Here is a 71,567-nt window from a genome sequence, read left to right on the forward strand (position 1 = left end):
ACTGCAGCTTGTAAGAGCCCTGAATATGTAATAATCGGCTCTCATCAGTCGGTTCCAGCCCAGCACTGGGGCCCAGAGGATTGCATTAGAGCTAAAAGGGTCCTCCTGCTAGCTGGGCATTTGAGGAACACACGTGGCATCAAGGGCAGGCCCTGGAAACTTCTGGTGCTCTTCCAGGTGGGCCTTTGAGGGGGTCCCCACCTGCTCCCCACTAGAGGTCTGGCCCAGGGGGCTCTGGGGGCCTGTGCTGGGGCGGTCCGGGGGGGGCTCACCCGTCACTATGGGTCCCGAGGCCCCGCCCACCCCTCACCACCTGAAAACAGCTCCTGCGGCCAGCAGGTGGCAGCACGCTCGCGTTCAACACCCGCGGCTGAGCAAAGTGAGGGGCCTTTGTTCTGGGCCAGAGGCGGTGTCACGAAGAGAAAGGCCCAGAGGGGCAAGCTAATCGGCCTGTCCTTAGCTGACCCGCGCCTACAGAGCCAGTGGACGAGCTCCCGCAGCTTGATCTAATGAAAGCAACCTTAGCAAACAAGAGACAGCCGTCCCAGCTCCTGCCCGCCTGCCCATCCTCAGGGCTTAGGCCCGGCCTGGGGGCGGCACCGCGCAAACAGGCACCCGGGCCTTTCAAGAACTGAGCCAAGTGCCAAGGATGTGTTTCCAGTTCGGAGGAGGGAATCTCTTTACTCCTCCCTGCTACCCCTACCCACAAGCCTGCGCTGCTCCTTATTTTGTTGACTGGATTCTACTGGAGGGTCAGCCCCTCCTGGGATAGTGGGAGTTCTAAGTGGCTTACCTGGGATCATCCTGGCTATAGCAATGAGAGACCCAGGTCCTGGGAACCCCCAGTCCTGGAAGCCATCTACTATCCTCGTAGTCGGAGTGGCCTCCTGGCACACAGTCGGCGCTTTCTGCCTGGATGCTGCTGATGGTGGTGCTGAAGGAGGGGGTTGGGGGGGGGGGGCAAGCACAAGTCACGTGGGATCACGGGCCTGACCAAATCCAACAGGCAGGATTGGATTTCATTCATTTGCCAAACTTGCTCCTTTTGCTTTTTGTCGCAGGTAAGGGCCAGAATATGTAAGGGGGAAACTCTGGAGCAGTCCGCCTTCTCCCCCTCACTTTCCATCTTCGACCTCCCTCCCGCTCTCCTGCCGTCACACCTGCCACCTGTCTGCACAACCTTGCAGTCTGGGGCCTTCCCGGAGTCCCACAGCAGAGAACTCCACGTTCTCGGGCAGGGTGGGGCTGCTTAAGGGGAAAGGTGGCAGGGGTGGTGAAGAGGCAGGCCAGAGGAGGGGTGAGGCGGATGGGAGCCTCTTCAGAGCCACCAGCAGGGCGGAAGCTGTCCAGAGGACCCCTCAGCCTGTGTTCCCTTCTCCTCCTGTAGCACAAGCCCTATTGCGACGTGGCTTGCCTGCTTATGTCACTGTCCCATCCTTGGAAGTTTCCCTTCTTGGCCAAGGGCTTAGCTCAGAAGAGTCAGGCTCAGCAAACACTCACCTGCAATGTGGCTTGAATCAGGGAGAGATCTTTGCTTAAACCAATATAAGCAATTTGCAAACTCTCTTCCCTGCTCTGGACTTTGGGAAAAAGAGCAGACCTCTCCCTGTGGCTCCTAAGTTCTGCACAGGTGGGTTGTCACTGACTCTACAACCTTATCCTGTGCTGTCGTGCCCAGCACTTACTGCGGTGCTCACCCTGGCCTTCCTCCAGCCTGTAGAGACGCCATGCTCTTTCTTGCCTCCGAGTCTCCACTCGGCCCTCCCCTCTATGTGGGTGAGAATAGTAGTGGGATCTGGCTCAGGGGGGGCTGGCCCCAGAAGCCATGTGCAAGGGTCAGGTTGAATCTTTGCCTCTCTGAAGGATGAGAAGGAATCGTATCATCCACTGGGGAGCAGGTGTGGACCTAAGAACACTTTCAATGTGGCAGGAATCAACTCTTCTCTGGTCATCCTGTTAGGAAGGAGTTGTCGGTGCTTAGAAATATAGACCTCTTGGGGTGCCTGGGTGGCTCAGTCGGTTGAGCCTCAGCTCAACCGCTTGTGCGTTCGAGCCCCGCGTCGGGCTCTGTGCTGACAGCTCGGAGCCTGGAGCCTGCTTCGGATTCTGTGTCTCCCTCTCTCTCTGCCCCTCCCCCGCTCACACTCTGTCTCTCAAACATAAATAAATGTTAAACAAATTTTTTAAAAATTAAAAAAAAAGAAATATAGACCTCTCATGAGCTTTGTGTCTCAGATTCTTGAATAACTCACCACTCCTCATGTTACAATCCATCACTTAGTGAGTTCGTATTTACATTCCATTAGTCACAAATTAATGCAGGCATAGCCCTCTTCTAGGTAAAAATTGACCATGCAGGTGAAATCCTGCTGACTCCCGCCTTCCAGCCAACATTTGGATGTACTGGAGCCTACATTAACCCTATGATCTCAGTAGAGGGTCTTAGCACTTGGTGATTTATATGCGTGGGCGCTCTCTTCCACCTTAAGGAACAAAGACCAGGAGTCTGGGCTATTTGTAGCCACCAGATAATGGTCCATGAATATGGAGTTTATTGAAGAAATGCTGAGTTTGTGACATGGAGTTTCCCAGGTAAACCAAATCCTAGATAGAAGGCACAGCAACTCTGCTTATGAAGACACGGGGATCTCCAAATCTCCAAAGCTTTGAGGGATAGGGAGTCTTTCCTGGCATCAGAGAAGGGCCTCAACCCCATCGCCAGGGCTAGAGGAATCTTAACGGTTCCATAGAGATGCGGCTGTCAGCTCTTCACCGACCCTTTGTTGAGCTGTGGAACGACTCTCACGGAAGCTGGCGTGCCTTGCCCCTCTATGAGCGGTCACCTTCGGGATCTTGAAGGTGGGCCAACCCCTTGGGTTTAAACCACCTTTGTTCTTTTCAAAGAGCCCATGTCGGCGATTGTGTCCTCCCTAGGTTAGTTCCAGCCACCTTCCCCTTATTCTTCTGTGTGGCGGGAGCCAAGCAGCTGGGAACTGTCCCGGGATCTGGGGCCTCAAGGCAGTTTTAGGTATGTTGGGGCATGACTATCTTTGCCCCCATCAGTTATCTAGAGGTGTGAACTCTTAGGTTGCCCATGGAAGGAATCGAAGGCTGGGAAGTGAAGGTGTGGACGTGGGGACAGGAAAAATGGAGGGCAAGGCTGCAAGTTACCTGTGTCCTGTTTGTTTTTCTAGGCAACTTTAGTTCTGCTCCTTCATGCCTGTGCCTGAAGAGCCCCCCTGAACTGCCTCTCCCCCACTCAGCGTGCCTTTTTCACCTCCTTGGCCACGGCCACTTGCTCCGAGGTAAGACACCCCACCCTCTCCAGAACACAGAGTTCTGTCCCAGAGTCTGGGAGGCAGACGGTGGGTGTGGAGGGAGGAGGGGCCAGGACAGTCAGAGCCACAAGTGAGGAGGAAAAAGAAAGGGACTGTTTTAGTGTTTCTCCCCGACTCCCACCTGTTGTCAAAGAGCCAAGGTGGCAGGTTTTTGAAATCAAAAGAAATGACATGTTGCTCACGGGATTTGGTGATCTGCTGCAATCCGTCCTTGACTCGGCCCCCTGCTTCAATACCACCACCACCTGCCATAATGTTCATGGGGTGCCAGTGGGTGCCGGGCTCTGGGCCAGGCACAAGGGCTGGGAGTTTATGTCATATTGGGATGGACAGTCAAGGAAACAGCCAAAGGCTACGGAGGGTGGCAGAAATATAAAAGCTCCCTTCCGAGAATTGGAAACATCATATACATATATATTTTTTGAACACTGGCTTACCTTCCTTTTTAAAGGAGCCCCAGCTGCCCGTTCCACAATGGACCCAGGCATTCTCAGCACTTAAAGTGGGAAAGGAGGGGTCTGGAGATGTGCTGATTCTGTTGACAGGTGGTGATCCCACTGTATCATCTTGCCTGTCCACTTGGGTCCCCACGGGTGAAGGACAGCAGGCCAAAGAGCTTGCCCCATAAGACCTCTTTCCTTAAGGAAACACAGTCTGTGGTCTCAAGACCCTTATGTGGGTGGACACTTCGGACACCCTAGTGAGCCCCTGATATGGCAGTTCCTATAGAGGCCATGTTGGAGTCAAGACTACTTACCAGTGGTCTTAATGTGGACAAAGAATTGAAGAATTATCAGTTACTATTACATACAATAATACAATCATAACTGCATCCATATCATGGGATACTAGTCAATAATAAAAGGAACTAACTATAGATACGGGCACCCAGCTGGATGAGTCTCAAGGCAATTATGCTGAGCAGAAAGAAAAAAGAATCTCAAAAGGTCACATACCATATGATTTCACTTATGTAACATTATTGAAATGAAAAAATTATGGAGATGAAGAGTAGTCTTGTGGTCGCCAGGAGTTAGAGGTTGGTGGGAAGAGAGCAGCTGTGGCTCTAAAGGGGTAGCACAAAGGAGCCCTGTGGACAGTGAAGGACTCTGAACACAGCAGTGGCTATGCAGGAGAGAAAATTGCACAGAACTGCACACACACACACACACACACACACACACACATAGACGAGTGCTTGTAAAACTGGTAAAGTCTAAGTCTGAATTCACTCTGGATTGCACCAGGGTCCATTTCCTGCTTTTGGTCTTGTGCTATAGCCATACGGGCGTTACCATTGCAAAGGCTGGGTTAAGGGTCCGTGGGACTTCCTTGTACATTTGGCGAGAGCGGGGGTAAAACACAGGTAACAAAATTTATACTTCAGACTACTTTTATGTAGTTACGTGGTGCCGTGGCATTAAATGCATTCACGTCGTTGTCCAACCACCTCCCAGATCCATTTCCAGATCTTTTCATACTGAAATTCCATGTCCATCAAACAGTAACTCCCCACACGCCCAGTGCCAGAGCCAGTGACAACCATCCTTCTACCGTATGTCTCTATGAGTTGCCCAGTCTAGGTCCCTCGTGTAAATAGTGTCGTACGACATTTCTTCTTTTGTGTTTGGCTTGTTCACTTCGCCTAATGTCTTCAAGGCTCATCCATGTTGTAGTATTTATCAGAATTTCCCTCCTTTTGAAGGCTGGGCCATATTCTATTGTACGCATGTGCTACATTTCGTTTCTCCAATCATTCATCAATAGAGTTTTGGGTTGTGTCTACCTTTTGGCTACTGTGATCCTAGCATATGTGTATGTTTTGCGACTTTCTTTGAATTTATAGTTATCTCAACATAAAACGTTAAAAAGTGTAATCGGAAATAAAATCTGTGAATTCGCTAATTCCTTGATCTGCTGAGTGTGCAAAGCAGCGTTTACTGTTCAACTTGGAACTATTTTCCAATTACAGAGGTAGTTTAACTTTTGTAGGGCATATAGACCCTGATTTCCCCCCTCTGCTTTTAGGGAAAGAACAACAATATGTGATGGTCCACAGGACCCTGCATGGGAGCCTATAACCCTGAATCACTCTGGCCCATAGTACTGTTGACAGATGTAGATCAAGAAACAGGAAAGAAAATGTCTAGCCTTGTTGAAACTGACAGATGATTCCAGTAAAGGCAGTGACGTTTACATAAAGCCAGATTTCGATTCTACAGAATATGAAATCATTATGCTACGACCTGATACAAATACTCACCAGGAGAGGGGGAAACTTGGCTCTGGAGGACTCATTTGTGTTGCAAATGTTTTCCCCATTGGTGGTTTGGCCACCATCCCTCGGTCCATCTGTGTGCTGGTCTAGAGGACTCAGAGGATGTCCGCGCACAGAGTGGACAGCACTTCCTACAGAGGTGACCAGATGCCCTGGAGTGGGCGAGGGGACCCCACAAGTCTAGGCCCCTGGGAAGCTGCACTGGGCCTAAGGGTGGGCTGAGAGGATTGCATTCTTTTAGGGCAAGACAGGCTCAGCAGAGGGGTGCACATGGCTGCTGCCATTAATGGTCATCTCCCCGAAGCTGTTTCTGGAAGGCCTCCCGTTGCAGAGGGGGGCTGATAGAAGTGACACAGTCCCAGCTGCTGACATGCCGTCATCTGAACACAGGGTCATTTTTTTTTTTTTTTTTTTTTTTTTTTATGAAGGTCTAGGGGCTTAGTGAACTCCCTGACACTGTTTGCCAAATTTCTCTTTGTGCACGTTTTTTCTCTGGAGAAAGCTCGTCTCTTGCCTCCAATCTGCAAGGGTCTGGAACCCCCAGAACATAAGCAGAACCTTTTGCTAATAACTGCTTCCAGAAGACCTCACCTTAGGGACTGACTCATCCAGCTTCTCCCTAATGTGGCCCAGGGGGCAGGAGAAGACCCCTCAGTGTGCTTTGACCTGTTGGGTTGATCCAACACAGCCCCCATTTTCTGTCCTTTTCTTCTGTTTCTTCCCACTTCCTTTCCTGCTTTGTGTCCCCTCTTCCCGTCCCACTTTTCCTCTTCCCCCCTCCTCTGCTGGCTCTCGTGTCATTTTCTTGTTTGCCTCTCCCGTGGTATTGATTTGACATATTAATCATTACAATGACAGATAAAAATTCCACTGTGCTTCATTAATCCAGAGGAAAATACCATGTCAGTGGGTGAGTGCTGTGGGGTGCACTGACACGTTCCTCCGGGGGTCCAGGATAGTGGAAATTTCTCAGTATCCATTTGTAACAAAACAGGAGGCCATTGTGGGAGGCCACGGTGAGCCCGGTGGGGGCTGGGCTGGGGGAGGGTGAGAATGTGGGTGGGCTGGCTCCGATCGTGATCACATTAGTCACCCATCATGGACCCTGACAGACCTTGGGCTATTCAAGGACTCCAGCTGTAGAGGCTGAATTGTAAAACCCTATGAGGGTTGCCAAGACCAGAGCAGTGTGACTTTAATAAGGTTAAAGTTGGGCATTTTTACAGCTTTTATTCTGATAAGGTTCTTACTCACACGAGGGGGAACTAGAGAGGGTCTGTCCACACCTAGCCGGTCAGGGCTGGGGATGTGGTCAGGCACGGCCTCGTGTCCAGGCCCCTGAGGGTGTCTTTGGTTGTGCTGGGTCCAGGGTTCCAGACACGAGCTCTACCCTGCTCCCCAGAAACCCGTTCACCCACGTTTAGACTCTGGGACTGATAGGCGAAGTGAATCCAGGCATCGATTTCCAGGAAGAGTCCTTGAAACCAGCTGAGTTTATTAGAAGTGAATGGCCTGACATGGTAGTTACATTCCCAGCGTACTGCTGAATTCCAATGCCTTTGTTAATATCCTCTGGCCTAGGATACTCTACTGTCCATCTGGATCTGTCCATCCCTCAAATGGCCTTTCCTACCTTCGTCCTCCCATCCTGACCCGGGGAGGGATTTAACACTCCCAGGGCCCTTAGACCATCCTTCTACAGCAGCGCCGACCCCCGGGTAATGAGTTCTTTGTGAATGTGATCTCACCGCATCAGACCGGGAGCCCTCCATGTAGGGTCCTCCTGGGTCTGTGCTCCTTGAGTGGTCGGTAGGTACACCGTCGTCACCCACAAATGTTAAAGAAAGGAGGGATGATTTAGCAGGAGGCCCATCCCCTCTCCTGGGAAGACGGCTGAAATCCCACGTCTTCCGTTCGGCGATCATCTGCGCTCACGAAGAATGGTAAAAAGTATAATTTCTAAACAGGTCACTAGTTTCTTGGAGGAGGTCCACGCATCCACAGCGTCTGCCTGGGTCGTATGCCCATTCGTGTTAAGTTTCGAATGCATCAGATGGCCTTGTCTGTGTCCGTTATGTTGTGACGTGGAATCATTTACAAAGATCTTCCCTCAAATGGGACGAGTCAAGTGAATGACACTGATTACGTCCCCATCCTGTGTCAGAGCTGGCACTAGGCCCTGCAGAAACGCAGAGTCAAGAAGTCCCTGTTGCACGGAGAAGGTCGAGTTGTCAAAGAAATGTGGTGAGTGCACACGAAGTCCTTGTTTGTGTGCCAGCCGTGAACCGCCGTGTGGGGATGAAAAGATACAGGCACAGCCTGGTCCCGTGAGAAGCTAAGCCATCCATGGCTGGATGGGCTCTCAAAATGCACCTGAGGAGCCCTCCCATGGTGCTCCCTCATCTGGGAGCTGCCCTCCCATGGTGCTCTCAGGATGTCGTCGGGCAGCCGAAGCCACCAGTGGGATTGACTCCTGGATCTGCCCAGGAGCCTGGACGAAGGGGCAATTACGGAGGGTCTGAGGAGGTACGGCCCCCCACACGGAGAAGAATTGGGCTGGTGGACAAATGTGTTCCCTTGATCCTCAGCCCTTGCCACCAGGGGAAAGACGTGTCCTTGGAAATGCCAGTCCTGGCCCCCCGCGTCTCCCTCAGCTGGCCCAAAGGAGCAATTCCCCTTTGCCCCTGGCCACCCCTTGCTTGTGAATGAGGAGTGTGACTCACACCAGCCGGGAAGGCAGCGCAGTTAGGTGAGGCTAATTCAAATGCCGGGCAGACACAAATAACACGCTTTCCTATGAATAGGCTCCCCAGCTGTTCTGCGGGAGGCCGGCCGGTTCTTATCCAAAGTACATTTGTTCTTATTTATGAGCCGCATCAGGCACAACTGGCCGCCTACCTTTGGCCCCTCAAGGCCAGCTTCGTGTTCTTTGTTCCCTAAAGTCTCACCCAAGTGAAATATTAACCGCTGGTGGGACAGGAGGGCCCGGGAGCCACCGAAGGCAGGGCTGGTGAAGGATACCTAGAGGGGGTGTTGTTCACTGACCTGGAATTTTCCATTCCTCTGAGGCTCGCATGACCAGGGCAGTGTTTTCTTTAAGCCACACAAAGATGGGTGTCAGGGTGCCATGTGCTAAAATAACTGGACGGTGGGTGACCACAGCTGTTTACAGCACCATGGTCCCTGGTGATACTAATCTTAGCGATTACAGGGGTGGCGGAATTATTAGGCCTGAAAGCCAGGAGAGCCGGGGCTTGGCCACGGCTCAGCTTCTAGAACGTCCCGGGGACCCATGGGAAGCCACTAGCTGTCTCGGGGCTTCTGTTTCCTCAGCTGTACAGGAGGGGCTGGGTGAGAACACAAAGGTTCTTCCCGGCTGGGACATTTTCCCCTCTGGTTGCGGATACCCATAAACTCCATTTATAGGGAGTTGTACTAACTGTCCCTCTTTATCACCCAAGAGGAGTCATTAGGGCCCGCCCTCTGCTACCTTTGCTTTTCTTCCTTCCCTTCTCTCCACCTGCCTCACTGCGTATTAGCCACATTCCTTTTATCACACCTCCTTTATCTTGATCTTAGAGCTGAGGACATCCCTTTCAAAGCCGGAAGGCAAGTTAATCACGTGACTGTTGAGTCAAGTGGACCCTCATTTACCATCTCCTACCGCTGCGGCTTCCTAACTATGCGATCTCGGCCAAATTATTTGCTTTCTCTGCTTATCAACTCCCTCATCTATCAAAAAGGAATCATACCAGGGTTTTCATAAGAATTACACAATGTGCCTCATACACGAAGGCTTCATAAAGATGAGCCACTATACAATTATAATCTGAAAGTTACACACACAGAAAACTCATTCCTCTTCCCGAAGAACTTTTCCTTTAGTCTCTGTTTCTGTTCACAGGGATAATGGACTTTGGGTTTGATGTCACCTTGACTTTTCTCCTCACTTGTTCTGTGCGGTATCTCTGAAAGCCTTCCTTTCAGCTGCCCTGGGGTATGACATTTTTGGAGAGAAGGCCTGAAGGTCCAGGGCAAAGCAAAGGCTCAGCCCTTGGCTGAGATGGGGGCTACTATCTTTGGGAATTGCAAGAAGGTTTACTCATTCCCATACTTTTCTTGGCAGGGGGCAGGAGGGGGGAGGGAATTAGTTTGAATCATGGTTGATTGGCCAAGATTCCCTGAAAGTGGATGTGGACCTCATTGGTTGAGCTCAAATGGACCAAACTTTCTTGATTTTGCTCTTGACCTCTTACTGTCCAGAATCTGCCCTGGTACAGGTTCACGTTCCCTGGACACTGCAGGTTGTCATGGGGATCTTTCAGGGTGACATTAGCCTGAAAAGTGTAGGGGAGGTGGGGACTTCCCCATAGCCCACGTTATGCTTTGGGAAAAATTCTCTAATTGCTTCTTCTGGAGGATACAGAAGATGTGGGCACAGAGCCTAGTGGAATGCGAGCTGAGTTTTAGTTTTTACTTGGGCCAAGGGCCTTTGTGCAGGACCCAAACTACCCAACTTAAGTGGCAACCCTGGCGGTCACCCAGCAGATTCCAAGTTCCGTGAAGGCATGGTTCACAGCTCTCTCATCAGGGAAGCCTCGGTGCCCAGCAAAAGGCCTGGCACAGTGTAGATACTCACTAGGTGTTGTGGAGCGTTGAATGAATTAATGAGTGACAGGTGATGTCTGCTTAGGGATGCCTGGTGTAATTGGTGCCCAAGAGCTTTGATGGCAACAGAGGGGGATAGTTAAGAGGATGTGCTTTGGAGTCAGACAAAACTGTTTGGATTTTGCCCCCCCCCCCCCCTTAATTGATGCATGATCTTGACTTCCCTGGATCTCGCCTTCTCCATCTTTAAAGCAGGGGCATATGAGCACCTGCCCTGTTCGTGTTGTGGTGTGGATTATCTGGCATGACTTCTGTAAATCGCCTGTATCAGCATTTGACAACAGGTTGTGTTGTAACGGATGACCCCTGGAGAGCACTGAGGGTGGGCATTCCCCGCCTCCCTAATCCGAGTTGCTTTAGCGTTGCCATACCGTGGAATCTTTCCAGTCATTCTCACTGGGGATCTCAGATATGGATTGAGGTGGCTTGTGGTCACAATGATTTGTTCGGTCCTGGCACCCACCCCCACACACTTACCGAGGCCTCAGAACCCATCAGGCACTCAAGCATTTTGTACTTCAGTTTCCCAGAAGAGGCACGACTTCTATTGGTTAGATTACAAATATTATCTTCAACAATTTACTGCTTCCCATTACTGTACCCCCAGTTGTTCTTTTGCTTGGTCTTGGAGATCTGCCATCATCACTGAGCTGATCTCATGCTATCAGCAAAGGCAAGGAAAACAATGGCCTCTCTGCAGGACTTTGCCCTCCCACAAGCTCCCAGGACCACAAAGCCTGCATGCTGGGGTGGAAAACTAATGTCCCTGGCTTCTGAGGATGTTCCGCTGAGAAATATAATACACACACATACTCACTGGTGTTGTGTCTGTGTTTTGAAAGCGCACAGCAGTCTGTCGCAGAGACTGTATTGGTACATTTCATCCTTCAGCAGCCTTGCAAGCGGGAATTTGTAAATGGCTCTGCAGAGGGGCTGGAAAAAAGTTGCCGGATAAATTCACGCTAGAGGGAAAAAGTGGGAGAGTTTTCGATCGGCGGCTGCATTTGTGTCTGCAGGGACCTAAAGAATCTCTTGACCTTTTTAAATCTACAAGTTTGCTGTTTGACAACATCAGTTGGCCCATGCTAATTGATCAAACCATCCAGTGATTTCCTGGAGGAGGGTGTGGGGTGTTGGAGGTTGTTGAGGGGAGAGTTCATGGAATAATGGAGTGAACATGGGACTGAGGGTCAAAACACTTAGGTTTAAATCTCTGTTCTGTCCCTGATTGGTTATGGGACTGATGGATGTCACTTCATCTGTGAGTGCCTCTGTTTGTCATATGAGAGCAGCACAGGGATGTGTGGAAATCATCAGAGGTTTTGGGTTGGAGCGTGTGCCCTGCACGTGGTGGGTGGGAAGCCACGAGAGATGGAACAATACAGCCCATATTCTTATTCTACAACCAACCACTTAATGGGGTCTGGGGGACACTGTGAGGGAAGGAAACAGACGAGAGATCTGTAGACGATTTGGAGCCTTTTTCCATGGGGTGGGGGGTGGGGGGGGGAGCTGTCTTGATGATTCAACAAATGAGCCTGTGTTTTCCTGCCCAGACGACAGATGCATAGCAGACAGGTACTTAAAAACGTCTTCTATTAAAAATAAGCCAGTTGTGAGAGGAAGGGAGGGGAGAGGTAGACAGAGCAGAGTGCCGAGAACACACAACTTGAGTGTGGATGTAGAGGTGAGACAGTGTGCAGGGGAGAGAGTGAGCTGGCAGAGAAGAACAGTAATGCCCAGACCTGCTGGAGGGGAGAGAGGAGGACCTGTAGAGGCAGGAGCACAGGGGGAGTGGGGGAGGGGAGGGGAGCAGGGGGGCGCCTCGAGGATTGGCAGTTTAAGCTCCTGCAGAGGGAGTCTGCGTATCGCCTGCCACAGGGATACTGGAGGACAGACCCCAGGACGCCTCTGGCAAGGAGGGTAGACACAACATTTAAGGGGAAGGGGCAAAAAAAAAAAAAGAAGCCTCAGTAATTAAAATGAACGCTATCCTAATGCCCCGACGTGTCACGATCATTCTCAGTCTATAGCTTACGTCAGGGATCATTCGTGAGGTCTTACATCCTGCGGCTTTGCACAAATGTATAATGACACGTATCCACCCTTGCAGTATCACACAGACTAGCTTCACTGTCCTAAAAACCCGTCTGTGTTCCACCACTGATCTTTTTATTGTCTCTATGGCATCGCCTTTTCCAGAATGTCGTATAATTGGCATCACATAGTATGCAGCCTCTTCAGATCGGCCTCTTTCACGCAGTAATGTGCATGTCAGTTTCCTCCGTGGCCTCTCATGGCTTGACAGCCCCTTCCCTTTTTGGTGCTGCGTGACATTCCACTGTCTGGATGAGCCACGGTTCGTTTATGCGCTCGCCCCCCGAAGGACATCTTGGTTGCTTCTGGATTTTGCCAGTTACGAATAAAGCTGCTATAAACTTCTATGTGCAGGTTGTTGTGGGACATAAATTTTCAACTTCTCTGGATAAATACCAAGGAGAGCAATTACTGCATGAATACGGTATTTTTTCTTTTAAAAAAAAAAATCACAATTAATGAAAAAAAAAATGAAGGACCGACTGTCAGAAATTTAAATAAAGACAGACGCTGACCTGGCATTGGTATGACGAGGCCTCCTCGCCTCCCTCTAATCCTGGCCCTGCTGGGTTTTACCCCTGCCGCCGAGCAGCTTTGAATGGAAACTTTCTGACGCATTCCACGTTTCTGATAGACTCTACCCCTAGTAGCTCCAAAATAAATTGGTCTTTTTTTTTTTTTTAATCTTTATTTATTTTTGAGAGGCGGAACGTGAGCGGAAGAGGGCAGAGAGAGAGGGAGACACAGAATCCGAAGCAGGTTCCAGGCTCCGAGCTGTCAGCACAGAGCCCGACGCGGGGCTCGAACTCACAGACCACGAGATCATGACCTGAGCCGAAGTCAGATGCTCAACTGACTGAGCCACCCAGGTGCCCCAAAACAAATTGGTCTTTAGCGGGGTGGGGTGATGCCACCCCAGAATGTCGTGTAAGTACGATCCATTGACTGATAGTAGCCTGGGAAAATTAACACCCATGGCCTAGGCCTTATCCTGGCCCCCTTGCCTCTTCTCCGATAAAGGCGTTTATATAGCAAATCATTCACTGTGGGCTGAACCCTTGAGGCTAATAATGTATTCTTTACAACATGAGAAACTGCCACTGCCTTTTAACTTTCAAAATAAAACTTAGAGGAATGATGAACTATTCTACAATTGTGGGCAATATCAACACAGTGAGTAAACAGTAAGTTAAAAATACCCTCCTTGAACATGTCCTGTTCCTTCCAAACAGCTATGTTGAAGGGCGGATACCTTAATGAAGGAAACATATTATTTATTAATCAGCAACATTCAAAGACTATAGATTTGATAATATAACAGTATGGAAAAGTGTGATCTTAAGGTAGAGGTAGTGAAAAAAATCCTTCATGTTAAGCTCTGGGTCTTTTCTTTCCTTTTTATAAATCCCTAGACAAGTGACTTATTCTCTCTGAGCGTTTCCTCATCTGGAAAATGAGAACAGTAATGCCTGGCCTACTTACCACACCAAGCTGTGGTGAAGATGAGATGAAATCATGGGAGTTAGGATATTTTGTGAAGCACAATGTGCCTTACAAATACAAAGAAATATTATTACTAACAGGAGTAATATACTTATGAAAGCAGAGATAGGAAACAGTAACCCTACAGGATACAAAAGCACTAGATTTCTAGGAATGTGCAGGTGGCAGTGAAATCGACCCTCCACAACCCTCACCCCCTGACCTAGAACCCGAAGAGCAGTGAAAAGGAAGAGCCTTCTAGAAGTTAAACTGGCCAAATCTCTCTGATGGATACGCTTGGCCATCTGTACTCATAAACCAAAACAATGTGAGTATTTGACTGATGGGTTTGGGAACACTCAAACTCTCATCAGGATGGTCTCGAGGGGCGCCTGGGTGGCTCAGTTGGTTAAGCGTCTGACTTCGGCTCGGGTCACCATCTCACGGTTTGTGAGTTCGAGCCTCGCGTCGGGCTCTGTGCTGACGGCTTGGACCCTGGAGCCTGTTTCAGATTCTGTGTCTCCCTCTCTCTCTCTGCCCCTCCCAGGCTCATGAGATGTCTCTCTCTGTCTCAAAAATAAATAAACATTAAAAAAATAAAGAATAAAAGATGGTCTTGACCTAACCTCAGGAAGATAGGCCCGAATGTGATTGCAAATTGGGAAGGAAGAACTTACTGGTTTGTTACTCACTTTGTCATACCCACGGTGGTCTATAGGGGACTCCCAACACAATCACCTGGGGATCGTGCATGTGTGGGTGTGGTTGTTAGAATGTGCATTCTGGGGTCCATACCCTAGGAACTGTGAAACAGAATCACTGGCGATGAGGTCAGAGAACCTGTACTTTTAATACATACCCCCAGGTTCCAGAACAACTACTTTTTAAAGGCTGTTTGATAACAATCCACTTAGGGGCATCTCTTCATCTTAAGGCAAAAGCAACTCTGGAAAGATTTCACAAGAGAAAAATAAATGACTTAAGGAGAAAACGACTTGTTTATAAAGGAAAATTAAATATGTATAGGATTGACTGTATGAAGTCATGGCTATGGCTTATAAATATTTGAAAAGTACAAATCCAAGTGGTGGAATCTAGATGTTTTATTTCAGTACCAGACGGCATAAGCAGGAATAATGGAATGATATAATTAAAGAGAACCTGGGCCAGACATCAAGGAAAACATCCTGACAGTATAAAAAAAAAAAAAAAAAGTTATAGAATCATTTCACATGGTTAAGTCAATCAGAATATCAGCCCATTCAGTGGAAAAAAACAGTTGGGCGGCATTTGAAAAAAACAACCAATTGAGTGTTTAAACCTTCTCCCTCTCTCTTTAAAAGCTGTTGTTTTGCCGTCCGAAGCTTTGTTATCCTAAGTCACAGGAATCAAGATGATTCTTAATAAATGAACATGTGGCTCCTGAAAAATGTTTAGGACAGGAACTGCCCACTGGTTCTGGCTGAGGTCTAGGATAAAGGGAAGCAGAAAGTTGACAGACAACTGAGCATTGGGATTTTGCCTTGGATCCCATCCTCGAAATGGGGTGAGCATCAAAGATACTGACATGTATTGAGAACTGACAGGCCCTGTGGGTGTCCGTTTATGGAAGAGGAATTCAAGCTTAAAAGTATAAATTACCACCTGGGTGGCTCGGTCGGTTGAGCATCTGACTCTTGATTTGGGCTCAGGTCATGTTCCCAGGGTTGTGGGATCAAGCCCCGCATCGGACTCCATGCTGAGTGTGGAGCCCGCTTACGATTCTTTCTCTTTCCCTCCTGCCCCTCTCCCCTGCTCACATGTTCTCTCTCTCCCTCTCGCTCTACCCCTCCCCTGCTCACTTTCTCTGCTCTCCCTCAAAATAAAGAAATAAACTTAAATAAATATGTACGTACATGCATAATAAAATAGGTAATAAAAAAAGTATAAATTACTAGGAAATGAAAGCCTGGGGTTTGAACTCTCATCTGTCTGACCCAAAATAGATGCTTTTCCTCAAACAGGTCTTGGATTCAAAGCACTGTATTCCTCACTGGTATTTCTTTCCCCACCTAAAGATTGCCGAGGTGAGCTAACAAGTAACGGCACATACAGATGATCAAACTGTCTCTAAGAGACCTTGATACTGGGAAGTTCTGTGAGAAATGACTCCATTCGGTTCATTTCAGGTCCCGCCGGTGTCCACGAAAACTCAGTGTTTCGGAGTGCTGGTAAAGTCAGAGTGAATGGAGCACCAAGTCGAAGGGGATGCCATTTGGGCGATGTTGTAGGCCAAGAGGAGGTCTTGGAGCCAGGAACAATAATGTTGGAAATGAGTCCTCCTGTTTACCGCCCCTCCTCCCTTTCTTCCTCCTCCTCCTCTTCTTCCTCCGGCCTCATCCCCATCACCCCCACCCCTACTGCTGTCAGCAGCAGCACCGCCGTCATGAATTTATGAAGAAAACTGGGATATGTGTAATAAGTCTTCATCAACATTACTGGCCACCACTTCCAACGTAAAGACCCGAAGCAGTGTTCTTCACTGGAATGTTCTCCCTCTCATCCCACACGAAGTAGACCGATTATGCTGACAGAAAACCAGAATGAGAGCCATCATTCCTTCTTCTAGGCTCTGCAAAAGGACAGCCGTCTACTCAACCACCTACCAAACTGCTGCTAAGGCTTCAGAATGTCTTGAAAACGAAACCAGATAAAAAAGCAGATCGGAAGGGAGCTCGGCTGTCTTCACACACCCTTGTGTGAAGACACAGAACCACTGGGGTAAAAGAAAGGAGCGCCTGGTCAGTCCAGACAGCACAGGGCCGATTTGTGTCTCCCTCCGCATCTGGGCTCGGGGACACGGTCCGAGCGGGCGCCTCAGGATCTGCCTCACACATAAACACATGACGCATATAGAGCTGCCATGAAGGCTTTAGCTCCGCCGGGATATCTCAGACTTGAGAACCTGCTGATACAAACAAGCGGAGAGGCTTGGTCTCAAGTCAGAGGCTTGTTTTTGGAAGCAGAGAGCTGACGGACAGCCATGGCTCTCCACAGTGCCCTAATTGCGCCCTTGCCGGGAGGCCTAGCGAGCCCTCTTGGGGTCCCTGGGGCTTGGAGCCAGCCCTGCTTAGGTAAGAGCTCTGCAAATGAGCCCCCTTGGGCCTGCAGACGCGTAAACAGCTTTCCACAGACATTCAGACACAAAGTCTGCGTTCACACAAGCAGTTCAGACCCGTGAGTGCAGGAGAGGGGCTGGGCCTGAGGAGTGAGCCCAGGGCAGGGGTCCCAGGCCGCCTCCTGATTTCTCAGCCAGCCTTCAGACAGGCTAGGAAGGACAGGAGACCAGAACCAGCTCCCATAGGACTTGGGGAAGGGATGTATAATCGACATATGGGCTGGGATTGCCCCAGTAAAGACAAGTTTTGCTGACACAGTAGAAGGAGAGGAAAGGGAAAGAGACTGGAGAGAAAGAAAAGAGGGAAGCGTGAAGCTACGTAAAGAGCTGAGTGAATCAGTTGGGTCATTTTTTTTTTTTTTTAATGTTTACTATTTTTGAGAGAGAGAAAGAACGAATGAGCAAGTGGGGGAGGGGCAGAGGGAGAGAGTGATGGAGAATCCAAAGCAGGATCTGTGCTGTCAGCAGAGAGTCCAATGTGGGGCTCGAACTCACGAACCAGGAGATCATGACCAGAGCCCAAGTCGGACGCTCAACCGACTGAACCACCCAGGCACCCCACTCAAGTAGTTTTCAAGGTACTTACTGTTGTGAGGGGCATGGGAAGAAGGTTCTTCTTTGTCTACCCGATCCAGAATTACACTACAAATTTAAGTGGAATTAGCAAGCAATCCCCAAGTACTGGGGCATCTTGATTAATAACAAAATAAAAGAAGTTGAAGGGAAAGTCTGACTGGGAAAGCATACACTGAAAACACTTGACTGTCACTGGGGCCATGTCTCTACATTTTACACAACTAACCACATTAGTGGAGGGAGAACTATCTTAAGTATGGCTGATGAGAATGTCCCCCTCCTGTGGACTGGGTTGGCTTTGTGCCTTGACTTCCCATTCTGGGCATGGCTGCCATGACATTTGCTCCTATGTCTTGCCCCAAGTCTCCCTGATGCCTTCACTTCTGCAGCATCATGGTTGCCTTCAAAAGGAGGGATTCTTCCTTCCTGGTAGGACCCCTAGCAGGATCCCTGGGTTACTAAAAGCAATACTGACTTCTAAGCGTGCTCTCCAGAAGATCTCTTTTTCCAGCATGGCCGCCTTCCAGCCCATCCTTGTGTCTTCTGGTCTTGCCAGTCAAGCCTGTAAGGGGAAAGGAGCGTCAGACCTTCCTGGTTCCATTAAAGAACAGAGAGGGGGTGGGGGTAAGGATGGAATGGAACATGAGAGAAACACGTAACGAATCCATAGTTATCATCCAGCATCCTGCCAGCTGCCCCAAGGAATTTTGCATTTTCTCATTCTAAAATTTTACCATCATCTGTCACTTAATACAAAACAGGCATAGCAGTTAAAGTGAGTTCGAAAATTCAAAATCCATTCTTCTACGGAGTTCACGAGAACACAGCCATGTTCCCGCAGGCAAAGGAACACCCCCCGCCCCACAATAATCGGAGACAAAAGCTCTTCAGGCGAGGAGGTTACTTTGGTGGCAAACAGGGTAATCTGTTACTCTAGCAAGATCATACCTTCCCGGGATCCAGCGAGGCAGATAGGACGATACAGTGAAAAGAGCACAGCATTTGGGGTTAAGCAGGTTTGGACCCCAGGGCTTCTTCCTACAGGACATGTAACATTCGGTAAACTAGTTAAATTCCCCGAACTTCAGTTTCTGTAGCCAGAGAAAGATGGGGATGATACCTATTGCGGGGTTATCCTAAGGCTTATATAAAATGATGTATGGCACTTGGATATAGCAGTTACTCATAAATGGTGCCGCTTCTGACCTGACAGCTGTCTTCCCTTTACAGATAAGAACTGGCCCATATTGAGAGCCTACTTTGTGCTGCTCACTGGCCGCAGGCTCTGGCTGCATCAGTGACACCTACTGTGTACTGAGAACATAAAATGTGGTGGTTAGGTGCCTTACGACTTCACTGGTGATCCTTCCCATAATGGCTTTGCACGGGAATGTATCGTTATCCTCATTCTACAGATGAAGTAAACAGTGGCCCAAGTGTTCATAGAACATCCTTCTAACATTTGAGCCGCTCTTTGGCTGGTCCCCCAGCCACTTTCCAGATCATGAGGATTACTTGAGGATTACTTGCTTATCTTGGATTTAGGGTTGCCAGATTTAGCAAATGAAAATATTGGATGCCCCATTAAATGGGAATTTCAGATAAACAACAAATAAAATTTTAGCGTAGGTATGTCCCGGGCGACCTTTGGGATATACTTACACTAAAAAGAGATTCAGGCATTCCCATGAGTTGCATGTACAGCGTTCTCCTTGCTCTAGTAAGAATGACCACATTTAGACACACTGGGCTGTGTTTTTCCATATCCTGACAAATAGTGTCTACCCTACGATCTGTGCTCCTGGCACATTCTCTAACTCAGAGGCGTCAAGCACCCACCAGGGTGGCTGTGTAATGACCGTCAATCAGAAAATGCCAAATATCATACGGCTTCACTCATATGTGGAATTCAAGAAACAAAACAGATGGACATAGGAGAAGGGAAGAAAAAATAAAAATAAGATAAAAACAGAGAGGGAGGCAAACCACAAGAGACTCTTAAATACAGGGAACAAACTGAGGGTTGCTGGAAGGAACTTGGGTGGGGGGGTGGGGTAAATGGGTGGTGGGCATTAAGGAAGACACTTGTTGGGATCAGCCCTTAGTGTTATACGTAAGTGATGAATCACTAAATTCTACTCCTGGAAAAAAAAAATGACCATATGTGCATTTTCACTAAAAAAATGAGCCCCTCTGCATTTATTTCTGCTGAGACCTGTAAATATTTTATTTGCCGCCGCTGCTCCGTTAAAACCCCCAATTTCACCATGCTTGCACTGGCAAATGTTTGAAGTGTTCAATTTTAAAACAGCTCCAGCTCACTTTTAATTAGATATTTAACTTACTTGGCCGCTAGCCAACGATTCCAGGATATTTGTTTCTGGCTTGATGAGAACGGCAAAGGGACCGTTTGTGCACAGAATAGCTCACTGGTTGTCTTTGTTTTCAGTGATGACTTTGCTCTCCAATGCCAAGGGCTTTCGCTGCCCAGCAGGTTCCATCTCAGCCTCCAGTGGAAGCTGTTCTGATGCTCCCCTTCTATTTTGATGATGCCCCTAGAAACACCAAAGATGGGACAGCAGAGGACACAGCAGGCCGGGGAGTTGAGGAAATTGAGACTGAGTGTTGAAGGACTATACTTGAAAACTTGAAGATATTGGAGCTGGTCCCTGGGTTGCCTTGGGGAAGCGGCAGGCCAGGGAGAAGGGTCAGGCTGCCCTTTGCCTATGCCCGGGGAGAAGGTATGGAGAATTTTAGCCCAGGTTGCCCCATTATGGGGCCCTCACGGTCCCAGATGCTCCCATTTACTTTCTTTTCTGCAGGAAAACAAGAGAAAGGGATTCCTGCATCCATACTCCCACCAAACTCAGTTACGTAGGGCGGACCCTTTCCACCCATGAAGCTTACATCCCCCAATCTTGGTAAATTCTCAAACCTGCAAAGACATTCCTAGAATATTACTGTGCTTAATTATTTCATTTTCTCTCACTTCAGGGCTACCTTTCAGCTTTTCTAGACAGGTCTTTGTAGAGATCGACTAACCACTTATTTGTAGGTCTTGTTCGGAGCCTGGACTTGTTCAAGGCCTGGATCTGAGTCGCTGCCACCTTGGTGTCCTCCATAAGTTGATTACGGCTCCTATTTGGAGAAATGAGTGGGTTTTTTTAATGTTTCTTTATTTTGAGAAAGGGAGAGAGAGTGCACACACACAAGCAGGGGAGGGGCAGAGAGAGAGGGAGAGAGAGAATCCCAAGCAGGTTCCCCAAAGTCAGTGCAGGGCCCTACGCGGGGCTCGAACCCAGGAACCACGAGCTCGTGACCTGAGCTGAAATCAAGAGTCGGCCTCCTAACCCACTGAGCCACCCAGGCGCTCTAGAACGAATGATTTTTTTTTTTTTTTTTTTTTAATCTCTTTGCTTCCATCGTTGGCACCAGCTGTCGGCACTCGTGTGGCATTCCTTTTTCATAGAGACACGTGAGTTTTTGTCATTTCTGAGAGGTTCTATGGGAACAGCAGCAAATAGAGGGTAAGAGACCTGTGATGTGATGCAGGTCCCTAGCAGCTGGCTTGGCTCACTCACTAACCAAGGGACCGGTGCTCGTCGACGAACTTCTGAGTAGTTCCCTTGACTCAGCTTTGTGCCTCAACACAATTAGAAATTATGACCCGTTAGAGATGTCCAGACAAACAGCTCGTATGAAGTCCAGGAAAGCCAATTCCAAGTGCCCGGAATTGCCTTGTATAGTTCTGTATCCCTGACTTGGCTAGAACTGGCCATTTACCAAATGACCGCTTTATCACGGTCCCGTGCTGTATGGTGAAAAGGCAGGTGAGGCTATGGTTGGTAATAATTCTAACCCCAGCACCGTTGCCAAGCACCTATCCTATGCCAAGGGCTGTCCATTAGACTCTGCCTAGCGGTTAGGGCGAAACTCCTGGGATTTGAACCCTGCCTCTGCAGCCCGCCAGCTGGATGACCTTGAGAAAGTTACTCAATGTCTCTGTGACTCCACGTCCTCGGTGCTTAAAACAGAGCCTGGCATGCAGTGGGTGCCGCGTGTCCGGGACTAAGTGTTCACAACTAGTTCAGGTATCTGTCCGGGTGGGGGCTTTGGGTGGGTTGCCTCTAGAGAAAAGGCAGAGGCACCTGACAAGACGTCTCTCTTCTAGACCGTCTTAGCAGCTCTGCGTTACTTTCTGCCCTTTCTTCAAGCAGACAGCTGCTACAGGCTTAATTAGGGACCAAGATGCCAGGTTGGATCTTGAGGGGAGTAACTGATCTTCAGTAACAATAGAGAGCTGGCTGAAGTTTATTTACTCTTGTGGACAGCCAGCGGAAGCTGGGCCAGGCCAGTCGCTCAGAGGCTAACCGGTCGGGTTCCCTGGGTCCGGTTGGCCCTCGATGTTTCTGAGTCCCCGAAATACAACCACTGAGGAATGGGGGGAGACACAGGCGGAGCTGGGGGGTGGCTTCTCCCTGAGGGGGGCGCCTGGAAGGAAGGTGTGAGGCGCACAGAGGTAGGAAGAAGCACAGAGGGGTCATGAGTTTTCCGCTGTGGAACTCGGCGTCCAGATTAGCCCTGATCTTAGAGTCTCTTGGGGTCTGAAGGTCCAGGACGGCTGGAGGCTGCGTTGGGAGGCCCATCTCTCCAGACGTGGCCTCCACAGGGTCCAGTGCTCACCCTCTGCGCTTGGGGTGGGGACCCAGGGTTCCAACATCTCGGTACACAGGTCCCTTCGGCAACGGACCCGAAAGCTGACTGCTGACTTTTTGAAACGGGCATCAGAGGGAGCTGAGCTGTAGGGGTGGCGATGCTGTCCTTGACTGCTAGGGGCTGGAGCGGGGACTCTGTCAGCTGAGCTGACATCCCTTAAGAAGACCAGCCGGCTGGGCTTTGGCAATTTGCCAAATCACGGGAGCCAGAAGCAGATAAAGATCCTGGGTACAAAATCAGGAATTTGAGAACTAGAGATGAGGGCAAACGCCAAGTGGGCTGGGTGTCAGGAGAGGGTTTGCTCGTCAAGGGAGGACAGTGTGGCTCGCGGACGGGTCAGCGGAGCTCCGGCCAAGAGCCTCAGGCCGGCGGTCTCCTGGGCTCAGCCACTCCGCTGTCCTGCTGCGTTCCTCCGTTCGTGTGGCCTGGCCTGAGAGGAAGAGAGGTGGCCCGCTGGACTTTTGAGCCCAACCGTAGCTATTCGAATCCTCATGCAGGTCTGTTTCTCCAAAGTCTCCTGCGCCTGAAGGAATAGGGGTTTTAGATGCCCCCCTCCCTCCCTGTGCTGTAGCCGCGATCACATTTGGCAGAGGAGCGACGATTGTCGGCCACGCTCCGGGTGCGGGGACGGTGTCTTCAGACCCTCTCTGGTCAGGCGCCTGCCGAAAGCCTCCCTGCCGAGTTGGTTCCTCTTGGGTGATGGGCAGAGCACCCCAAGCAACCTTGTGATGGGCCGGAGTCAGCAGGAAGAATAGAACCTGCTGGAAGGTGGGGTCCATTGACTCCCCTTTCTTCACAGCTCCCAGACTGATGGCAAGTGCCTGGGTGGAAGGAGAGGCCACTGGCTGCCTGTTCAGACGGGCGCATCAGAGCACAGGGCCTGACCGCTCAGAACAGTTCGTCTTTTTACAATGGAGCATGACCCTAACGATTTAAAAACGATAGCACTGGCCTGGAAATAGTAGAACAGTGACACAACATGGGCATCAAATTGGTCTTCTGAGTTTTTCGCACGGGAGGCAGATTTTGAAGTGAACTTACTCTGTTCCGGTCGGAGCTCACCTATATGCTTCTGTGCCAGAGGGAGAGTTTGCTGTTCCCGGCTGAACCCCTGTGCTCTGCAGGCCTTCAAGGGAGCCTTGCCTTGTTAGACTCTGGCAGGGTCAGGGGTACCTGCTGGGCGGGCCCCAAGGCCATCTGCACCCCGAAACACTGCGGACTCTGGACACGGAACTGTTCTCTATTCTCTTGGGAACACGTAGGGTGACCTCCAGGGCCTGTCCTGGCATCAGGCTGTTCCTGGAAGGGATGAGGTCACAGAGGGTTGGGATTCCAAGGGCCCTGCCCCAGCTGCACCCTGCCTGCCATCGGCTCAAGTGCCCGCGCGGTGCTGATGGGAACACGCAGCTGGGAGGCGTTTGTTGTGGAAACAGAGTCACAGATGGCCACACGTTCCATCCCGCTGGGCTGTTCTCTTCGCTCAATTTTCACAGGGACGAGGATAGAGTAGTTGGCGCTATAAATAAGCTGTCCTGAGTAGCCGCTGTCCAATTTACTGGCTTTGTGAGTGTGACACATTGGCTCAGAGGAATGGCAGGGTCTCCCTGAAGAGAAAGGCTGAAGGCCTTTCCCCTCGCCCCTCGGTCGTGGAGAGGCACATCTGGTAACAGCCACCAGCCTTACCCATTCTCGTTGGCCACACTTGTTCAAAGTACTAATATCGTTTTGAAACAGCTCCCAACTCAGAGATAGATCATGAAGTCCTACCGGCTCCAGGCAGCCTTGGCTGGGGGTGGGGGTGGGGGGTTGGTTCATAAAGGCTCCTGCATTCTAGATGTACCCAGGGCCCTTCCTGTCCTGCCATCATGTGACCCTGTGATGCTCCCTTTTCTTCAACTTGTCCCTACATACCGGCAATTCCGGGGCGAGCCTTTGGGCCACACTTCCAGGCAGTGGGAGGAGAGGAGGCTGGTATTGAAAGTCCCGAGCAGCTACCCCTGCGGAAGAGAACTTGGAAGTATCTCACAAGATTATGTATGCACTGACCCTTCGACCCAGTGATCTCACCTCTAAGATTCTATCCCAGGGGCGCCTGGATGGCTCAGTTGGTTAAGCACCCGACCTTGGCTCAGGTCATGATCTCACGGTTCGTGAGTTTGAGCCCCACATCGGGCTCTGTGCGGATGGTGTGGAGCCGACTTGGGATTCTCTCTCTCCCTCGCTCTCTGCCCCTCCCCCACTTGTGCGCGCGTGCACGCACACACACACACACACACACTCTCTCTCTCTCAAAATAAATAAACTTTTGAAAACTAAAACTCTATCCCAAAGACATATTGGCAAGGATATAACAAGATGATACTCAAGGCTGTATGTTGAATCAGTGTTTAGAGAGCAAAGGACTGAAAAGTAACCAAATGTCTATCAATAGGGAAATGATTGAATAAACTATGGTATATCCATACAGTGGAGTATTATACAGCTGTAAAAAAGGCATGAAGGACAATTCCATATACTGCTATGCTGTTATCTCCAAGATCCAGTGTTAGATTAAGTTGGAAGAAGATGTAATGCATTTTTTTTATCTGAGAAAGGGGGGGGGATACACATATTTATACATATGTGCTTCTTTTTAATTTTTAATTTTTTCTAAGAGAGAGCATGAGTGGGGGAGAGGGGCAGAGGGAGAGAGAGAATCTAAAGTAGGCTCCAGGCTCAGTGTAGAGCCTAATGTGGGGCTCAGTCCCACAACCCTGGGATCATGACCTGAGCCAAAATCAAGAGCCAAAATCAAGGACACTCAACCAACTGAGCCATCCAGGCACCCCACATATTCTTCTTTAAATGGTCTCTATTGTGCCTCGTTCATAGGAGATGCCCAAAAAAGTACTTGTTGAGTGTATGCACAGAATAGAATATGCTGATGAGAAATCAGCCCCACCATGGTTTTGCCATTGATCCTAGTTCTAATGGCCTGCAGAAACACAGAGCAAGCCTTCTTCCTCTTCTGTGTACCCTCTACCCAGCCTTCAAATATTTGAACGCAGAATATTCTCTTTTCTGGCAGTCCCCATACCTATTCCTCATGATAAGTCACTAAGACCACCTCTCAATCCTGGTGTTTTCCTCTGAACAAGCTCCAGCTTTTCTAGAGCTGGTAAGGAAGACACAAACTAAATAGGGACCGTTGCTTCAGCGCTGTCTCCAGAATACAAATATGTAAGGATGTTATCTGAGAAGACTAACCCTTTAATTTATGGTCACCAAAGGTCATTTCAACTTACCTATTTCTCTTATTCATCCATCCATCCATCCATCCATCTATCGATCCATCACTCTCTATTCATTTATTTGACACCTGTTCCTTGCCAGCCACGAGGCCAGCTCTTGGGCATACAAAAGTAAATAAGGCCAGCTCCATTTAACATAGTATGATTGTTGGAAAACCTTTAAACATTGGAGAAGCCAAGTAAAAAAAAAAAAGCTTTGAGATACTGGCACTGGTACTTTTTTCTGTGAAATCTTGGGCATGTTATTTAACCTCTCTGAACTTCAGGTTCTTACTTACAAAATGGTGATAGCAACAACTGCCCCAAAGGATTGTTGTAAGGATTAATGATATAATGTCTGTAAAGTGCTTATTATAACGGCTGGAACGTAGTAGTTGCTCAGTTAACATTCTTTCCCTTACGTCACAGTTTGTCTGCAAGAACGTGTGTTGAGGGGGGAGCATGGGTTAATTTTGGTGGGGGTGGGTAGGGATTTGGAAAAATCTGGAACGTGGGCATGCCGTGTGGGGGTGGAGCATTTTGGCAGCTGGAGCAGCGCGTGGGTTTTGGGCACTGACCAGGGTGAAGGCAGAGAGTGAAAGCTGTCAAGGGTGAGTTTGTGTGTTGAGGTTGTGTGGGAGGGAAGGCGGCTGAAGAGTACCTTCGCCATGTTGCTTGAGACCTGGCTGTGTTCTGTGAGCAGTAAACAAGGATTGTTTGTTTTGATGAAAATAACCAGCCATGGGTGCTCTGGGTCTCTGTTTTTGTTTGTTTGTTTTCACATCACTTCAGAACTTATTTGATCTCTGTTTGATCGAGCATGGGTGGCAGATGAAACACGAGATCTAAAATACTGTACTGTGACTAGTGAGTGGCCATGTAAGCAGGGCCCTAGATGTCCTTTCGGGGCAGGTCGCAGTTTAGGGTGGCCTCACAAGCAGGCTCTGGGGATCTGAGAGGCCACAGTGGGCCTGGGCCTGTAAAAGGAGCCTCTCTGTGACAGTCCTGCAGAATGGATGAAGAGGACGGGAGTGTGCTCCTCCTTCGGTGCCAGGAAGAAGGAACTGAGACTCTTTGGCCATGGCCTCAAGTGGACCTCCGCTAAGGAGGGAGGCGCAGGGCAGGAGAAGGCTGTGAGAGAACCTGCTGGCTTCCCCTCAGCGCACAACACTCCCTAGCCCCTCGTTCCACAGGAAGACGTTCTGGGGGAAGGTCTCTGCCTTGGCCTTGCTTCCTAACCCCACCTCCTTACACAAAGGCTCTCAGCATCTGGACCCTCCCAGCTTTGACTCTGGGCTTGAGCTTCTTATCCCGCTCTGTCTAGGCCTGGCGTTTGGTCCAGGCCTGCCAATTCCATTTCTGACTATATTAAAGACTCCTCCCTCTGGAATTGCTTCGTGTAGTGATAACAGCAGTTGGGGGGGGAGGGTGGTGTGGGTGGTGGAGGAGAATGGAAGAGAAGGAAATGTAAGTGGTTTTCTCCCACTAGGAGTTGGTGGGCAGGGGCAGGGATCGATCATGTCCAGCCTGGGCTTTGAGGATACATGGCAGGGGCCCAGACTCCGGCCCTGTCTGGGCACACAGACCAGACATCTACATTTGGCCTCTGGTTTTGCTTCCTTGGCCTCCCTTTCCTTTCTGTCCCCCTCCCCGATTTCAGCGGCTCCTGCCCTGTTTGCCTACACTGAGGGCCGAGCCCAAGCAAGCAACCAAATAAAGTTGGTGCAGTGGCCTGGATGGAGGGCTCTCCAGGGAGAAGAGAGGGCTGTCCTCTGGCAGCCTGGCTGGAGAAGTCCGCAGGATGGTGCTCACAACAAACCCCACATGGAATCTCCGGAACCTGCTGCCTAGTGAATTCGACGTGATGGAAGGATGCTTCTTTGAGCTGAAAGCAGGTTGTGGGAGCCTTTGTGTCTACACAGCCACGATGGATTCCTGCCCCCTCCAAGGGGGGAGAAAACCGCTTCTCTTTCCTTCTCTTCCATTCCTCTCCCCACACTGCTATCCCCACATGAGGCGGAGGGATCTGAATTCAGCTCATCTCAAAGCAATTTGAAATGACACATGCAAGTTCAAAGTACTCTGCAGGCTGCCCTCGACGACTTCCCAGAAACCAGCACCCCTCCGAGGTCATTAACACAGGCACTGGGTGGGCCTCCCAGGCAACGTTTACATAATTCATGGACTCAAGTCTCGAGTGAAGGGAGAAACAAGAAGGGTCACATGGCTTCACAGTGTTGAACTTGGAAAGTGGAGTTTTCATCTCCATTGATCTGTTTCCCCATATGCCAGGTGGGGTAGGTTTTATAGCAGGACAAATGGGTTAAATAAGATGCGGGTTAAGTATGGAGCATAGGGAGCATCTGCTTCATAAACGTGGCTGCTGAAGGGGCACCTGGGTGGCTCAGTCGGTTAAGCATCCAACTTCAGCTCAGGTCATGATCTCGCAGTTTGTCAGTTCAAGCCCCGCATTGGGCTCTGTGCTGACAGCTCAGAGCCTGGAGCCTGCTTCTGTGTCTCCCTCTCTTTCTGCCCCTAACCTACTCTCATTCTGTCTCTGTCTCCCTCAAAAATAAATACACATTTTAAAAAACTAAAAAAAAATTTTTAATATATTCATATGAGTAAGTTTAAAAAAATAAAAAATAAATAAAGTACAAAGTGTTGGTGGCACCTGGGTGGCTCAGTCGGTTAAGCATCTGACTTTGGCTCAGATCATGATCTCACGGTCTGTGAGTTCGAGCCCCACGTCAAGGCTCTGTGCTGACAGCTCGGAGCCTGGAGCCTGCTTAGGATTCTATGTCTCCCTATCCCTCTCTCTCTGCCCCTCCCCTGCTCACGCTCTGCCTCTCTCTTTCAAAAATAGACATCAAAATAAATAAATAAACCAAAAAATGTGGCTGCTGGAGTCATAATTACTATTATGGCCCACGGTCAGTGGAGCGTGGCAGCATGGCATCATCAGTAAAGGGACTGGACCCCGTTAGCTTGAAGCTTTGGTTTTTCTCCACTCCTCCTCTGGCAAGGCCCCTTTAAGGTGCTCTCCTTTATGGCCTAGGATAGTCACATTGGTTCAGAGTCAGCCGTCCTCCCGGTTGGTTGTTTTCAGAACCAGTGTCAGCCCTGAGGAAGACTTAGCTCTGGGTTCAAATCCTGCCTCTGCCTCTGTGTGACCAATGGGGGCAAATTACTTCCCTCCCTGACTCTTACTTCTCTACCTGTAAAACTCCTATCTCATAGGACTGTTGTAAGCATTATGTGAAAGAAGCGTCTGTAAAGAGGTTAACACAGAGCTAGTTTGGCACAGAGCAAGTGCTTGTTGAGTAGCCATTAGAATTAATTATCATCTTAGAGAGCTGGAAGTCTTAAGAGAGGGGGAGGATTCGGGGCGCCTGGGTGGCTCAGTCGGTTGAGCGTCCGACTTAAGCTCGGGTCATGATCTCACAGTCTGTGAGTTCGAGCCCCGCGTCGGGCTCTGTGCTGACAGCTCGGAGCCCGGGGCCTGTTTCAGATTCTGTGTCTCCCTCTCTCTCTGACCCTCCCCCATTCATGCTGTGTCTCTCTCTGTCTCAAAAATAAATAAACATTAAAAAAAATTAAAAAAAAAAAAGAGAGGGGGAGCATTCAACTCTCAAAAAGAGAAGAAAGCAAGCAAAGCAGGTGTGCCCTGACCCTATTCTCCATCCGTGGTCTTTGGCCTGCAAATTCACTCCATCTAAACCCTCCTTGCCCTGGTTTCTGTTTTCTGGAGAATTTCCTTGGTGTTTAAGTCCCCGGCACATCTCGTCGGAGTAGGCATGAATACTCCCATTTTGCAGACGAGAAAACTGAGATTCACACACGTAGAGCGATTCAGGCCCCGTTTCCGGTGATAAGAGAGCCAGGACCTCAGTCCTCCCCCTGCCACAGGCAGTGCCACACAGGTGCTTCACTCACGCCGTCTCCTGGGCCACTCCCCTGCGCCCCTGACCCAGAGCGGCCCTCAGGCGGATGAGGTCCCACCTTCCAAAGCCTCCACCTTGCCACCAGACTAACACTTTGGGAACCTCGCAACTGACAAGTCTGAGACGTTATGATTGTGAAAAATTGCAGGGTCCCGCTGGGATTTTCACGTATTAAGTCCTCGAGCTGTTCTGTTTGTACAACAGGGAACTTGTCAACCGCTGAGCACTTCTGTGTCTCTTGACAAAATTCTTGACGCCGCTATATATCTCATTCCTTCATCTTTTGCCCTCTGGTCTCTCTTTCTCTCTCTCTTCTATTTTCTAGGCAGAGCAAACGGAGCTTCCGAACTGACAAGATCCTCATCTAATAAATGGTGGAGAAGATTAGTCGCGACAGGGCTCAGATGTGAACCGATTTTCCTGCAGGCTGAGACTCCTGCTTAAGATCCACTGGGGGTTATTAGCGGAGCCTGTAAGATGTTGGCTATGCAGAGTGATGTGATATGTCAGCGGTGCGGGAATATCAATGCTCGGCCCGAATTCAGTGGAGAGAGGCAGAGCCGAGGATGCTTGGGGGGCAGGGAGGGACACCTGATTCTCGGCCCCCACTTGACCAACGGCAGAGTTCACTGCACAGCGTCAGGGGCAGGTGTCTGGCCGGCAGAGGGAGGCACAGATGTGGAGTGGGCCAGGAGGGGCTGCTTTGAAGACTGTGCCTGGGGGGTGGGGGGGTGAGCATTTCATCTTCGTTCACTGTTCACCGGAACCATCTGACTTCACGTACCAACACTGAGTGCTTCCTCTGTGCTGGGCAACCCCTCTCTCCGAACATCACAGCACCTGCTGCTTATCTTAAGCACCCATTTCATTCATCCTGGCATGATAGCCAGCTTTTTATAATCTTCCGCTGGGTTTTAAGTTTCTTGAGATCAGAGACTCTGTCTGACTCATCCCTGGCCTTTGAGCCTTGCAAGAATAAGTACCTAGCATGCATTTGCTGAATAAATGAATTAATGCATCAAGGAACCAGTCAATTGCTTAGTAAGTATTTATCGACTATGTACTCTAATAGAGTTTTGGCAGGATAATCCGTTTTCTGTGCTAGAAGCTCCTAGGCAGGCTCCTCCTGATAAAGAGACCGTCCTTCTTTATTACTTGACTGTCTCTTAAAGTGGTTGAAATTTGTAGGCATAATACGTGAGGGGCTAAGGCAAAGTGATTATAATTTGGTGGGTGGGATTGAGTCCCTATGCTGTGGTTGAGATGTAAAAGCTTCATTTTCTTCTAGCTAAATGTTTTTGAGAGTTTGGGGAGTTGTTTGTGCCTGGGCAGTCCGGTCCCTGAATAACTGGCCATTCTCCTTAAGAATCAAGAAGAAACCCAACGAGAGATGACCAATGTGACTGTTTTCTGGCACAGGAGGAAGCTTCAGACACCTCTTTACTGGTGCGGACTGCTTAGGTTGGATCAGTCTTAGGAAGTTCTGCTCTTTCCCCTCCTCGGAAGGATCTGGTTTTCCTGGGTGAGACTCGGAAAGGTAAGTGATCTCTTTCTTGGCCTGGTTCAGTAAAAGCAGATTGATAGAGAAGCATTGTGTATTCTCAATAGGAAGAAAAGTAAAAGGAGTAAACACACCCTCCCCCTTTTCTCTCCATCTGTTTCTTCATCTAACCCATATCCCTTCGCTGGGCCCCGGCTGAGAGCATGGGGAAGGTGCTGGGGACACTCAGATCTTGTCCTCAAGTAGCTCACAGTCTAGCTGGGGAGATAGATATGTCAATAAAGGATCGGTAGTTCAGACATCAAACATCAAAAAAAGCAGGTTGAATCAGGCCGAGTGACCACGGGAAGGGTGCAGGACAAGCTCGAAGGGAGGGTATCCACAAAGGCTTCCTGGAGGAAGTGTCATGTGAGCTGAGGTGGTACAGTTTGATGGGTTTTCACAAATTGGAAGAAACCGTGGAACCAGCACTCAGATCAAGAAACACGACCAGCACCCCGGAAGGCCCGCTCACGTCCACTCCTCTCTCTCTCCCTGGCCCCAAGGGGTAGCCAGTCTCCTGGCTTCTAAAGCATAGATTAATTTGGCCCATTTGAACTTTTTATAAATGGAACATGCTGCCTAACCCCCCTGGTAGCTGAGACAGAGCTGGGAGAATAAACAGGAATTCATCAGGGGGCCAGGCAGGGAAGGGCATTGTGGGAGGGTGGGTAGTATACTCAGAGCTGGACCTAACACTGCGTGTGAAAACCGTCAGCCTTCAGCACTGCTGGAGCATAAAATTCAAGGGGAGGGGGCACCTGGGTGGCTCCGTTGGTTAAGCATCTGACTTCTTTTTTAAAAAAAATTTTTTTAATGTCTATTTATTTTTGAGACAGAGACAGAGCATGAATGGGGGAGGGTCAGAGAGAGAGGGAGACACAGAATCTGAAGCAGGGTCCAGACTCTGAGCTGTCAGTACAGAGCCCGATGTGGGGCTCAAACTCATGGACCGTAAGATCATGACCTGAGCTGAAGTTGGACGCTCAACCAATGGAGCCACCCAGGCGCCCCAAGCATTTGACTTCTTGGTTTCAGCTTAGGTCATGATCTCATGGTTCGTGAGTTCAAGACCCGTGTTGGGCTCTGGGCTTACAATGCAGAGCCTGCTTGGGATTCTCTCTCCCTCTTTCTCTGCCTCTCCCCTGCTCATGCGCGCATGCACACACACACACACACACACACTCTGTCTCTCAAAATAAGTAAATGAACTTTAATAAACATTCAATGGGCAAAGAGGCATGGAGTGATACTGGAGAGGAAGGGGGAGGTAGACCATGGAGGGTTTTCCATACCATGCAGAGGAGTTGGGTTTTTAGCCTGAGAACCTGTGATCCCCAAATCTGGCTGACCATCAAAGTCTCCCAGGCAACATGTAAGGCACATAGATCCCAGGACCCACCATCAGAGATTTGAGATCCTTAAAGTTCCTCTCTAATGATTCTCATAATTAGCTAAGTTTGGAGGCCACTTTATAGAGAGAATGGGGAGCCACTGAATGGTTCTAAGCAAGGTAGTGGGAGGTGAGTTTTGAAGGGTGACGTAAGCAGTCTAATGGGGAGACCATGGCAGATGGCAAGAGATGCCTTGGCCTGATCTGGGATGTGGCCAAGGGTTTGGAGTGGAAAGGACAACTGTAAGAGGTAATTGGGAAGCAGAATGAACCAGGTGTGTTGATCAATTGACCACAGAAGATGAGTGGGAAGACACGGGAAGGTACCAGGTTTCTGGTCCGTGGCTACTCCATGGACATGAACAAATGTGGGGGCAGAGAAAACAACATCATGTTTTTGTTTGATTCATTCATCTATAATAACTTCACCCCAATCTCTCTACCTATCTTTGTTAAACCATTTATCCATTCAGCAAATGCATTTTAAATGCCAAATATATATACATATAGGACATTGTTCCAAGCACTGAGTCATGTATAAAAGTCAGCATCAAAAGGATACAAAATATTGAGAATTCACTGTCAGTGTTTCAGAAAAATTATCGGAACTTCGTTTTCTTTCAGTTCACTAAATATGTGCCAGGAAACAGTCTTATGTCAAGTTAGATCCCAGAGGTGGGGCGAGGGGGGCAGAAGGACCATCCAGTGATAGGTAATAAGGATTAATTTAACCTTGTGTTAAGAGCCTACAATACTATTCTACTCCTCCGAGTGACTCTGTATTTATTCTCTGTATTTGTACACATAAGGAAAGGTATCCTCCCAGAAAATGAATAATTCACCCTCAGGCACACAGCTAACACGTTATAATGCTAAGATCCCAGCTGGACCATGTGACTTACTGAACCCCCAAATTTAGAGAGAGATGTTCCTCATTTTCACATGGCGAGACCAAGGCCCTGGGTGGTTTGTTGTGGCTCAGCCACTGAAGGAAGCATTGCCTGTCCTAAGCACGACCCATGGTTCTGTAAGCTGCCTGGATATTCTATTGTTGGAACTGGGCTGGAGGTCAGGTTTAAGATCTGGCTGAGTTTGGGTGTTGCTTTGCTGAAGAGTCTTCTCAAGGCCAAGGACAGGCCACAGTGACAAGAAAGCACTGCCTAGCCTTTCTAGAACTTTTGCCCAGATATGCCCCGGGCTGTTAGGAGAAGAGGTGTTGAGGTCATATGTTGAGCTCTCTTTCATGTGTTGAGTTAGACTAATGGCAAATCTAGAAGGGGAGTGAAGAATTGGCACAGATTTCTTTAGCCACATACATCCAGCAAAGTAAGAGAGAGAGAGAGAGATCTCTTTGAGGGGAGAAGAAGGGAAAATCAAAGAAAATCTCAACATCCACATCACAGGCAGGCACCCAGAGCAATTTTTAATAATCAGTGCTGACATCCTGCTTTCAAAAAGGCCAGGACTCTTCATTCAAACTTACAGGCTGGGGGCCACCTTGCAGAGGAGCATAAAGGCATGATGGGCCCACACGCCCCCTCCCAGGGGACGCTTTCTTGCCTCTGCCCACTTGTGGGCAAGATGGTCTGCTGGTCACCATCACAGTAGGCCACTGAGGACACACTGACCCCCGTCCGGTCCCCACTCCCACTGACTCCTGGAAAAAATTATTTCTCTCAGCACACTGTGAACAGTTAGGATGCTTAAAGGGAACGTATCCTAAAGAAAAGCCTAATGAAATGATCGGGAGGCAAAAGGACGGCAGACAAATGTTTCCATCATCTGAACTGGACAATCTGACATCAAGCCATGGGGCGGGGGCCGCCGTAACTTCCACTTTGAAATAGTTGTGGTGCACAGTGACTCAGGAAAGCAATGGGGGCTGGAGGAAGAAAGAGATAAGCCCACCAGGATCTGGTCTGTTGGCATGTTGCCTCCTTTCACTGTACAAATCCAACACCAAGGTAACATCAATGGGGCTGAGGTGGGCCTAGGACTGGGGCTGACTGCATTATCTCAGTTCTATCTGACCTGAAGCAGGAGCACCCCGGTGGGTTGGAGCACAATCTGAATCTCATCTTGGACTCCCACATCCTCTGGGCCTCCCAGGAGACCCAAAGTAGAACTATGCCCCCACCTTCACCTTTACTTACATGGAGCTTTCACCCGGGGATAGGCCCTCACGCCTAGGAAGTATCTGGCACCCAGGAGGGACTCAACAGATATGTGTTGAATGAGTAGACAAACAGCAGATTTTAACATGGGCTTTCCCCCCCGAAGTCAATCAACATGACTAGAGAATTTGGGGGGAAGGGGTGTCTTCAGAGCAGTGAATTTCAATGATATGGTGCCAAAGGGAGTTAATTTATTCATTTAACGAATAGAGATTTAACACCCCCTATGTCCCTGTACCAGGCACTACGTTAGGGGTTAACAATATACTAGTAGGTAAGAAGTGTGTTCCCTATCTGATTAATTATGTGTGCTTGCACCCTATGGGACTATGAGAATTAAGGGCAATAATATAGACACTTAGCACAAGAAGTACTCAGTTGTTATCACTAGTGGAAGAAATTAACAAATGATTACCAGAAGTTGTGGTAACAGCTATGAAGGAAAAGAGTAGCATGCTAGGGGGACCTAATGCAGTTTGGGAAGTCAGGGAAGGGGAACTTCCCAGTTGCGGTGACATTCAAGAGTCCCATGGGATGAGTGAAAGCGCAGAGAGCCAGAGGACCTGTGAGGTTCCCCTTCTTCAGAACCATCGTAGAAGGTTTCCAAGCATACAAGGGTGTCGAGCAGCTACTCGAGAAAGTTGGGAATGAGGTCAGGGAATAGGAAAGTAAGACAGTCCAGGACCATAGCCCTGGATGAAGTTCAGAGTGGGCTGCAGAACATTTGGGGAAGATTTGCCCAGTTGCTGAGTAAGTTTGCCTGCCAGGAAGGAATGGCTGGAGAGGACAGACAAGAGAGTGGAGGTGGCCTGCAGAGCACAGAGGATGGCTCTGAGGCAGAGGGAAGACACAGTGGGCCTGACCCTAATTGTATGTGGTAGAATGCATGCTTGACCAGGAGGCGTGGGTCCTAGCTTCTACTGCTATGTGATCTTGAGAAAGTCACTTCTCTTCTCTGGGCCCCAATTTTCTCAGCAATAAAACGGAGATAATAGTGATTTCCTCGCCTGTTCTGCAGGGTTGTTAAGATCATGAAATGAGATAATGTATGTAAAATATCTGTGTAAACTCCAGAGTGCTAGACGGTGATTCTCATCTTCCTTACAATTCTCTTGCAAGAAAATTGAGTGGAAGTGTGTGGCACTTCTTGACAATTCTTTCCCCAAATGTTCTGCAGCCCACTCTGAACTTCATCCGGGCTCAAGTGTGTAGTACTCTATAGATACCTGGGATGAGTCAGTTAATTCACTTATTTAACACACATTTGTTTGGCGCAGTGGGGGATATGGAGATAAGTAGGCAACTGCCAGACCCTCTAGCTAATAGCCTAGTTGGAAAAACAAACTTATAAAATGATAAGATAAAATGTGTAATGAATATATATATATATATATATATATATATATATATAATGTACAATCAGTAAATTAGGATGGGAGATGAGATTTCTGGGAGTCTTTCAGAGGCAGTGGTACTTGGTGGTATTTGAGGTGAGTCTTGAAGGATGAATGATTTGGCCAGACAGACCAGGATGGAAGTCATTTCAGCCTGAGAAGAAGTTACAGAGACATGAAAAGGAGCTAATAAACCCAAAGGTTAATAAACCCAAAGTAGTTCTATTTAACTGAAATACCAGGTGTGTCTGGATCTGAGAATGGAAGAGGTATCTGTGTTTGGATGGCCCTGAAAGCAGAACCAGAGATAAAGACTTGGGTGTGGGTAGTTTACTGGGATGTGATCCCAGGAAACAAAAGTGAGGGAAATGAGAAAGTGGGGTCGAGAAGGGAGAAGAGCCATTAAAGTGTGGTTAATGCACTACTTACTCCTGTGGGCTCAATCTTGCTGGGGACCATCTGAGGAACTGTGTAGAATGTTCCACCAGAGGACAGGGAGGCTGTGGCACTTACCCAAGGATGCCTGTCCTCCAGTGGTGGAGGGTTACCGAGAGGGAATTGATTGCCTGAACTTTCTAGTTGCTCCTGTGTGCAACGAGTGAGCTTCTACAGCTTTGGAGAAAGCAGAGAGCACTATGTGTGAGATTCTGGCAACACACAAGAAGCCATCCAGAATTCAGGAAGAGAAGAAAGAAAAGGGGAGAGTACATACATCAGTGAAACAATGGCAGAGCATCATTCAGTACTAATGGAAAAAAAAAATAAGTGAAATGATTGAGATAGAGAATTGTTGGACTGGAGACACAGAATGTAGGGGATTATCATGAGTATTAAATGGCTCAGGACCTGCTTACTTGGAAGGGTGAGAATGGGACGGTATGCCAGCCATGATGACTTTGAATTGTGGTTGGGGACAAGACATCCAGTTCCGGGAGTCTCATTAACAGAACTTTATTTAGAACAGGAATGCAGAAGAGAAGCTCTTTGGGGATAGGAAAATATGAATATCATTGAACACAATTGAGCCCGTGAGCATGCATGACATGGCCTGTGCCCTTGGGAGTCCAGTGGCAGTGTGAGGAGCCCCAGGCACTGAGCTTGCTGCAGAATTAGCAGAAGATATTTAACTGGGAAGGAAGATGGAAATCCTGTAAATCTCCCGGAAGCCAGGAGCCAAGAGGACTGGTGCAAAAGGAATACTGCCAAGCATGTGAATTGTCTTGGGGCACTTTCTCATTCCTTAGTTGTTTTCTCTCTTGGCCCTGTTTCCTAACTCCTCCACATATTTAACCTGGACTGAATTAATGTTGAACTTCACTCCTCTCCGTTACCTGTCAAGGTTGTAAATCGATCTGATAAACAAACATCCCCGGGAGTTAGCTGGCCATGGTCTTTGAGTATATTGCAGTAGAGAATCTGTTAGACAAAACCGGTTCTAAATCCAGCTCTACTACCTACTATCTATCTAGTCTTCGGGAAGGTGTTAACTTTTTTGATGTTTGGATTCTCAACCAACGTGCATTGACTCTCAGAGCTTAGAGCCAGTTACATCTCTCCCATCTATTTATGAGCTAAAGAAATGAAGCTCTACTGTGTACTTTCTAAGAATGAGGACTTCTTGTCACATAATGTTTTAATGTTGTATGTAGTAGTGATGTATTGTAAAATCTATAGCCCACACATTAAATTTTCATAATTATTGAAGTAATGTCTTTTAGAGCCATTCCCTCCCCCACCCCCCGTTCTATGTGCCAATCCAGGATCATACATTGTATTCGTGTCTCTTTCATCTCTATGATTTGGGAACAGTTACCCAGCCTCTCTTTGCCTTAGTGCCTCACTCGGTAACATGAAAGGAAAGTCAGAGATAGAGATAACCAGACATTTGAGTAAACCCTAAAACATGAAGAAAAAGACTAAAACAAACAAGTAAGCAAAAGAGACTTGGAAGAAATGGCTACAATACAGGAACCGGAATAAAACATTTAACATAGTTAAGTAGACTTCTCGGGGGAATTAGAGGTTTACAACAATGAAACAAGCCAAGGATGATAGAATGAAGGACCCTTAAAAATTAAAAATATGACATAAAAAAATTTCCTTGAAAGACTAGAAGATAAAGTCAAGGACATCTCACAGAAACTCAAATGAACAAAAATACAAAGAAATAGAAAACAGTAAGGAAAAAATAACAGATTTAGAGAATCAGCCCCAAAGGTCCAACATCAGGCTAATAGAAGTTTCTAAAAGAGAAAAGAAACCAGAGGAGAGATTATAAAAAATATCACAAGAATATTTCCCCAAACTCAAGCACACATCTTCAGAATGAAACAGGACATGGACTGTGTTACAGAGAATGAACAAAATCCCACACCAAGTCACTTTATGTTGTTAAATTTTGGAACACTGTGGCTAAAGGAAAGATCCTATATTTTTCTGGAGAGAAAGAGAGGCCCGTACAAAAGATCAGGAATATGAAAGTTACCAGGCTTCTCAACAATAACACCGGAGGCTAGACTATGATGAAAATATGCATTAAAAACTTGGACAGAAACTTATTTTTAATCTAGAACTCTATATCTAGCTAAACTATTAATCAAACATGAGGATAGAATAATTCATTTTGGGACATGCATGGATTTAAAAATAACCTCATACATATTCTTTTTGAAGAAGGTACTGGAGAATGCACTCAAAAAAAAAAAAAGTGAGTAAATTAAAAATAAAAAAAAAAAACTTGATCTCTAAGAACTTGGGCTATAACATAGGGAGCGTTGAAAGGAAATCATAGGGAAATAACCATGTCACAGTCTTAGAGAAAAACTAGTCCAGTTTGGAAAAGTACAGAGGACTTTCAGAAGGACTAGGAAATATCCAAGGGCAAAAAAATAGAATAGATGTGTGTGAGCATATGAAAACTATTCGTAGGAATGTGGCATAATTATTAGAGGATGTAATTAAAAGAATCAATATGGAAATAGATAGGCTAAATTTTTAAAGGTAATCAACTCCAGGGGGAAGGGAATGAAAAAAATAAGCATGGCTTGGGCATCTACTGTATTCCAGGCTTTGTTCTTTAAGCTCCATGAGTCTACAAACAACTTCTGTTTTATTTATCATCGTATTCTCAGCACAGATTGCAGTGCCTGGCACATACTAGGAACTAAATAAATATTCCTTGAATGAATGCATAACAGGGCTAGGTCCTAGGTGGGGAAAAAAGAGAGCCAAAATGAAGTAGATAGACAGAGTCCCTGCTATTTAGGAGATCACAATTGAAAACAAATACTCTTCAAATACCCAAGCCAGTATTCTGCTTTATTGGATTGTTCAAGACATAGAGGGAATAAAGAGTGGGAAGAGACTGCTGTTTGGAGCCCAAGCTTTAAGTTGTCTGTGACTTATGTTGGCAGGAGATTTAGTTCCAATGTGGCCAACGTAGTATGTTTGAATCTCAAGAGAAGTACTCAGCAAGCAGATTGCTATAGAGTAACAACTGATTGTATTAGATTGTTTACTCCATTCTTCTTTCTCTCTCTTTACTTGAGTTTAATAATATGACAAAGTTGTTTATGTATCCAGAGTATATAAAGAAGTTCAACAGGAAGAAAAACCAGCCAATTTAAAAAATGGGCAAAAATTTGAACAGTTTCCTGAAGAGAATTGATAGATGGCAGTTAAGCACATGAAAAGGTGTTAAACATCATTAGGTATTAGGGAAATGCAAATTAAATTACAAAGAGATATCACTAGACACCTGTTAGAATGGCTAAAGTAAAAATATTAGAAGTACCAAGTGTGGATAAGGATGTGGGTAACAGGAACTGTCATCACTACTGATGAGAATACAAGACGGCACAACTATTCTGGAAAACAGCTAAGCAGTTTCTTACAAAGTTTAAACATACACTTATCACACAATCCAACAATTCTACTTATGGGCGTTTGCTGTAGAGAATTGGAAACTTATGTTCCTGCAAAAATTGTACATGAATGTTTATAGCAGCTCAGCTTCTAATCCCCCAAACTAGAAAACTAGTACATAAAATGGAATGTTCAGCAGCAAAAAAGGAACAAGCTACTGATACACACAGTAACATAGATGAATCTTGAAAGCATTACTCTGAGTGGAAGAAGCCAGTCTCAAAGGCTACATAGTGACTTCTACTTCTAGGAAATAGAGTAGATGTATTTTTCCCTATTCCTCCAGAGAATTAGCTTGGAAATTATAAAACAAACATAAAAAGACTCTGAGAGTTGAGAGAAGAAGACAGACCAGCTATGGACTTGAGACTTGAAGAACAAGGAGTTGAACATTCTAGGATTTTTTTTTTTTTGCCTTGTATATCCAAGAATAAACACTGAAGAAGCTGGCAACCTGGAAATGCCAATGGGTGCAGGCCCAAAAAATCCTAACAAAAGCCTGCCCTCTCTAGCCAAGTGGTCAGGTGGAGGGCAACCTCACAAGAGAGAAAACTTTTAGAAATTAACTGCTCTACTTTAGATAAGCACCATAGGCAAAACTATAGTTCCTATGTGAGCAAAGGTCAGATAGGGAGCCTAAACTCTGTCTAACAGGCTATAACAAGGTTCCCCTCTTGCTTCCCATTGAGGTAACGTCAGAAATAGTGTAGAGGCAGGATTTTCATCACTACCCAATGGTGTAGAGGTCATCCAACCCTATGGTGTCTCTGATGGCCATGTGGGGAGTAGTAATGAAGCAGCCTTATCCCTCCCAGCCAAGAAGATATCACAGAGTGGAGGCACAGTGGGGAGCTGGAACCCCTACCTTTGCCCTACAGTAATGACGAGCATAACACCTCAGGTGTCAGCCAGGGCCAAGTGAGGGACCTGGTTTTCTACCTCTACCTAATCATAATGAAGTGGCTCCCCTTCTCCCTTCCCCACCTCTTTCCATCTTGGAGTAGTGTCAGAGAAACCAGCTAAAACAGAAGGCTTAAATAAGATCATGAATTTCATAGCTTAATACTCTAAATGTCCAGGTTTTAATAGAAAATCGCTCATCATACCCAAGAACTATGGGGGTCTCAAACTGAATAACAAAAGACAAGCAGTAGATGCCAACACTAGGATGACAGAAATTTTGAGTTATCTAAAAAAGGTTTTATTTTTTTAATTATCTAAAAAATATTTTAAACTAGCCATCATAAAAAAAAACAATTATGAACACACATAAAAACAAACGAAAATATAGAGTCTCAGAGAAAAATAGAAAGTCTCAATGAGGAAACAGAAGGTATAGAGATGAACCAAATGGATATTTTAGAACTGAAAAATACAATAACTAAAACTAAATGCTCAATGAATGAACTCAATGAGAAGATAGAAGGGAAAGAGGAAAAAACCAGTGAGCTTGAAAATAAAATAGAAATTACCCAAATTAGCATCAGTCTAAACAACAGAGGGACAACACAAAGAAAATGGCAGAACCTCAGGACCATAACAAAGGATGTAACTTGTGTCATTGGAGTCCCAGAAGAAGAGGAGGAAAAGGGCAAGGCTGAAAAAGTACTAAAGGAAATAATGGCTGAAAAATTTCCAAATCTGGAAAAATACTGAAACCTACAGATTTGAGAAGCTGAGTGAGCTCCAAACAGGATAAAAATTTAAAAGCCCGTGACAATACATATCTTGGTAAAATTTTAGAACACTAAGACAAAGAAAAAAATCTAAAAACAGAACTAGAAACAATGGCTAGAGGGGGGAAAGAATTCGATTGACAATGGGTTTCTCATCAGAAACCATGAAGGTCAGAAAGAAGTGCCACGTTTTTTTATATGCTGAACAATGTCAACCCAGAATCCTATATCTAAGAAAATAGTCTTCAGTAATGAAGGGAAAATAAAGACATTCTTATATGAAGTAAAACAAAAGGAAATTTCGTTAGAAATTTCATCCCTAGAAGGATGGCTAAAGGAAGTTCTTTAACAGAAGAAAATGATTTAAAAAAAAAAAAAAGAGTCTTGGAACATCAGGAAGAATAAAGAACATGGTAAGCAAAATTAGGGGCAAACAACCCTCTTAAGTCTTCTAAATTGAGTTTGATAATTGAGGCAAAAATTATAATACTTCTATTGTGGTTCTAAGTATGTAGAGGGAATATTTAAGCAACCACTAAAAAAAAAAAAAAAAAAAAAAACAAAACCTACATAAGGAGAGACATTCAAAAACAGTATAGGTAAATAAAGGTGGAATTCAAAAAAGTGGCTTAAGTAAGGCACAGGAATACAGAAAAAAGAAAACAGAAATGAAAAGCTGACAAACAGAAGACAAAAAATAAAATGGAAGGCTTAGTTCCTTACATTTCAATAATAACAGGGGTGCCTGGGTGGCTCAGTCATTTAAGCAGCCAACTCTTCATTTTGGCTCAGGTCATGATCTCACAATGGTCATGAGATCAAGCCCAGCATAGAGCCTGCTTGAGATTCCCACCCTCTCCCTCTGCCCCTCCCCCCACTTGCTTGTGTGCTCTCTTGCACTCTGTCTCTCAAAAACAAATTACATTAAATAGCTATATGCAAAACAATGAAACTGGACTCCTTTCTTATGCCAAAAATAAACTCAGAATAGATTAAAGCCCTGAATGTGAGAGCTGAAACCATAAAATGCTTAAAAGAGAACATAGGCAGTAATTGCTTGAAAATGGCACTTTGCAACATATTTCTGGATATGTTTCCTCAAGCAAGGGAAACAAAAACAAAAATAAACTATTGGGATTACACCAAAATAAAAAGCTTTTGCTCAGCAAAGGAAATCATCAACCAAACAAAAAGCAACCCAGTAAATGCTATTTCCATTTTTGCAAACGGTATATCTAATAAGGGGTCAATATCCAAAATATATAAAGAACTTATACAACTCTTCACCACCACCACCCCCCCGCCTCCAAATAATCCAGCTAAACATGGGCAGAGGATCTGAATAGACATTTTTCCAAAGAAGACATACAGATGGCCAACAGACACATGAAAAGATGTTCAACATCACTAATCATCAGAGGCCAATGCAGGGCTCAAACTCATGAACCATGAGATCATGACCTGAGCCGAAACCAAGAGTCAGATGCTCAACCGACTAAGCCACCCACATGCCCCACCACGATCAATTTTAGCCCACTCTTATTAATTTCCAAAAAACCCCTATATCCTTTATCAGTCACACTCATTTTGCCCCAACTGCCCTCCCTGCCCCACCAGTCCTATGCCTAACACTTATCTACTTTCTGTCTCAATAAATTTGCCTATTCTGGACAATTCATGCCCACGTGATTATTGACAAGGTACAAGAACAATTTAATGGTTCACTTTTTTAAAAATATGTTTATTTATTTGAGAGAGGGGGTGAGAGAGAGAGTGCGTGCTCATGAGCAGGGAAGGGGCAGAGAGAGAGAGACAGAAAATCTGAAGCAGGCTATGCACTGTTAGCCCAGAACCTGACGCGGGGCTTGAACTCACAAAAGATGAGATCATGACCTCAGCAGAAGTCAGTCTCTCAACCAACTGAGCCACCCAGGCGCCCCCAATGGTTCACTTTTTTTTTTTTTTTTAACAAATAATGCTGGAAAAAATGGACATCAGTAGGCAAAAAAATTTTTTTTAATGAGTCTCAATGTAACTCTCACACCTTTGGAGAAAATTAACTCAAAATGGTTCAATGCCTTAAATGTCAAACATAAAATTATAAAACTTTGACACACAAAAAATAGAAAATCTTTGAGACCTAAGACTAGGCAAAGAGTTCTTAGACTTGACACCAAATTCATAACTCATGGAAGGAAAACTTGATAAATAGAACTTCATAGCAATTTAAAATGTTTGCTTTGCTCCTGTTAAGAAGATAAAAAGACAAGCTATAGAATGGAGGGAGGTAATATTTGCTAACTAGATATCCAACCAAGAGCTAGTGTCTAGAATGTATAAAGAACTCTAAAAAATCAACAGTAAAAAGAGAAAGCGATCTAATTAGACCATAGGCAGAAGACATGTATAGACATCGTCCTGAAGAAGATAATCAGATGGCAAACAAGCACTTGAAGGATTGTTCGACATCAATAACCATTAGGGAAATGCAAATGAAAGCTGTGAGGTATCACCACATAGCTATCAGAATGGCTTCTAGAAAAGAAAATCGTGGCAACATCAAATGCTGGCAAGGATGCAGAGGAATTGGATCACTCATATATTATACTCCGGGGTATTTATCCTAGAGAAATAAAAGCAAGTTTTCACAGGAATACCTGTACACCGGAGATCTGGGTGGCTCAGTCAGTTAAGCATCCAACTCTTGGTTTCTGCATTGGTCATAGTCTCACAGTTCGTGAGTTCGAGCTCCTCACTGGGCACTGCACTGACAATGCAGAGCCTGCTTGGGATTCTCTCTCTCTCTCTCTCTCTCTCTCTCTCTCTGTCTCTGCCCCTTCACAGCTCGCTCTTTCTCTCTCAAAATAAATAAATAAGCTTTTTCTCTTGCTCCTTCTCTCTCAAAATAAATAAATAAGCTTTTTAAAAAAAATCCGGGCACTCATGTTTATACAGATACTCATGTATTTGTAATAGACAAAACCCGGAAACAATCCAGCGGCCCTTCGAAGGGTGAATGTTAGACACACCGTGGTGCCTCCAAATCATAGAGTATCACTCAACAGTGAAAAGGAACCACCTATCAATACACAGAAACAGCCTACGCAGCTCTGGAGAATTCCGCTGAGAAAAAGACAGTCCCGAAAGGTTACATACTGTATGAGTTCTTTCATGTAACAGTCTTGAAATGGCAAATTTTAGAAATGGAGAACGGATTCGTGGGTGTCACAGGTGGGGTAGGGTGCGAGAGAAGTGGGTGTGGCTATGAAGGGCAATAGGAGAGATTGTTGTGGGTTTGGAAATGTCTATAACTTGACTCTGTCCCATCAATGTTCTGGCTGTGGTATTACACTATCGTTTTGCAAGCCAGTACTGTTAATGGATTAGTCGAAAAAGGGTACATAGAATCTCTATATTATTCTTTACCACTGCATGAACCCACGTTTACCTCAAGATTAAAAATTTAATGTAAAACAAGCTTACATACTGTCTCATTCCATTTATAGGACATTCTTGAAAAGACCAAGCTATGGAGACGGAGAACGGCTCAGTGTTGTCAGAGGTTAGGAGAAGGCGAGGGTGGGTGTGACCAAGAAGGCAGAGCCCCAGGGAGAATTTTCCGCTGATGGGACTTGTTCGGTACCCTGCTTGTGGTGGTGGTTATGTCAATCTATATATGCGTTGAAGTTCGTAGACCTACACGCCAAAAAGAAAGGCCATTTTAAACGTATAATCCAAACATATACTATTAGTAACATATGCAGCCCATTTGTTTTTTTTACGGTGTTTGGGTGAGTTTGGTTGGATAATAACAGCAGTTTAGATTTGCTTCCCTCTTTACTGGTTTGGACGATGTTCAATGTAGGACAGCGGGAAGGGCATAAAACGTGGAGTCAGACAGTCTGGTATTGTATCTTGGCTCCGCCGTTTATTGGGTGCGTGATCTCGATCCTCATGATTTCATGTGTAAAGTGAGGCTCCTACCCACATCGCAGAGTTATTTTGTGGCTTCAGTGGAACGAGAGGGCCTCAACGTATTGTAGGAGGCCCAGAAATCTGTAAGGATGCCATGCCTTTTTTGTAGAAAATAAATTGTAGGCTTCGAACATAGCTGCATGTCTCCTTAACAATGTGTGTAAACACTATGGCGGCCGATACAATAAAAACATCTAATTGAAAGTTAGCTTTATGCTTTTTAGGTTATTTTCAAGTACAAGGGTCTTTTACACTTGAAAGTGAGTATACTTGGATATACTTGAGGTCCTTTATACGCGAAAGTATCGGAAATACGTGAGACGATGTCTGCTTAGTACTTGACGAGATTTCAGTAGCAGGAGGAGGAGTAGCTGTGGAAGCAGAAGTAGGAGTTTAGTAGTAGGAGTAGAGTTAGTTGAAGCAGCAGAAAAAGAAGGGGCTGAAGAAGTAGGAGTCGTAATAACAGCGGTGATTGTGATAATAATATTGATAGCAGCCATCGTGGCAATAGTCGTGGTAGTAGTGATTGGAAAAATCGTGGCCACTGTCATTGGAGTCCTATTTTCACATGCACTGTTTTAAAGTTTTAAAAAAATGTTTAATGTTTATTTTTGAGGGAAAGAGAGAGAGAGAGAGACAGAGAACGAGCAGGGCAGGGGCAGAGAGAGAGGGCGACACGGACTCCGGAGCAGGCTCCAGGCTCTGAGCTGTCAGCGCAGAGCCCGACGCAGGGCTCGAACTCAGGAACCGTGAGATCGTGACCGGAGCTGAAGCGGACGCTTAACCGACTGAGCCCCCCCAGGCACCCCTCACGTGCAGTTTTATGTGGTCCTCCCAGCGTCCATGAGGGGTGAAGGGCAGAGCTTGTACGCCCCATTCTACAGTGAGAACTCGAAGGGCGCGGGAGGGTGCCTCCTTTTCCAAGATCTTGTGGTTTGAAGTTGCCACAGCTGAGAGGAGAGCCCAGGTCTTCCCCCTCGGAAAGCATGGCCTAGAGAAGCCAGGGAAGGTGGCCGTCATAGCCCTCTCGGGCTGTTACAACAAACCACCACGGATTGGGATAGCTTAAACAACAGATCTCTCTCTCTCTCTCTCTCTCTCTCTCTTTCTCTTGGTTCTGGAGGCTGGAAGTCTGGGATCCAGCTGTCCGCTGATTCAGGGTCTGGAGAGGTGTCTTCCCAGCTTGCAGATGGCCGCCTTCTTGCTGTGTCCTTGTCTGATACAGAACCCTCTGGTCTCCTCTTCTTATAAGGGCACTGACCCCATCATGGGAACCCCACCTCATGACCTATTCTGCACCTAATCACCTCCCATAGGCCCCACCTCCAAAACCACGACGTTGGGAATTAGGGCTTCGGCATAAGAATTTCGTGGCGGTGGCAAGGGTGGGGGGTGGGGGACGCAAACGTTCAGTCCGTAGCAGCAGCCCTATTTAGTATCTGAGGGATGTATTCTACATCCAGGGAGACTGGTACTTGACCTTGCACTCAGCGGTCCCACCGTGTGGTTAAGCAAAACAAGTGGCCTCCCAGCGTGCTCCCTGTCGCCTGCCTCGGCCGGGGCAAGTAAGCCCATTTGCCTTGGAAGCCAGCCAGGCAGGAGAGAGACAGTCAAGCTAGTGGGAGCTAACTGTGTCTTCAGGAAGAAGCCTTCCCCCTCAAGCTCCTCTGGGAGGTGGTCCAGGCCCTGTGATGGCCAGATCCCTGGGGCAGCCCACCTACAGAAAGGCCATGGCTCCGGGCGCAGGAGGCCTGCGCCCGGGTGACGGCCTCAGCACTGACGCCAACGCCTCTCCAGGAAAACAGGTGGGCTGGGCTTGCCCTCGCCCGTCCAGCCCCCGTGTCCTGAGATTCACCTCCCCAAGATTACAGTACCTACAGCGGTGCAGGGGCCGCTGGAAGCAGCCGGTCGGCGGGGCTGGGGTCGGCCACCCACTCTGTGCTCGGAGACGACAAAGAGAAGGCGCAGCCTGGGCAGAGAGGGGGTAGCAGAGGGAATGCCATGTCATCTGATCCATAGCTGATTAATCCTTTGAAAATGTGCTCTGGGGACATGTCCGTGAAGGACGTCACTGAGGTGGGGGAAGAATGTGGCCTGTTGTCTGGGCCCGGGACACAAAGGCCTATCTGTGCGCACGTGGGCACTGGGATCCAGGCCGGATCAGCTGCTCTGGTTTCCTCCTTCGTCTTCACAATACGACTACAGAGTTACAGTCTGCCCTTCTACCCCCGCCCCAGGAGAGCTGGGCAGTGGGATTTCTGCCCACTGGGTTCCTGCTGAGCACAGCCAGCAAGGCCAGCCTCCCGGCCCACTTGGCTCCTGGCGAGTCTAGAATTTCAATAGCCTGCGTCTCCCTGCCCTCATTTACTGCCCTCTCTCGTCTTCCCTTTCTCTTGCCCTCCCCGGCACATGTGTGAGTGGCAGATCCAGGGTGATCTGGACCCAGCCGGTCACCAGGGAGCCAAGCCTGGAAGCCCGAGAGATACCCAGCTGGGTGGCGGCCAGCCGTGGCTCAGGGTCACTCTAAAAACAACTTTGCTCGGGCCGTGGGGCAGCGGCTGCCCTGGCTCCACCACCCTGATCCCTAGGAAACCGGGCAAGGGATGGTCTCCCCTGGCCGGAGCCCCTGCCGACACCCAGCAGGGAACCAGGGTGGCATCAGCATCAGAAAGCCTGGATTCCACAGTGGTGCAGGCAAGGTTCTTAACCTCCGGGAGTGTCGCTTTCCTCGTTTATGGAAAATGAGGATCGTAGTTCTTGCGCCGTGCGATGCGGGGAGCATTCCACGGGTGGGAAGCGTGGCTGAGCGCGGGGTGGACACGGCCGTGAAAGACACGCACACGTGCGCACCGTGCATCCGCCACTCGAGGCCATTTTCTCTGTGTACTTATAACATGGATGACTGCCACGCGCCCAGCGCCGTGCTAGACGCGTAGGGAGACTCGGTGAACAAAAGAAACAAAATCCCTGGGCTACTAGCATGCAACTTCTCATGGGGGGAGACAGACCGGAAGCAATAGAGGTAATCAATAAGGAGGGCCCATAGCATGCTAGAAGGTGCTAAGAGCTACGGGGAGAGACGGAGCAGAGTGAGAAGAACCAGAAGGTGCAAGCGAGGGGGCAGGTTTCAATCTTTGGTGAGGAAAGGCCACATCGGGAAGGTGATACTTCTGGAGAGATCTGAGGGAGGGGAGAAAGGGAGCCAGGCAGACCCCACCCACCCCCCACCCACGAGGGCGAGGAGAGCATCCCCGGCAGAGGGAACAGCTCAGCGAAGTCCCTGAGGTGGAGGGGTGCCTGGTGAATCTATGGAGGGGGAAGGGGTGGCTCTGCAGGGGAGGGTGGGAGCGATGGACAAGGTGAGGGGATCAGGTCTGCAGGGTCTTTGTCTTGCTTTGCTGGGGCTGCCTATAAACAAAGTGCCGGGAGCGGTGCGGCTTAAACAATGGAATGTTCTAGAGGCTAGAAGTTCACGATCAGGGTGACAGCACTGCCATGCTCCCTCTGAAGGCTCTAGGGAAGGACATTCCAGGCCCCTCTCCTGGCTCCGCAGTTCCTTGTCTTCCTGTCTGTGCATGTGTCTGGATCCAAATCCCCCCTTCTTCTTAGGGCCTACCCAATGACCTCATTTTAACGAATTACCTCTATAAAGACCCTGACTCCAAACAAAGCCATGTTCTGAGGTACCACGTGCGTGTTAGGACTTCAGCGTGTCTTTTTTGAGGGACACAATTTAACCCTTAACAGCCTGTAGGCCACCGAAAAGACCTCAGCTTTTGTGTTGGGATGTGGGAGCCGTCTGAGGGACTGGGGCCGAGAAGGCAGGACACTCTGTGACTCCTATTTTGAAAGGATGACCAGTCTCTCTAGAGGTGATTTGTCCTCCCATATCTGTGCCCGTTGCGCCTCCCGAGTTGTATTCCTGGACGCAGTGCTGGGGTGGGAAGGGCTACTCTCTGTGGGGCCCGGGGGTGGGGGCAGCCAGTGCTGGTAGCTTGCCCCCCGCCCCCTGCCCCGGCTGCCTTGCCATGTTTTATGACACTGTCACTCTCAGAGCTGGAAACCCAAAGTGGGTTGCAGTGTGGTGGGGGAAATTTCTGGACCATTCACCAGATGTGATTTCTCCCTCTGAGCCGAGCACAATCCCCAAGACAAAACCCCACCGTAGAGTCCCACGTGTCTACCCAGCTCCTTGCCTCGCTCCTCTGGGGCCCGCGCCTCCTTCTCACCTCACCCACAGTCCCCTCTCCTCCAGGAAGCCCAGTCTCTGGGAGGCGGCCATGTCCCCCTCCATCCCCCCGCCCCAGGTGCTGCATTTCCCCCAAGCCTGTGAACCTACGGGTGTGAGCACCCCCTCCGAGGTCTTCCCGCGCCTGGGGGAGGCCGGCATTGACGCGGTAAGCCTGTCACGCACAAAAGGAACATTTTCCTGATGTTGCTTTCACGGATGCTGAGAAAGGATCTGTTCTCTGTATCGTCATGTGGAGCGATTGAGGGAGCCCCTGGAGACCTTGGGGGCGGGGGGGGGGGGACCAAAGTCTCCATTGCCACTGCTTTTACCTGTGTGGGTTGTCTGGCTCTCCTTTCTCCTCACTGCTCCTTTCGACGTATGCCACGTTGGCCTGCAAATGGGCTCTTGCTTGTTCTTCCGAGGCAGCTTCTGGAGGCAACCCTGTCTCCCTTGGATGTTGACAGGGTCAGACCAAAACCATGAGGATGAAGCTAACACACAGAGGGGGTGGCGGCAAGCCCAGGGCAGGGGAGTGGGGCCCGTGCCAGGGTGAGGAGGCCTCCCATGCCCGCCTGTCCCTGGGGCTCCTGTTCCCAGCAGGTGGGAGGCAGGGGAGGAAGGAGGGTGCGGGATGGGCCAAGGATCAAGCTCTATCTTCCCAGCTCTCCTTCTGTGGGTTGGGAAAGCTGTGTCTTTTTCTCGGGGCCCGAAGTTATCCATCCAGGTGATGTGAGCCCTGTCATCATTCTGGGGGCATCCCAGGAACACAGGACACCCCTCCTGCAGGCCTCCCAGGGCTCTGTCACCACAGCTCTCCTACACCTGGTCGACCCTCCCAGCTCAGGGGCGCGGGACCATAGGATAAACTACCACAGCCCAGTGTGCCTCGGGCCTCCTTTGTACAGGTCAAGCCGCACAAGCAGCCTGCAGATGTGGCCTGTTTTCTGACCTGGTGGTCACCATGGGGCGGGTATTTCAGGTGGGACGTTTTGGGCCATTGCATGAGTGCGGGCCCTCTGACAAGCTGACAGCAAGACAGGATTACATTGCAAGCATTGTACTAGGGGAAATACCTGTGTGAACCAAAATGGGCAGTGAGTCAGATGAGGCTGGAGAGCTATCAGATTCTTCTCGTGCCGACCCGCATGAAGGAGAGGGAGAAGGGGACATCCTAGACAGCCGTATAGTCTAAGGAAGGTTCGGCAAGGCCATTGGGGGGTCCTCTGTCCCGTCAGCCGTCGGAGAAGTCTGAGTTTCCCAGGACTGGGTCTGCCTTAGTATTCCAGCTGTGCTCAGCCACTGGGAGCAGCCGTGACAAGGGTGGCTTGGCACAAACACAGCCGTGACTTTCAAACGCAGCAGCTGGGGCCCCTGGTTAGTTATGCTCCCGTAGTTGGAAGTCTGCAAGCTACAGTCTTAGGGCCAGCCACAGACGTGGCCACTTTGAATCACCTGTGGCCCTCACCCTTTGGAAATGGCTGGGTCCCCACCCCAGGAGCTCCATGCCAGGTCTGTGTGAGTGTTAAACTCAGGTTGTAGGGTCACCAGCCTATTTAGAGTTCTCATACAGACCAAACACATAACCGCGGAACACAGAAGACTCTCAAAGTACGGCCCATTGGCCACTTGCAGGAATGTTTGTTTAAAGTACACCTCTCTGGATTCCATCTCCGACCCACCCAGACGCCATCTCTGAGGGATGGCCTCGGAATTGGCATTTAGCCCACCAACACACCCAACACACACACACACACACACACACACACACACACACGATTCTTGGGCCCTCTAAATTTTGAATTTCAAATTAACTCGCTCTATTCTGCTGAGAATGAACGTGCGTATCAGAGTTCGTGTCTCAGTGTCTGGATTGGAAATGGTGGGCGAGGACCACAGCCTTCCAAACTGAGCTCTGGGGGACCTGTGCTTTGTGGTCTGGCCAAGCACAGGTGCTTCCATATCCCCTTTCCCCCAAAGAGTACAGTGGGCGTAGCATTTCTTGGGACCCACATGCTTAGGAACTTCAGCTTCGTGCTTATAAGGATGTAGGGACTCTGAATCTCCCGACGTTTCTTTTCCGAATGACCCCCCTACGAAGGTGTGCTTGGGGACCCTTCCTTTTAACACTCTTACGCACACCCATTGCCAGTTTCCATGGCCTGGGCTCCCAGGAACCTTCCCCACCTGTCATCTGTCCTTCCTTTATTCTATTAGCACCAGGTACTCAGGCCTCAGGGATTTCTCGTCTTATCTGTGCTTATCCGCAGCATTCTTGGAGGGTCAAGGTACATCCTGCAGCCCCATTCCTTCCAGTCCTGAGCGACCGGGAACACTCCTGCCTTTGTTGGTTTTCTTATCTCTGCCTTCCTCCACCTTGGAGGTCCGTTTCTGCCCCTGGATTCATTCCAGCCCACTTGGTTGGCCCTGCCCTGTTCTCGGCCAAACCCGGATCACTCATTCTCTGGGTGGACATTTGTAGAAGCGTCAACTCTAAAAATCAATTTCAACCAATACTCCCCGGTGCTAGTAATGGTACTGAAAATCTGGTCTCCTTGTGGCTGGTCACGGGGGTATTATTAAAACTCTTTAGGAACATCATTTGGCAATACATATGAAGTAGGAAGAGATCTAAGTGTAGGAGATTCAAGAGAACTTTGATGTGGGAATTTCACTTTTGCAGATCTAGCTAAAGAAAATAAACCCAAAGAGGAAAACATTTCATATAAATGAAAATGTATGTTAGGGCACCTGAGTGGCTCAGTCAGTTAAGCATCAGCTCTTGATTTCGGCTCAGCTCATGGTCTCATGGTTCAGGAGATTGAGCCCCACATAGGATTCCATGCTGACAGTGTGGAGCCTGCTTGGGATTCTCTCTCTCCCTCTCTCTCTCTCTCTGACCCTCCCCTGCTCATGCTCTCTCTCTCTCTCTCTCCCAAGAGAAATAAACAAACATGAAAAGAAATTTTAATGAAAATGTACGCTGTAGAAATTTCTAATATGGAAAAATTGGAAATAATAACAAATGGCTAATATTTATTACGTGCTTATTATGTACTAGGCATAATTAAATTCTTTATTATTTAATCTAATCCTCACCATGTCTCTGTAAGATAGGAACAGCTATTATCTGCAGTAAGAATGGCAATTAGTTATCCCCATATAACTTCTAGAATTTCCACTAGGCACCTAGTAAGTGAAAGAGGTATGTGGTAGTTTGGACTGCTGGCCGGGGCCCTGCCCTACCTCAAGACTCATTCCTTTCACTTTGAACACAACCATTTCCTGCCTCTCCCCCTCTTCAGCAATTAGAATACAATAGGGTAAGTGCCATAGCACAGCCAGTTAATTACATGAATCCCTACTGAGCACATCCCGCCCCCCTCTTTATAAAGTTGGGTTTATGGATCTGACAAGTCTTTAAATGAATTGGCTTAATATTTTCATTTATTATTTTATTTAAAAATCTTTTTTTTAATGTTTATTTACTTTTGAGAGAGACACAGAGACAGAATGCAAGTGCGTTGGGGCAGAGAGAGAGGGAGACACAGAATCCGAAGCAGGCTCCAGGCTCCAGGCTCCGAGCCATCAGCACAGAGCCCAACGCGTGGGGCTCGAGCCCACTAGCTGTGAGATCATGAACCGAGCCGAAGTCGGCCGCTCAACCGACTGAGCCACCCAGGTGGCCCGGCTTAATATTTTTAATTGAATAAATTCGGAAGAGTGACTCATTTTAGATCTAGCTCCTCGTTTAAACCTTCAAGATCACCTGGATCCCGACCCTTTCATTTAGTATAGGAACTACCTCTCTCAAGTTTTCTTACTACAGAGATCCCACGGCACCTGCTCCAGGTTTTCATTGCAGATGTTGGTTTGCTTAGGGCCGAGCAGGGCAATGTTGAGACCTTCTCTAGATCAGGATGATCATGTTAAAACTCATCCACTGACACCTTTAAAAAAATAAATGACTTAGGAACTCTTCATATGTAAAGTTTTTGTCAGTCATCTGTTAGCTCCAAAGCATAATTTGAGTACCGGGTTGGCTCTTTGGCAAGCCGCTTCAGTGTCCTCACCTGGAATAAGAGTGATCATTCCACCTCCACAATGATGGGGGAGACACAGGTGACAGTGCCTCCCCCTGTACTTGCCACATGGATGGCCCTCGGTACACATGCATTGATTCATTTAAGCCTGCTTCTCCTCCTCCACATTCATTCGACATGCGTCTCGAGGGATGTGAATGTAGTCCTGGGTCCTACCCACGCCATGGAGAGCTTCAGATGACTGTGGGAGATCCAGTGGGGTAGCAGGGTCCAGGTCTGATTTGGTACTTGCAGACTTTTCTATCAGAAGAAACTGGCCCCCTTCCCTTCCCTTCCCTTCCCTTCCCTTCCCTTCCCTTCCCTTCCCTTCCCTTCCCTTCCCTTCCCGAGTAGGGGTGAGAAAATAATCGTTATTGAGTACATGTACATAGGAGGTAAGGAGCTGGGGCACCTGGGTGTCTCAGTTAAGTGTCCAACTCTTGATTTCAGCTCAGGTCATTACCCCACGGTTTGTGAGATCAAGCCCCTCATTGGGCTCTCCACTGACATCACGGAGCCTGCTTGGTATTCTCTCTCTCCCTTTCTCTCTGCCCTCCCCCACCACCCAAAATATGTAAATGTTAAAAAAAAAGAAGGTAAGGAGCATTTTCTAATCAAACTAATGGTCCCCTTGAGAAGCACTTACTGCCCAAAGGGACTTGGAACATGCTAAAACCATAATCGCTTCAGCAGTTACATTTTTCAAAAATATATGTGTGGATAAATGTAGACGCTCTTGTATTCATGTAGGTACATTCTTTTTCCACTGATGCCCCCTCCTTCCCCCTCCTCTTGCCACCGATTTGGCGCACTTGTTCCAGGCATTGAGCTGCCCTCGAAGTGGTTGGAGGGACAGAGCAGATTGCCCGGACATGGTGTCCCAAGGGAATGCCAGAATCACCCATTCATTTGTCAAAGACCTTTGGAGGTAGTCGCTCTTCTTTTCCCTGGGGAGCTTCCAGCGAGCAAGACTGAATGTAGTTCTGCACCCACAGAGCTTACGTTCTGGTAGAGAGAAGCCGGCAATGAACCCAAGATACAGAGGACGATCTCAGAGAGTCAACGGTGCCGTGAGGAGGAGAAAATGAGGCTGCGATGGACTACGTGATGTGCCCAAGGTCACACATAAGTAGGGGACAAAGCCAGGACCCAAATACCATACTTCTGTGCACCAAAGCCCACCTTCCTGACTCTGGGCTACGTAGACTGTCTCACAGCTCGTGTTTCATCACAGCCGAATGAGGGTTAGACCTTACCTCTGCGTTGCACTTTATACTCTTCCAAGCTATGTCAGCTCGTTTCACCTTGGGGCATTATCGTTTCCAGCTTCTCCTCTGAGGCCTGCCATGAATGCAAAGGAAAATGGCGGGAACAGATCCTCTCGAGCAACGGAGCCAATTAGGCTTCCTACGGAGGTAGAACACTTACATTCCCATGACGTGACGGACCAAGAAAAGCCTTGAGTCGGCCGTGTCTAGAGCAAAAATCTCCTGGGCCAGAATTTAAATGGGAAAAGACCTTTCCTTTCTCCTGCAACTCTTATGCAGTCTCCTCAGTGTTGAAAGAATGTACCAGTGGGCAGCTCCTGTGTTCTTAGGTACTGTGGGAGTGGAAGGCAATGACCACAGTGCTCTATTCTTCTGGGAAAGACACTTTCCACTCAGCAGAGCAGTACTTATTCCTTCAGGTGCTCAGTCTTAGCAGTAAGGTTAGCACTTGACTATTTACAAAGTACAATGACATCCTTGATCTTGTTTGATGCTCATGTGAACCTTGTTGGATAGGTCCAAATGTTCCTCTTAATTACAAATGGGGAAACTGACGTCCAGAGGAGGCAACTGACTCAGTGTGTTTCTGTGGGGTTTGCAGGTGAGCTGGGCATTGAGATTTCTGACACCAAGTGTCCCCCTCGCCCCATCATGAAAGGACACTTGCTTTTGTGATGGCTTTGGAAGGAACTCTTCCAAAAACGTATTTGCTTCTCCGCCCTTTGAAGCAGAGGACCCCATGAGGGGGTGATGGTGTGTGGTACAACATTTTCTTGATGAGTAAAGGTACCTTTGTGGGCACACATGTTCTGTTCTGCCCAGAAATATATCTTTCTGTTTGTTAGTTAGTTTGTCTGTTTTGTTTTTAGAGGGGGAGCAGGGGCAGAAGGAAAGGAAGAGAGAGAATCCTAAGCAGGCACGGAGCCCAATGGGCTCTATCTCACAACCACGAGATCACGCTCTGAGCCAAAATATGGAGTTGGACGTTTAGCCAACTGAACCACCCAGGTGCCCTGAATGTACCTGCTTTATTAGGGTATTTTTGCTTTGCTTTTTGATATCACTGGGCCTACATACTGAAGTCCTGGTGTTCGCTTCGTATTTTGAAGCTTCCAGCCAGAAGGCAAGCTTATTATAAATTGTTGTTGGCAATTCCAGTAGGATGTAAGTTGCTACAAACCTTTGGAGGGGCAATTAGGCAATAAGTTTAGGAAGCTTTAAAAATGTTCATCATTTTTGGTCCTACAATCTCATTTCTAAGAATGTGTCCTACGAAAACATTCAGAAGGCTCCAAAGATATTGTTGTATAAGATTATTTATCATGACATTGTTGATAAGTTTGAAAATTGAAAGCAGTCAACAGAAGGAACAATTGGGCTTATGATCAAGTAAAATAGATATTAAGTCCACGTGATAGAATATGAGACACCCATTAAAATTGGAAAAACATTATTGATGGCATTATGATACATTCATTCGTTAAGGAGGTTGTAAAATGGCATGTGCATTGTGATGGCAATTTTGAAAAAAGAAACAGAAGTAGGAGCATAACAGAATCTGCACCACCATTTTCTAGAGTTACTTCTGGGTGTAGGTTATGAATGGTTTTTATCTCTTTCTGTATGATTTTGTTTTGTTTTCTACATTGAACATGTGCTGCTCTTAAAAGAAAATGCTCAGATACTGTTTAGGCATGAAATATTGGCCACCTGTGCAACAACCCACAGAGGCTCCGAGTAAGGCGAGGCTTGCGAGTGTGGGTATCAGATGACCATGACCTCATGGAGCAGGGAAAATGTCTCTGCTGATTTCTAAATTGGGAGCTGTGTTGCAAAGGTTTTAGGAAAGCTGTTATGGAACATATTCCTGATAATACCCTTGGGCTGTGTTGCAAAGGTTTCAGGAAAGCTGTTATGGAACATATTCCTGATAATACCCTTCCTGATAAATACCCTACGCATGGGCAGCATGCTCTCTGGAGTACCGAAGGCACAGGAGGATTCATGCACCCCCAGCCAGCACCCTCTTACACACACATCTGTACCTTGTATTCCCGAGCATCCTTAGATTGATGGGCCAGTGTAATACAATCCCTAGGAAGCCCCAACTTGCCTAGTGGGCCTTCTAGACTGAGTCTGCCAGACTGGGGAGCCTTCACGGCTCCAAGAATCTGCTGAGTTAGGACAAGCCTCTGGCTTCTAGGTGACTGGGGGAGGTGCACTCGCACTGCAACCCACCCCAGTCTCCTCAGCTTCTCATGGAGGGTTGGGGCAGCAGGCAAGATGATGGACCCCAGGCTTACTTCAACCTGAATGAGCCAAGAAGGGAACTGTGACAAGGTCTAACTGCCAATGGTAGTTGTTAATGTTGGTGTATTTTTTAGTAGTCCACAGAAATCTTCTAAGAAAGTGAGATGCTTTTATTCATTCATCCAGCAAATATTCATTCATTCAACAGATATTTATTCATGTTAGTTTCTAGGAGAAAGGAGGATGAATAAGAAACAACAGTCCCACTCCTTGCTATCTACACAAGAACACTGCAAACATATTTCCACACAAAAGCCTGTACGTGAATGTTCATAGCAGCATTAGGCACAGTCCAAAAAGCGCTAGCCTGAATGTCCATCGACCGATGAATGGTTGAATAAAATGTGGTACATCTATGATGAAATATTATTTGGCCATAAAAAAGAAATAGAGGGGCGCCTAGCTGGCTCAGTCAGTAGAGCATGTGACTCTTGATGTTGGGGTTGTGAGTTCAAGCCCCACGTTGGGTGTAGAGTTTACCTTAAAAAAAGGGGGGGGCGGGAATAGAGTAATGATAATGTTACAGCCTGGATGAACTTTGAAAATGTTGTACTGAATGAAAGAAACCAGACCCCGAAGTTCTCATGTCATGAGTCCACTTACATGAGATGCCCAGAATAGGCAAATGGCTATAGATTTCTAGACAGAAAGCAGATTAGTGGTTGCCTAGGGTTGTTGTGGTGGTAGGAAGGGCGGAGGGATGATGGCTGAGGGAAGCAGGATTTCCTTTAGTGGTGGTAAAAGTGTTCTCAACTGCATCATGGTGCAGGGATGAATGGGGTTCTACCCCTGAGACTCCAGCTCCAGGTTGGCGTGGGCAGGAACATCACTCGGTTGGCTGGGCTCTGCCCTCGTCGCTTGGTGGCCCAGGGTGTGGCCTGACTCCAAATAGTCTCATTGTAGTGACTGATACGCTACAACAAAGCCTTAATTTTTTGCAGACGAAGGCTGAAACATGAGGTTAGACCATGCGCAAGGCAATGATTCCTCTCATTGCTAGAAAGCCAAGCTACAATAGGCATCCGCTTCTCCCTCTGCAGGGCCCTGGAAGTATGGAACTAGTGGCAAAAACAGATGCTAGGACCTGATAAGATACCCCTTTGTTCCACTGTTACCCAGTGTCCTCAGTCCTACGGGACAACACTAGGCTGCGCATTGCAATTCAGCCCCAGTCTCCCTTTTTCCAGCACTATGATCCCAAGCAAACCCTTCGTCCAAATATCCCCATATTTTCTGGTCTTCGTCCATCAGTTCGCACTGTTTCCCCTGCCCCGATGCCCTTTCTCCTTCGTTCCTTGTTAAAATCCCACCTCATCTTTGACATCTTCAAGATCTGGACCAAATGCACTTCCCTCCACTTACCATGTGCTTCTATGCTCTCTGCTTTCCTCTCACTGTCCAGCGTCAGAATGCATTGCCCTCTCCTCTGCGACCCCCACCCCACCTTGCTATCCTTTGCACCTGGGTGACGGTACCACCCCATCTGCCCATTGTGGACATTTCTGGATAACGATCTCCTTGAGGACTGGGCTTTCATATGATCCCAATTTTTATGCTCCCTGGTGCCCAATGCAATGCCTTGCACATAGCATGCCCTTAGGAAACGTCGTCTGAATTACCGTATGGCATTTTCCTAGCTGGGTAGGCTAGCTGTTTTCTGCAGAACTCGGCAGACAGGAATTCACCACTAACCAGCCTGAAACTCAGGCAACTGATTTCACAGATGGAAACTGTTTACAAAATTTTCAGCTCCCTCCGCGCATGTGTTCACTGAGGGCTACATTCACTGGTCACTTCTGGGACTCTGTATCTCTCTGTACCTTCCTGCCGATCAGCCAGTACACCGCTAAATGCCAGCAGCTTCCGCAGAGCACCCTGGGAACACCACCGAGGGTGCTCTAAGGACTGGAGAGGGAGTTGCTAAAGCTGAGAGATTGTCAGTTCATTATGTTCTGTTCAGTTAAGCCATCAGTGATACTTCTTTAGACCTTCATGCTTTTCTGCCAAACACACAAATATCCCAACCGCTTGCCTCTGTATTGGTGAAGTGCAGAGAGTAACACGATGGGTCTTGTAGTAGAAAACCAGTGTTCTCTTCCGTGGGATTTTTAAAGGTCTCTTGTCCTTTTGCGCAGAACTTTATTGTGTGTCGGTGTCAGTTGGTTTTCCGGAGGAGTACATGTCCAAATTTATAATGAAAGACAAGCAAAGTGGGACTTCACGGCCTTGGCCGGACACCAAGTGATAGCTAAGTTTTGCAGCAGGGAACATGAAAAAAAAGTCCCTGAACTGCAATTTTGGTTTCTCCTTCTGTTCCAAAACAAAATCGTTTCAATAACACCCTCCGGTCTTAATCAGAATTATTAGTTAATGAAAGTATGTCTGTATTTCCAAAGTGTGTATATATATATATATATATATATATATATTTTTTTTTTTTTTTCATCTTAAATGTCATCCTGGCATTGACAACTGTGTTTGGGGGCTTTTATTTTTGATGAAGACAGAGGAGTCTGGTTAAATGCATTAACAGTTCATTTAACCTAATGAACTGGAAGACAAAACAGAAACCCAGTTGACTAGAAATCCAGTTGACTAATTGTTACTCTTTATGGTTGACATTAGCTGTCACCTAGTCTTTAGTCAATATACAGAAATAAGTACAGCCATTTGTATAATGAAGGGGTAACATTTCTGTTGAAACTATCTATTTTGTCCCCACTTGATTAATTTCAGATTCTGAAATCGGGAATGTCATGGTAACAACGTAAACTCTATGAACCATTTTGGAGTCTCATTTGCTTCCAAGAACAAATGAGGATGTTAATTTACCTAATTTCTTATGACAGGATATAAACTGTATATAGCCCTAGATAGCCCCTCGCGTGTCCATTGTTCTTGGTCTCTCAGACCCCTCAGACTCAACTTTGCACACGCATTGCATACATAATCCTACCTACACACACAGCCATCCTTGCTTTCCTCTCTCTCAATTGCGTTTCTCTGTGAGATTGTCCATTCTTCGTGGACTCTGACCTCTGCTCCAGCCGTCAAGGGTGCTAATGGGCTCATTTAGTATCTTCTCTTCCCAAATCACCCATACTATTTCTTCAGATCTAAGATGTCATTGATCGCAAGACGTTTCATTAGTTGGTGTACCATTAAAAAAAACCATGATCGTTGCAAGAATACAGAGATTTCAAGTTACATCCTGATTTGAAAGAGGGTTAAGTATGAGACTGTGTGACCCCTGGAATTAATGAAATGTGGCATGTGAAATTTGAAGGGAGCCTTCCGGAGGCGATGCCTTAGTGACCCCAATGACGGAGCATCAGGCATCCTGGCAGGTTGGTGGGGCAAGAGGTTGGAGTCAGGGGGTGCTTTCGTTGCCACACAAATCCCACCATTGTAGTAAGCTGCCTGTTCCATCCACAGAGTGACTATGGGTGGGAAGATACAGTATAAAACAGCAAAATAAGACATAAACATAAAAGCATGTAAATAAAGGATCAGATCTGCCTACTGTAGGAAATCCACAAATGTTCTGTAATGCTGTATGAACCTCATCGATCAGAGAGGGCAGAGAAAGCCTGTCTCCACAGAGTGTGCTGAGAAGAGCCTACAGTCTATCTCTCTGCTTAGACTTCTGGGTGAAGCCTGGACACCTGAGTTCTGGTTTCTGTTCCACTGCTCTCCAGCCCAGGGGCCCAGTGATCTAGGCTCCTGATTTTTAAAAAAAAATTTTTTTTTTTTTTAACGTTTATTTATTTTTGAGACAGAGAGAGACAGAGCATAATGGGGGAGGGTCAGAGAGAGAGGGAGACACAGAATCCGAAACAGGCTCCAGGCTCTGAGTGGTCAGCACAGAGCCCGACGCGGGGCTCGAACTCACGGACCACGAGATCATGACCTGAGCCGAAGTCAGCCGCTCAACCGACTGAGCCACCCAGGCGCCCCTAGGCTCCCGATTTTCAAACACTGTCCTCAGTGCTGGAGCCCCTCAGATGAGGGAAAGACACAGGCCTTGGGCTTCAGTCTGAACGGCTTCTACGTTAACCTGCCTTGGATATTGGATGTCTGTGATTTCCTATTAAAAAAAGAAAAAGTTTCTCTGCTAAAAGAAAGCTTGAGGGGCCCCTGGGTGGCTCAGTTGGTTGAGCGTCCGACTTTGGCTCAGGTCATGACCTCGCGGTGTGTGGGTTCGGGCCCCGCATCGGGCTCTGTGCTGACAGCTCGGAGCCTGGAGCCTGCTTTGGATTCTGTGTCTCCCTCTCCTCTAACCCACCCCCCCCCCACTCATGCTGTGTCTCTCTCTCTCTCTCTCTGTCAAAAATAAACACTAAAAAATAAAGTAAAAAATAAAAAAATAAAAGAAAGCTTGAAAACCATTGCTAGAGATAAACTCTGCACCCTCTCCTACTACTAAAATTCTCAGATTTCTTATTTCACTCCAAAATGTAGGTCATAAAGAAATACTAGAATATTTGTCCTTAGAGAGCATCATGAAGACAAGAGAGCTGTGTCAGTCCATTCAGGCGGCCGTAACCAAGGACCACAGACTGGATGGCAGTCTGTGAGTAAACTGAAATGTATTTCTACAGTTCTGGAGGCTGAAGTTATAGACTGAGGTGCCAGCAGAGGTTCTGGGGAGGGTCCCCTTCCAGATCGCACACCACCAACTTTTATCTCTCACATGGTGAGAGAGCTCTCTTGAGTCCCCTTTCTAAGGACATGAATCTTATTCATGAGGCCTCCACCCTGATGACCTAATTGTCTCCCAAAGTCCCCACCTCCTAATGCCATCACATTGGGCGTTAGCTCACCTTCTAGCATAAGAATATTGGGGGGATGCAGTCTATGACGAGGACCGAGCGAAGACTTGTACAGTTGGGATCAAGTTGGGATCTCCCTCCCTTGTGAGTGACCCTTTGAGATCACTAAGGAAGTGGAGTTGCCTTCTGTATGAGTTTCCTATGGCTGCTGTTGGCAAACTGCTACAAACTCAATGGCTTAAAATCATTTAAATGTATCGTCTTATGGTTTTATAGGCTAGAAATCTGACATGGGTCTTTCTGGGTCAAAACGAAGGTGTTGGCAGGGATGCATCTCTTTCTGGAGGCTGTAGGGAAGATCTGTTTCCTTGCCTCTTCCAGTTTCTGGAGGCCACCTGTATTCCTTGGCTTGTAGCTGCCCCCTTCATCCCCAAAGCCAACGGTGGGTGAAACGAATACCTTTCGCATTACATTTCTCCGGTCCCCTTCCTTAGTCATACCACTCTGACTCTCTTCCTCTGCCTCCTCCTTCCGCTTTTCAGGATCCTTGTGATGATCTTGACCCCATGAAGTTAATCCAGGATAGTGTTCCTCTTTTTAGATCATCTAAATATCAGCCTTAATTCCTCTTTGCCCCGTAATTATATAGTCATAGTTTGCAGCTATTAGGATGTTGGCTCCTCTTTGGGAGTCATTATTCCGTCTACCACACCTAGGCATAGGTGTCATAATGTGGCAGGTCTTGTACGGATCAGAAAAGAGAAGTGATACAAAAGTAACCACGGGGCCGTAAATTAGCCTATTTTGAGTTATGACTTATCCCCATAGTGTTGCTAGATGATGTTTATTACACAAGGGTCCTAGACAGGAGCACACAGCTATTTCATGTGGGATTGAGGTCATAGCTTGGATTCCCCCAAATGACAGAGATTTCCACACAGGTCATTTATTATGGAGTGCTTTGGGGATCAACACCTTTGGAAGGGACTGGAGGTGAGAAAGACAGTTGGGGGAGAGAGAGAAGTTGGCTTGCAAAGCAGTCTCAACAAAGGTCTCAGCTAATCTTCTAGGGAGCTTTGAAGCTGGAGTGATCAGCTTTTATATTCACGTTGCCCGGTCACTGGATGCCCCAGAAAGGGGGTGTGACCTTGATGAGGCCTCTCACTACCCAGAGGGACTTCCTAGAGAGGTCTGAGAGTCTAGGGCTCTTGGTATCCGCAGCAGCTATCGAGTAAGTCCATTTAGCTTTAGAGGGGAATTTGGGTGGGTGTATCACAATGCCCACTACAACTGGACTGAGGACGCTAGTGCGGGGTGGTTATCAGTGAACGAGAGGAGACTTTCCAAGGTTTGGGTGTAGAGGAGCGTCCCAGAGCAGGGAGAGTGTATGTAGGAAAAGGTGGAGGGATTTGCCCAGCCAGGCACAGAGTCAATTTGGAAGGGATGTTTCTCGTTGCCTTTCTGCACCCCTATCCCTGCAGGACCCTTAGGCTCCCTGCCCACCAAGGGACAGCTGTCTGTTAGTCACCTCCAACTCCACTGGAAATGACAGATAGAACAAGTGGTGGTGACACTGGTCTGAAGATTCTGGACAGTGAGTAGATTTATACAGAGTAAACAAGAAGCTGGCCCAGGGTTTGGCTAGATCTCTTACTCCAGAAACCCACACACTGACAGCACAGTCAATTCAGTGATATTTATGTGCCTTGGTGGCTGGTGTGCATGGTGGCTTTTGGGGGCATTATCTCATGATCACTGTTACCTTGCCATCTGCAAGAGGAAGGCTATGATTATTGACAGTTTGTGGATTTGTGAATGATCTCACTTCTCCCAAAGTGAACTGTCTTCCACATGCCTTGTGACACTTGGCCTCCATCAGAACTCTCTGCAGGGGCTGGGAGTCAAGACTAGCCTTAGGCTTAGGCAGGGTAGGTGGCCACCCACTCAAGGTCACCAGAAAAACTCTCCCATCCCCAAAGAGTTTCCCTAACTTGCCTTCTGATGCCTGAAGGCCACCGATTAGGCTTTTCAGTTTCAAACTGGTCCTGGTTTAAGTGTAGATGCGCTCAGAAAAGGCAACTACATCTCAATGGAAGTACATTTTAGAAGTTTTCCTGAAAAAGAAAATCCTGGTATATGAGTGGTAGTGTTCCTAGTATCAAAACCCAAGTGATAGCATTCCAAGTGCCCAAAGACTCCCAGGTAAAGCCATGTGGCAATACTACTGAAAGCCCTTACAAAAGGTCACACCCGTTGACCTAGTAATTCTACTTCTTGGCATATAGGGAGAGGACTTTGTCCGCAAGACTGTTTATCACAGCATAATTTGTAACAGTGTAACGTTGAGAATGTTAACCTTAAAAATAAAACTGTTATTTTACCAGTTAAAAAAATGGGCTTATTTAGGAACAACAGAGAATTGCAATTCAGGACTTGCAAGCTATGGCCAAACCATAGGCAAGTCCAACAAAGGGAAGGAACAGTTTTTTTCTGGAGAAGAAGGAGGAAGTTGGGAGGGGTTATTTGGAAGGCAAGTCCACTGGAGAAAAGCCCAAGTCCAGGGTGATGACAGTTTCTCATTGGCTGAGTTTCAGGGGAGTCCGGTTCTTGCCTGAGATGCAACCTACACCTTTCCCTGTTGGGACCTGTAATTGATGACTCTTGCCTGCTGATGATTCTTCTGTGGGAGTCTGTAATTGACAATTCTTCCTGTAATTGACCTGAGGGGTACTGGCTCCCCCATCTAGCCTCCCTTTCTACCCTCCCCACCCCACTTTGGTGAGATTTCCTTTCATTAAATTTCATAGAAACCACTTGAATGTTAAATATTTGGAAAGTGCTCTGGTAAACACTGGCATATCTACCCAATGAAAAAATATCCTGTCACTAAAAATTATAGGGAGTCTGTAATAACACATTAAAATATTTATAAAAGTGAAAACAACCCTGGATTCACATTTGTGTGTGCATTTTATCACAGCTATGTAAAAATAAGTTCCTATGCATACAAAAGGAATGAAACCAAGTATGTGCAAACAGCAGCAATGATTTGCTGGGTGGTAAAAGCTAGAGGAGTTCTTAAAATCATTTTATCGTTCTCAGGATTTTCAAACTCTTCGATGGCTCTGTAATACTTCTCTAAGGCAGTGTGGTTTTAAGCACGGTGCAAGCAGGTGGCTGGAACTCTCTGGACGCAAGTTCCCAGCACGACTCCCCTACGCCAGATTCTTTAAGACCATGATCAGGTGGCGGACCGAGTACCCGCAGCGGGGACAGCCCTCTTAGCCCCATAAGATCCTTGGTTCTCCCTGAGGGTGGAAGTTTGAATGGATTTGAAGGCCTAGATGGACCTTCTGCAGCCAGACGACCCCTCCGCGAAGCGCCCAGCTCTGCCACAGGACCCTCGGCGGCCGCCGTAGCGCGGGGGCGAAGCCGTGGGTTCCCTTGCGCTGTGCTAGCTGCGAGATCGGATCCACCGGGGCCACTCGGGAGCATCCTCAGATCCTGGGGAGCTTGGCTTCCTCACCTGTAAAATGGGTTCCTACCCCCTGGGGCGTATGAGGACTGAATGAGGTATGCATGTTCAGTGATAAAGTGCTTATCACAGTACCCAGTCCCACTGTGGGCAGCCAGCCCAAGGAGGAGTTCTTAGCTGTGTCCTGAGAATCAAGGGAGAAAGTAGCCGTAAAGAACCAGCGTTTAATTAGGACTTGGGAAGTGGTAGCAATTCCTTCTTCACTAGGATGGTCTACAAGCTGCACTTCTGGAAATACACACCCTTCGCACTTGCTACTTCCAAGCGCAGGTGGGCAGAGAGAAGGCATCTGCGAGAGTCGAGAGAGCCAGGGGGAAAGGGCCAGAGGGAAGGCAGCCACGCCCGGAGAAAGCAGCCTAACGGAGGCAGGACCGCACCGGGCCCTCAGCAGCGTATCTGCTCTCTGCCCTGCCTGCTGTTTACGTGTGTTGCGCCTGTCAGTTGCCAACCCGGGTCTCTGAGGCTGGGAGCCTAGCAGTATCTCTAAAAGCCAGCAGGTGAAGGGCCTGCAACCTCCGGGTAAGTAAGAGGCACTCCAGGGTAGCTTCTTGGAAATAGCCAATTCAGGGGCAGGCCTGCGTCAGTCTGTCCTCTCTTCAGTAAATCAGACCTTGTGCAGGACTACAGAAAAGCAGATTGACACGCCTTCGTCCCATTGTTCAGATGAAAGGTGTTTTCACTTGCAGTTAAAGTGAATTGTACCCGCTACCGTTTATAGAGAGCCCTTTCTCTTTACACTCAGTGTACTAAATGCGCTGTAATCTCACTTAATCCGCGCAGCCAACCTCACAGTGTTCTGTCCTTTTTACATTTTGGAAAGCTAAGACTCAGAGTTGGAGAGGCTGGTGGAAGGCTACAGCGAGAAAGCAGTGGGGCCAGAATGTGAATCTGGGCTGATCCTAGACTCCAAACAGCATGCCCTTACCAACTTGACTGCTCTAGATAGTACCCATATTTTCTACTTGAAGTAAAATGCTTTCTGTATCTGAATCTTCAGGACCTGTAACAAAGCGTTTTTCAGAGCACGTTTTCTAGGTTCTCCTCTGCCCCCCCCTCCCCCTACCAGACTTCACTAACGTTTTGTTCATTGCAAGCACGTAATCATGAGCCCAACGCTGTGCTTAGCCGACTTTGCTTGGTGAATTCAGCTACAAGCCGCTTGCTGCCCAGCCGGACCCTCAGAGTGAAATCCGGGGGTGCAAAAGGCCTTGGTTCTGTACTGGCAGCGGCATTATGATCTGGCCCCCTTGGATGCCTTTCCATCCACCTGTTCTAATGAATGCACTCTCCCTTCCCCACAAGTTATTGGGACAAAATGCCCTATGCTTTCACCTTTATGTGGCTTCAGATGTTGGATTTAATGAGGCAAAATCCTGCAGCAGAAATGTGGTTATGAGTCAGGGATGTGTACATGTGTGCTCGCCTGTGTGCGAAGCCAGTCTCTCAGCACCAGCTAAAAATGTGAAGCAGCCAGTCGGTGCTGGGAATCGGGGACACCATATGCTTGCATTTCTAGGTCTTCCTAAGAGTTATATAACTGCCCCCAAAGCCAGGGGGCAGGAGCAGGGCCAGCCGTGGGAGAGGTTTCCAAACAGGAATGCCGAGGAAGGACTGACCTTGAGAAGACAGGGAGTTCGCCAGGCCATGGAATGTTCCCAGCCTCGGGGCTCAAACAAAAACCGCATTCAGAGAGTGAGGGCTCTGTTGAGAACAAGCCCTGTCTGTCTCCCTGCTTTGTCTTGGGGGTTTATCAAGGTGAGCCCTTACCCTGTGGGCCACTGGATATTGAATTTAGAGCTGGGCATAGCTGCCAGAGCAGGGCCCTGGTAATTAGCAGGCTTCGGGGCCCACAGCATCGGGAGGGCCAGGCGGAGGTGAGATAAGAGCTCTAGCCTCTTCTACTCACTGAATATGGCCCCAGAAAGGCATTGCTGGGGGAGGAGAGCTGTGGGAGGGTCCAGCCAATCGGCAAGGGCTTATCAAGGGCTCACTCTGTGGTCATTTTGGGGGGAGGGAGGTATCTGGCCCCGTGCCCCGTAGAGGAAGGCCTCCCTGCCCCTTGTTTTGCTTGACTAAAGCTATTTTTTCTTTCAGGCTTTAGTTTAGAGGTCTGAGACCTAGAGCAAGGCTTTTCAGACTGTGGGTCACGACCATTAGTAGCTTGTGTAATCAATTTAGTGGAACACACCCAGCATTTAAAAAACAGAAGAAAGTAGGCTATTCAAGCACGTCAGACACGATAAAGGTACGTGTTGCTTCCGTTCATGTGTACTAAATTAATTTTTAATGGTGATCGTAGTAAAAAAAAAAATTAAAAAGGAAAGCCTCTAGCTCAGAGGTGGTATCTGTCCATTTCCCTCTTACTGTGGCATCAGAAACCCTTGCTCAATCTAGTTTAGACAAGAAGGGCCTTTATTATGTCACATAAAAGGAACTTTGGAGATGGAGCAGGCCCCAGGGCCGTTGATATAGGCTCCATCATGCTCCCAAGGATGCCAAGCCTTAGTGGTGGGTTTAGCCTCAGGGTGATCGCACAGTGGCCCCGGATGCTCCATGTCGCATCCAGAGAACATCCACGGACAGGAGAAATGGGCTGTGCTTGTGTCTCTGAAGAGGGAGGAAATCCTTCCTAGAAGCCTCCGGCTGCCTTCTCTACATCGATGGAGAATCAGTCACGACTCTTGTCTTAGACCCCTCCCTGGCGAGGGGGTAGGACTCCCTCAAATAGATGAGACTGAGCAGGATGTCCCCCTGGAGCTGAAGCCAGGAGGGAGGGGGCCTCTCTGATCAGAAATAGGATTCTGACCGTGGACCAGAAGGCAGAATGGGAGAAGATGCTTTCGGCGTCTGACAGGGACACGTGACTGATGGCAAGAATACACAGGAAATTCCTGCGAGTCAGGAAAAAGAGGGCAACCCCAACAGAAGAATAGGCAAAAAAGATAACACAATTTTCATAGAACAGTTAACCCTAAAAGCTAACAAACATGTGACAAAACACCCAGTCATTAATCACCAAAGAAATATGTATTTAAATGAGGTTATACAACCATTAGATTAAAAGTTGGAAAGCTGGATGTCGAGCTGTTGGCAACCCAAACACACAGCCCGTGGGAGTATGGACGGGTGCAGCCATTCTGGAAGGCAGTCTGATCTTCCTGTCAAATGATGTACATGCATCAAATATGGGACCAGCATGTCTCCTCCCAGGGAAGTTCTCACAAAGGCCACTGGGGACACGTGTGACCACGTTACCTGAAGCTTTGTTTGTGGTGGAGGGGAGTTGTCACAACTCTGCTGCCCATCACTGAGAGAAAGAAGAGGTCAAATGTGGGTATACCAACAAGGCACTCTGTAGCACTTCCAGGCGATGGCTTAGGAGTACCCAGGACAACCTGGATGGATCTTAAAAACAAAGTGTTTAAAAAAAAAAGAATCTAGGGGCACCTGGGTGGCTCAGTCAGTTAAGCGTCCAACTTTGGCTCAGGTCATGATCTCGCAGTTTGTGAGTTCGAGCCCCGTGTCGGGCTCTGTGCCGACAGCTCGGAGCCTGGAGCCTGCTTCAGGTTCTGTGTCTCCTTCTGTCTCTGTTCCTCCCCTGCTTGCACTCTGTCTCTCTGTCTCTCTCTCTCTCTCTCTCTCAAAAATAAATAAAGATTAAAAAAATTAAAAAAAAGAATCTACTTGGTTATGAATTTTTTAAAGGTCATTTATTGTTGTTGTTGTTAGAGACGTACTGTAGTATTTCTGGGTGAAATGATACAACGTCTGGAATTTGTGTTAAAATGCTCCTGAAAGAAAAAAAGTGAACATGGGAAGAGAGAACAGAGGAAACAAAATTGGCAAATGTTGGTAATTGTTCAAGCCTGGTCATGGCTGCACGGAGCTTTGTGAATACCATCTCTCCTTTGGTGTACATTAGAGATTTTTCCTAACAAAAGCTTAAAACAACTCACTAAGCAATGCCTGGGTTGCAGGAGCACACTGAAATAAAAAGACGCACATTAAAACGGTACCTGCAAGGCAGAAGAATGGAATGGAAGCTGGTTATGGCGAATAAAAGGGAAAAGAACGTAGAGAAAACCCTTACTGTTCCATCAGAAAGGGCCAGAAGACTCAGGATGCCTGCCTCCCTCCCGGGGAGCCTGGGGTGGGTAAGGACACAGCATTTGTAGGGCCAATGGGATCTGCTCAGTGCCCACCTTTATTTTCTCAAGGAGCCGCCTCCTAACCCCTCGGGCTTTGTTAGGCTCTTCCTGTGGGTTTCTGCGCCATGGGGGGCTCTCCTGTTCTGGCATTTACTTCACCACATCTCACTACACCATCCTCCCCACCAGATGTGAGCTACAGGGCCTGGGACTGTGTGTTGTGTTTTGCTTTACGGCACATCCCCAGCCCGAGGCACAGAGCCCACCACACTGGGTGCACGCTGTAAAATCTGTTTAATGGAAAAAAATGGCCAGGGCTTGTGGGGCATTGTCTCGCTTTATTCTCACAGCAACTCTGCGAGGTAGGAAACAGTACTTTCCCCATTTGGTCCACAGGGAAATGGAGGCTCGGAGAGGTTAAGGAACGTGCTCAAAGTCACACAGCTAGAACGTGGCAGAGCCAGGATCCAGTCGGACCTTGTGCCGTTAGAACAAATATTCTCAACCACTGTACCTGTACGTACTGTCCTGAAGGAGGGATTGCATCCGCTGAGGCTGAGAGGAGATGCTAACACCCCGGAAGCTTTGAGAGCACCCAGCAGGCACTCCCAAACCAAGAGCCGAAGGTGGTGGTACAGGTTCTGATGTCAAAGGCACGGTTGAGAAGGAAATGGCATGATCAGGGAGAAGGGAAGCAAAGGAAAAGACCCTGCTAAAGAAAGCTGCAGGAGGCCAGCATGTGACTGAATCCAGGAACATCTTTTCTAAACTGTGCAGGGCTGAAATTAGAGGCTGAGCCAGCCTCCCCAACGGTGGGTGTCTTCCCTTCTAGTACTTCTTTATTTTTTATGTTTTTTTTTTTAATGTTTTTAATGTTTACTTATTTTTGAGAGAGAGACAGGCAGAGCATGAGAGAGGAAGGGGCAGAGAGACGGAGAACTAGAACTTGAAGCAGGCTCCAGGCTCCGGGCTGTCAGCACAGAGCCCGACGCAGGGCTCGAACTCACAGACCACGAGATCATGACCTGAGCCGAGGTTGGAAGCCCAACCGACTGAGCCACCCAGGCGCCCCAATGTTTATCTTTTATTTTTGAGAGAGAAAGAGTGCAAGCGGGGCAGGTGCAGAGAGAGAGAGAGGGAGACAGAGGATCCTAGGGGGCTCCGTGCTGACAGCACAGAGCCCGACGCAGGGCTCAAACTCAAGAACTGTGAGATAATGACCTGAGCTAAAGTCAGACGCTCAACCAACTGAGCCGCCCAGGTGCCCCCCCTTCTAGTGGTTCTTAATCAGTAGTTCTCACCTGGGGGTGGTTTTGCCCTCTAGGGGTCATTTGGGAATGTCCAGAGCGAGAGGGTAACCAATGGTCTCTAATGGGTAGAGGCCAAGGATGCTGCTAACCATGGTACAATGCACAGGACAGCCCTGCCCTCGCCTGTGAGATAGTTCCATTCACCCCCTTGGCTTACTCTGGTCCTCTTTCAGCTTCCAGAAGCTCTAAATATAAGGACTTGACAAAGACAGGGTGTTGTCAGGAGAAGCCTGAATGTTGGCTGGGCCTAGGGGGTCTCCCATGTCGTGGTATCATTTCCTCTGATGGTTCGTTACGGTCCAGGACCGTTGCA

The 71,567-nt window shown here is 47.8% G+C and overlaps 2 long non-coding RNA genes across 9 annotated transcripts; one reads left to right on the top strand and one right to left on the bottom strand.

The window, feature by feature from the left end:
* Window positions 1-323: 323 nt before the first annotated feature.
* On the top strand, window positions 324-30,603 carry LOC132672940 (uncharacterized). Of its 2 annotated transcripts, none has more exons than XR_013557412.1 (3): window positions 324-1,061; window positions 3,195-3,305; window positions 29,851-30,603. It is a non-coding gene; the product is annotated as an uncharacterized LOC132672940 (long non-coding RNA). The 2 variants fall into 2 exon arrangements; XR_013557411.1 differs by lacking the exon at window positions 29,851-30,603 and adding an exon at window positions 16,032-16,428.
* LOC132672939 (uncharacterized) lies at window positions 7,095-23,824 on the bottom strand. Of its 7 annotated transcripts, none has more exons than XR_009607791.3 (8): window positions 21,182-23,824; window positions 20,639-20,734; window positions 19,942-20,151; window positions 18,545-18,634; window positions 18,072-18,158; window positions 17,607-17,662; window positions 11,102-11,217; window positions 7,095-7,822 (listed from the first exon to the last, which is right to left on the bottom strand). It is a non-coding gene; the product is annotated as an uncharacterized LOC132672939 (long non-coding RNA). The 7 variants fall into 7 exon arrangements; XR_009607790.2 differs by having other exon boundaries at window positions 11,102-11,246; window positions 23,354-23,823; XR_009607788.2 differs by having other exon boundaries at window positions 11,102-11,246; window positions 21,745-23,823.
* Window positions 30,604-71,567: the final 40,964 nt, after the last annotated feature.

The sequence above is a fragment of the Panthera onca genome, chromosome C1 (assembly GCF_046562875.1).
Source record: "Panthera onca isolate mPanOnc1 chromosome C1, mPanOnc1 haplotype 2, whole genome shotgun sequence".
In the NCBI taxonomy this organism is placed as follows: Eukaryota; Metazoa; Chordata; class Mammalia; order Carnivora; family Felidae; genus Panthera; species Panthera onca.